Raw genomic sequence first — 72,089 nt, 5'->3', positions numbered from 1 at the left:
GAGAAAGTTATAAATTTGACAGGAGGGTTCCAGAAAGTTCCAGTCCCCGGGAGGAGCTCAAGAGACGAGAAGTCTGTGATAAATTGTGTGTTGTGAGGAGAGCTAAACCAGGGGACTGAGGAGTAAAGAAGTCAGGGGGGTGGTCCTGACACGAAGTACCGCAGTACAGACGAGGTCCCAAGGGAAAGCATACCGAATTTGATGACAACAGCTGACCAGTAAAATTGCTGTTGGTGTACAGGCCTAAGGCGGCCACAGTGACCAAACTGGCAGGAACATCACTAAGCTGAAAAGGGACGGTGTGTGTATCCACATCTCAAGAGAAAGTACGGTGTATGTATACCAGGGCCTGGAAACAGAGGGCCGTGAAAGAATTGCGGTGTATTGCTGGGGCCGTCAGACGGACGGCTGGGAATAAACTTGGACCTGTTGTACCCGAAATCTGCCTCCATCTGGTGTCTGTCTGACGTCTTTGCGTGGTAAAAGAGGGACCACCCCCCCAGTCCGGCCCTCAACTCTACACGACAAAGCTACATATAATATATATACATATATATATATATAGCCACACACACATACATGTATATATTACATAGTCTCCTTTATTATGTATATTGCCATCCCTTATACAGTGCACTCTCTTGCTATGTACAGCACCGTTCCTTACATATTGAATTATATAGAGCCCTGTTTTTTATTACATACCATCCTCTCTTGTTAGATATATAACGCAATGATGGCTGATGGAGCATGGGAAAGCTTCTTTTCTAAAGGAGGAGATAATGAACTGGAAGTCTGATCATCGGCTCCTCCATCAGCAGTCATTTTATATCTAGCAAGAGAGCGGACTATGTAATAAAAGAGGGCACCGTGAATAGCAAAAGTAACAAGTATACACTATGTAGGAGACAGCACTGTACATAACAGCAGAGGAAGCTAAATAATAAGGGATGGCACCATATATAACTAGAGAGGATGGTATGTAATAAGGGATGGTGTTATACATAACAAAAGAGGAAATCATATAACTAATGATATGTTATACATAAGCGAGTACACTATATAGGGACTGTGCTATACATAAAAAGTGACTACATTGTATGCTGAGGGATGGTGCTATACATAATAAGCTAGTACACTATATACTAAGGGCCTGTGCTATACATAATAAGTGAGTACACTATATATTAAGGGCCTGTGCTATACATAATAAGCGAGTACACTATATACTAAGGGACTGTGTTAAAGGGAACCTGTCAACCTGTTTTGGCCACTATAAGACGCGGCCACTGCCTTTCAGAGTTTATCTACAGCATTCTATAATGATGTAGATAAGCCCCAATCTGACCTGAAAGATAAGAAAAATAAGTTTTATTATACTCAACTGGGGGGCAGTCCGGTCTGATGGGTGTCGCAGGTCTGGGTCCGGCACCTCCCATCTTCTTGCGATGCTGCCCTCCAGCTTGCTTCATAACTCCCTGACATTGTGCTCCACCACAGGCATACTTATCTGCCCTGTTGAGGGCAGAGCAAAGTACTGCAGTGAGCAGGTGCTGGGAAAGGTCAGAGAGGCTCAGTGCCTGTGCACTGCAGTACTTTACTCTGCCCTCAACAAGGCAGATAAGTAAGCCTGCGCTGGAGCATGATGCTGGGGAGCCACAAACCAAGCAGGAGGGTGGCATCGCAAGAAGATGGGAGGCGCCGGACCCGGACCTACAACACTCATCTGACCGGACCGCACGAGACCGCCCCCGAGTGAGGATAATAAAACTTATTTTTCTTCACTTGGAGGTTAGTTCAGGGGCTTATCTTCAGCATTATAGAATGCTGTAGATAAGCCCTGAAAGGCAGCGGCCGCATCTTATAGTGGCCAAAGCAGCTGACAGGTTCACTTTAAAGGGAACCTTTCACCACTATTTTTGCCTACCAGTTAAAAACATCAAGCGCCTTGGTTTTGTGTTCCAAGCCTTTCCCTGAACGCTCGCATGGTGTACATATCCGAACCCCAGTCACATTTTTGCATGTGCGCCGCTACCCCAGCGTCACAAACCTCGTTTTGGCTGCTTTACTACGTGCGGTCACACTACTGAACCCCTCATATCCGGCGCATAGCTTCATAGGGTATTTAAAGCAGACTGTTACCAATGATTAGACATGGCACCACAGAAGGTGTAGGACATGCATGCGCACTACTGCTTTTTGGCTTTGCCTGTAGTTAGGCAAAGCATACTGCGCACGCGAGGTACCATTTCAATGTGCATGTGCAAAATCTGTACGCGATCTCCGATATTCCCGACAAAGAATGCGTACAGCAAGCCAAGGAGTGGTAGAGTGAGGGAACAGAGGCAACGCCCATCGGACCAGACCAAATAGATTACCATACAGGGCGGGAGCAATAAAAAAGGTTTTTATGGGTGATACATGGGGACTCAGGGGGTTTCAGAAGTAGTGGTGGAATGCATAGCTGACACCAAATTAACTGATGTTTTTAGCTGGTAGGCAAAAAAAGTGGTGACAGGTTCCCTTTAAACATAATAAGCGATAATAACGTTTTCCTCCACCTCTCCCTGTTCTTAAATCCATTATAAATAACCCGTCCTCCCTTTCCAATCCCCCACATCCCTCATTGTCCTCCTCCCCTGCATCCCACTATTGTCCTCTCCCCCACCCCCATCATTGCCTTCTCCCCAGCACCCCCATCATTGTCCTTTCAACCACATCTATCATTGCTTTCTCCCCCACCACCCCATCATTGCCCATTCCACTACCTCCATCATTTCCTCCTCCCCTCTCACCCCCATCATTGCCCTTTCCACCATCATTGTCTTTTCTGCTGTCACCATCATTACCTTTTCCCGCACCACCCCCATCATTGCCCATACCACGACCTCTATCATTTCCTCCTCCCTCACCACCCCATTCCTGCCCTGTCCACCACGACCATCATCATCCTTTCCACCTCCACAATCATTGCCTTTTCCCCACCACCCCATCATTGCCCATTCCACTACCTCCATCGTTGCTTTCTCCCCCCACCACCCCCATCATTGCCCATTCCACCACCTCCATCATTTCCTCCTCCCCTATCACCCCCATCATTGCCCTTTCCACCGTCATTGTCCTTTCCACTACCACCATCATTGCCTTTTCCCCCACCACCCCCATCATTGCCCACTCCACGACCTCCATCATTTCCTCCTCCCCCAACACCCCATTATTGCCCTTACCACCATGACCACTGTCTTTTCCACCACCACAATCATTGCCTTTTCCCCACCACCCCATTGTTGTCCATTCCACCACCTCCATCATTTCCTCATCCCCACCACCCCATTATTGCCTTCTCCGCAATCATCCTCATCATTCCCCTCTCTTACACACACACACACACTCACTCATGCACCTCACCACACGCTCTCCTGCAGCATCACCTTCACCTGCACTGCAGCTTACTCTCTCTGGCACAGCCGTCAGCCGCGGTGCTGGATGACGTGAACCAGCCGCGCAGCTGAGGGGCCACCTGAAGGGTGCGTCCGCTCATGGGTATATCATATAATCCAGACCATAGTGACAGTGCTAGTGGAAAACCCAGGCATTAGCAGTGTAGAGAGACCAAATAAAACATTGCATATTTATGCACTCAGCTATAGTGTGAGCTTCTTAACACTATTCCAAAAATCCCTCAGGGGTTAAATGTGGCACACAGCCTAGAGAGTATCCCACATAAAGTAGAGTAAAACATAACCTTTAATGAACCATTAAAAGGACATAACACACAAAAACATTACAAAAAAGTGCTCATGTGAACCAGTGCTCAATAAAAAATGGTTTGGTCTCACCATTGGTATTAGTATAGCATTCCAGCATCAGGGCGTATCCTGCTGGAGATGAACCACTCATGGGGAGCCCAGACATGGGAAAAACAGTGTTAAGGTAAAGTATTCCCCTACACTCCCTGTCGTGCCCCAGTGTTACTCCGGTCCTAACAAGGACAGGCCACAAGTGGATCCTGTAGTGGACACCCCCACTGATAAGGGGAAAAATAGACAGAGAAGCTCCCTATGCGTTTCTTCCCCAATGGTGGGGATTCATCAGGGGAGTCAAATAGATATAAAGCAGTAGGAAAGAATATATAGAATTAGTGTTATCCGTTAAGTCCACAGGCCCCGCAGTGGCTAGGTGCCTAAAAAACTAGTATGACTGTACCTGTCACTTTCAAGTGGAGTCCTGATCTCTCCCTGCCCACCGCACATGAGGGCACCTGGCCAGTGGTCCCCCGGAGCCTCAGGGCCGGATAAACAGGCCAGATTGCCCTCATTATTAGTCACCCTGCAGGGGCCACCTAAAGGGTGTGTTTGCTCATGGCTATATCATATAATCCAGACCATAGTGACAGTGCTAGTGGAAAACCCAGGCATTAGCAGTGTAGAGAGACCAAGTAAAGCATTGCATATTTACCACAAAGTGTAGATATCCTGGTGCTCACCACACCCAATGCGCAGAGGACCGAGGGAGCGAACGGTGTGTCACGGAGAGACCGACAGGGCCCTGTGAAAGGAAAGCTGTGGACTTACCGACTAGTGACACGTGAGAGCCTTGCACCGGTGGCTACTCCCCTCATACGTTCGCATACAGCCGCCCCCGCTGTTTCCGGTCCTGCTGTGACAAGTCCACGACCTCCACTGACTGCTGCGACTATAGACCATTCCTTTACAGCGGTCAGGACACTGCCCCCCTGCCTTCTTCCACAGCTGCGGCCCTGTCATCACCGGCCCCAGGGGGCGCCACCTCTCTACAGGCGGCAGTAGAGGCCCCCGTCTGGTTTGCTGAGGGACTCTGGGCAGAGACTGGTGAATGGTAGACTTAGAGACTGCGTCATCACCGCGCCCCACCGGCATCATTTCTTCAGGGAATGTTGCGTCCCACCGGCATCATTTCTTCAGGGTCTGTTGCACCCCACCGGCATCATTTCTTCAGGGCCTGTTGTGCCCCACCGGCACCATTTCTTCAGGGCCTGTTGTGCCCCACCGTCATCATGTCTTCAGGGCCTGTTGCGCCCCACCGATACCGTTTCTTTAAGGCCTGTTGTGCCCCACCAACACCGATTCTTCAGGGCCTGTTGTGTTATGTGCTCATTTTCTGCTCCACCAGCTGGGAGTTCTCCTTCTGTTCTCCCTCTGGTGGTGACAGGAGGTGGTGAGGTTAGTTTAATTGGTAATGGTCTGCCACCTGATGAGGAGGATAATGATTGGATCTCAGACTGGATATAAGACAGCCGACGCCCTATCCTGTTGCTGGTGATTCAGTCTGCTTCTCAGGTCTTGGACTTCAGCTCTGCTCCATTCTTCTCAAGTTAAGTTTGCTTTTTGCTAATGTTCACACTTGCTCTTGTTGGTCAGCTCAGTTTTTGTGTTGTCAGCCAGCCCGGCTGGGCTGTGCTGAATCTCCACTCTTATTTATCTGTATTTGCCAATTTGAATTTTATTAGATTGGCCTCTTTTTTGCTCTGTCTCAGAATATTTCAGAGTGCTGATATAGTGGGAAAAGTCTAGTGACTTCAGGGTTAATTTTGTTATCAGAAGTGTTTGACATTATTTTGGGTAGGGTTTTTTGGCAGATTGCAGACAGTATCGTTCCTTTCTTGTCCTTTCAAGTTAGATTGGCCCCATCGTTTGCTCAGCCTATTTTTCTGCCTTTGTTTGTGTTTTCATCTTGCTTCACCATCAATACATGTGGGGGGCTGTGTTTCCTTTGGGGTCTGCTCTGGGGGAGTTAGTTTTCCCTTTTCTTACTTTATGCTTATTTAGTTCTCCGGTTGTGACGAGGCGTCCAGGACCATCGTAGGAACGCTCCACGACTGCTGCTAGTTGTGTGTTAAGATCAGGGGATCTGCAATCTGCATAGTTACCAACCTCTCTGGTTTTCTGAGACTTAGCGTGTGTTGCTTTTCTCCTCGGTCACCCATTCATAACACTGTTGTGCCCCACCAGCACCGATTCTTCAGGGCCTGTTGTGCCCCACCAGCACCGATTCTTCAGGGCCTGTTGTGCCCCGCCAGCACGGATTCTTCAGGGCCCATCGAACCCAAATCATCCCTGGACATCGGGGCGTCAAGGCAGCCGCATCAGCGACCTCTGAGAGGCCGCATCTGCGATCCTGAATGACGCCTGGAAGGATAAGTTGTCCATAGGAAATAAGGACCCTTAGTTCGGCCATACGTGGCCTACAACACCCGGACTAGCTAGATTAATCGCATTTAGTATAAGGAAAAGTGTTGTAAATGTTATTTAGTCCCTGCGAGGACAGTTTGTTGTTGCCCATTTGATTTGTTCAGCACAGCCCCAGCGGCACCAATTTATAAATATTTATTTTACCAATCACACTCAGTCTCATGTCTTGTCACTGCATCCTGAGAACCTGTCTGAACCCTACAGTCACATGACCACCTGCTCCCAGCGCCACCATTGGAAAATCCTCACAGCGCGATGTGAGGATTCAAAAGTATGGAGTCAGTCTATGAGACTTGTACCGTAAGGCCGAACAACCCCTTTAATGATATGCAATCATGAAAAATGGAAACAAAATGTTTCAATACATCTTGATTTGTCAGTATCGACTATGAGCACCACACCCAGAAGTACGCATAGTTACATGCCTTGGCATGCTATCAATGAGGACTTTAACCCCATCCCTTTACAGACAATTTTTGTTTTTGCTTTTTCTTCCCCTTCTCCCAAGAGCCTTATCTTTTTTATTTTTCCTCCCCAAAGCCATGTGATGGCTTGTTCTTTCTGGGATGAGTTGTCATTTTGAACTATGCCATTTAATTTGCCATTCAGTTTACTGAAAAACGGGGAAAAATTCCAAATTTGGTGAAATTTTGAAAGCAAAATGCAATTCTGTCCTATTACTTTGGCTTTGGTTTTTAAGGCATACATTCTGTGGTAAAAGTTACTTTGAATCATGATTCTCAAGGTCAGCTTGATTATGTCGATACCAAGCTTGTGCATCATTTTTTACATTAAAATGGAGAAAAAATATACTGACATTTCTTTAAAAAAAAGAGAGATTTTTTGGTTTGTGTCACCAATTCCGAAATCCATAAATTTGTGCTTTTTCCATTGAATGAGCTAATTGAGTGCTTTCTTTTGTGTGATGATGAGCAGATGGTTTTATGGATACCATTTTGGGCTATATACAGTACATTGTTTTCAATTGTTTACATTACATTTTTTTTAGGCAGGAGCAGCATATTTCCGGTGGATTGATTTTTTTCCTTGATACAGCATTTACCGATCAGGCAATTAATTTTATATTTTAAAATAAGAAATTTCCAAACCATATTAGTAAATTAGTGGTGGCAAAAAAATTCCACCATGTTCAATAATGAACATGGAAGCAACGACTCCTGTATAGCTATAAACAAATAGAAAAATTGAGTCTACGCCAGTATACAAAAATACAAATTTTATTAAGTCATAGAGTAATGAAATGTACAAAAAATTAGTACAACAAACATTAGGTAACATACATGAGCAGAGGAAAAGTGTATGAGGATAAAAATTAACAATCAATTTAATGACCTGTATACCCTAGATCATAGCAATTAGCCTGCCCACAATGGAAGTGCTAATAGGGTGGGAATTAGTAAAGTAATTAAATCAGCTGCTTATAGAGAGGGGCAGCACAAAGCAAGAGACACAGTACTACACCCCAGACTAAAGGAATTCCACACAAAGGGATATTCCAAAATGAACATTTCATACTGCAGATCCCAGGGGCAGGGAGAGAGAAACCCCAACGCATGTTTCGGTGTGGATGCCCTTCCTCAGGGTGCGACCCTGCCCCTGGGATCTGCAGTATGACGGGTAATTATTTTACTATGTTATTCTATTATTATTAGGCTTGCTTTTTTTGGTGTGTGGTCAGCAATTGCAGAAACTAATCTCACTAGTTTCCCCCAGCATATGTAGCTTTCACCTCATAATATCTTCACTTGATGAGGTTTACATGACTCACTTAATGTTCATTTTGGAATATCCCTTTGTGTGGAATTCCTTTAGTCTGGGGTGTAGTACTGTGTCTCTTGCTTTGTGCTGCCCCTCTCTGGGATCCTTCTTTACCTCTCTCATCAAGGCTCTTCTCCCACGAGTGCTCAGTTTGGCTGGACGGCCAGGTCTAGGAAGACTTCTAGTGCTCCCACACTTCTATTTAAGGATAATGGAGGCCACTGTGCTCTTAGGAACCTTGAGTACTGCAGAAATTCTTTTGTAACCTTGACCAGATATGTGCCTTGCCACAATTCTGTCTCTGAGCTCCTTGACCAGTTCCTTTGACCTCATGATTCTCGTTTGGTCTGACATGCACTGTGAGCTGTGAGGTCTTATATAGACAGGTGAGGTGTGTGCCTTTACAAATCAAGTCCTATCAATTTAATTAAACACAGCTGGACTCCAATGAAGGAGTAGAACCATCTCAAGGAGGATCACAAGGAAAAGGACAGCATGTGACTTAAATGTGAGTGTCTGAGCAAAGAGTCTGAATACTTATGACCATGTGATATTTCAATTTTTCTTTTTTAATAAATTTGTTTTTTTTCAGTCTAGATGAGGTACAGAGTCACAGACAAAAGGCAAATACAGTCAAAAGGTCAAACACCAAGTAAAAACAATTTTATTGGTATGTATAAAAATATGTATACACATATATACAGACAAACATGCATGGAAAAGGGCTGAAGGATGGAAAAAGGCTATATCAACCACATACAAAAGAGCCCAGGTAGGTGTGTCACAGGGGAGTAGCAATAAACAACAGGGTACTGTGAATACATCAATCACTCATAATGTTATGCCAACAGGTAATAAATACCGGGTACCCATGCAGGCAAATATGCCATATCAAGAACAGAATCACATGTTCATACAAGAGATGAATGCCACCAATATTAAGCAAAGTATAGAAATATACAGGTACCTTGTAGGCAAAAGGCAACCCTCCCGGACCAACCTACCAACCCCAACGCGCGTTTCGGCGTGCCTTCCCCTTGATGAAGGCACGCCGAATTCCAAAAGTCAAATGGCGCTCCTTCCCTCCAGGACCCTGCCGTGCGCCCAAACAGTGGTTTATGACTACATATGAGGTATCAGTGTACTCAGGAGAAATTGCCCAACAAATTTTAGGATCCATTTAATCCTGTTGCCCATGAAAAAATGAAAAAATGTAGGCAAAAAGAATTTTTTTGTGAAAAAAAAAGTACTTTTCATTTTTACAGATCAATTTGTGAATTACCTGGGGGTTCAAAGTGCTCATTATGCATCTAGATAAGTTCGTTGGGGTGTCTAGTTTCCAAAATGGGGTCACTTGTGGGGGTACTCCAATGTTTAGGCACACAGGGGCAGTCCAAACACGACATGGTGTCCGCTAACTATTGGAGCTAATTTTCCATTCCAAAAGTCAAATGGCACTCCTTCCCTCCAGGGCCCTGCCGTGCGCCCAAACAGTGGTTTATGACTACATATAAGGTATCAGTGTACTCAGGAGAAATTGCCCAACAAATTTTAGGATCCATTTTATCCTGTTGCCCATGAAAAAATGAAAAAATGTAGGCAAAAAGAAATTTTTTCTGAAAAAAAAAGTACTTTTTCATTTTTACAGATCAATTTGTGAAGTACCTGGGGGTTCAAAGTGCTCACTATGCATCTAGATAAGTTCGTTGGGGTGTCTAGTTTCCAAAATGGGGTCACTTGTGGGGGTACTCCAATGTTTAGGCACACAGGGGCAGTCCAAACACGACATGGTGTCCGCTAACTATTGGAGCTAATTTTCCATTCCAAAAGTCAAATGGCGCTCCTTCCCTCCAGGGCCCTGCCGTGCGCCCAAACAGTGGTTTATGACCACATATGAGGTATCAGTGTACTCAGGAGAAATTGCCCAACAAATTTTAGGATCCATTTTATCCTGTTGCCCATGAAAAAATGAAAAAATGTAGGCAAAAAGAAATTTTTTCTGAAAAAAAAAGTACTTTTTCATTTTTACAGATCAATTTGTGAAGTACCTGGGGGTTCAAAGTGCTCACTATGCATCTAGATAAGTTCGTTGGGGTGTCTAGTTTCCAAAATGGGGTCACTTGTGGGGGTACTCCAATGTTTAGGCACACAGGGGCAGTCCAAACACGACATGGTGTCCGCTAACTATTGGAGCTAATTTTCCATTCCAAAAGTCAAATGGCGCTCCTTCCCTCCAGGGCCCTGCCGTGCGCCCAAACAGTGGTTTATGACCACATATGAGGTATCAGTGTACTCAGGAGAAATTGCCCAACAAATTTTAGGATCCATTTTATCCTGTTGCCCATGAAAAAATGAAAAAATGTAGGCAAAAAGAAATTTTTGGTAAAAAAAAGTACTTTTTCTTTTTTACAGATCAATTTGTGAAGTACCTGGGGGTTCAAAGTGCTCACTATGTATCTAGATAAGTTCCTTTGGGTGTCTAGTTTGCAAAATGGGGTCACTTGTGGTGGTACTCCATTGTTTAGGCACACAGGGGCAGTCCAAACACGACATGGTGTCCGCTAACTATTGGAGCTAATTTTCCATTCCAAAAGTCACATGGCGCTCCTTCCCTTCAGGGCCCTGCCGTGCGCCCAAACAGTGGTTTATGACTACATATGAGGTATCAGTGTATTCAGGAGAAATTGCTCAACACATTTTAGGATCCATTTTATCCTGTTGCCCAGGTGAAAATGAAAACATTGATGCTAAAAAAAAAATTTTGTTGGAAAAATTAAAATGTCCTTTTTTTCCTTCCACGTTGCTTTAGTTCCTGTGAAGCACCTGAAGGGTTAATAATCTTCTTAAATGTAGTTTTGAGTAGCTTGAGGGGTGCAGTTTTTAGAATGGTGTCACTTTTGGGTATTTTCTGCCATATAGACCCCTCAAAGCGACTTTAAATGTGAGGTGGTCCCTAAAAAAATGGTTTTGTAAATTTTGTTGTAAAAATGAGAAATCACTGGTTAACTTTTAACCCTTATAACTTCCTAACAAAAAAAAATGTTGTTTCCAAAATTGTGCTGATGTAAAGTAGACATGTTGGAAATGTTATTTATTAACTAGTTTGTATCACATAACTCTCTGGTTTAACAGAATAAAAATTAAAAAATTGAAAATTGCAAAATTTTCAAAATTTTCGCTAAATTTCCATTTTTTTCACAAATAAACGCAAAAATTTTCAACCTAAATTTACCACTAACATGAAGCCCAATATGTCATGAAAAAACAGAATCGCTAAGATGCGTTGAAGCGTTCCTGAGTTATTACCTCATAAAGGGACACTGGTCAGAAATGCAAAAAATGGCCAGGTCATTAAGGTCAAAATAGGCTGGGTCATGAAGGGGTTAATGAGAAAAAAATAAACTTTTTTGAATTTACCAAATGGCTGCAATGAAGCACAAAGTGAAAAATTTAAAGGGGTCTGAATACTTTCCGTACCCACTGTATATGTAAAATCAACACTGATTGTGATTCAATTTCTCTTGCTGTTGTGCCAATGGAATAAACAACAGGTAGAAATGAAAGGAAGGTCAGTAACAGTGTCTAGTGTTCCCTTTATTTTTTTGAGCAGTGTATATATACATATATAAGAAATATAATATATTTTAATGGAGAAATGGTCTGTTATTTGAACTTTTATATTTATTTCATATTTTTTAAAACTTTTTTTTAAAAATGTGTCATTTTATTTTTTAGTCCTCTTATCGGAGTTTAACCTGTAATCATTCGATCGCTTATGTAATGCAGTAAAGAATGTAAATCTTGATCTCCTCTGAAGCTCAGCAGGCCCATTCTGCAGGCCTCCGACTGCCGTGGTAACCCCTCGGCACCCAACAGTCACATCACAGAGCGCCAATAGGAGCCCTTAAGCACAAGCAACGGTGCTTGTTCCTCTTAAATGCTACAGATTGACAGAAGCATTTAAATGGCTGACAGCCGAGGCTGGAGTTTAACTCTGTCCACATCTGTTAAATATAGATGCCAGCTATGTAATATAGCTAGTATCTGCCGAGTGTAGAGACAGCTCCTTAGCCCTCTCCACAGGTGGTCACCTTCTCAATCATGTACATGTATGTGATATTGCCTTAAGAGGTTAGTGGTTGTGTGAAGAATGTTCTGCCTGAATGGATTTGGACAGCAAATCATCAAGATCTGCTGCTGGCAGCTCCCTTTGCAATTACTGATCAATGACAACCCAGATATGCTCAATGGAAGACAAGTCCGGAGATACTGCAGACTATAGTAGCACGTTTAGGCCACTCAAGCTGCTCACAGTAGCACAAGCAACTTGTGGCCTAGCATTGTCATATTAAAAAACAGCTCATGGAACAATTTGGAGAAATTGCACCACTGACAGTTGCAGCAAAATAATACACTGTGGCCCTGGCATGTGAATACCACCTTAGAAGATTTAGATTGTCCTGATTATTAATGGGGACTTGTCATCTGATTCATCCTTCATTCAGAGACTTGCTGCAAACTTTAACAACCACTGTCATCACAATGAGTCCCTATATACCTGATATACCAGATATATAACTATGTAAATATTTTATTGTCTTTTTTTCCTTATTCTTTAATATTAATTTGCTCTTTAAGATTTTTAGTACCAAGTGCATTGAAATAGGAAATTCACTTAGCAATTCAGATCAATTATCTCGTAGAGTACCTTTTTTAGTGTTCATTGTCGCCGCAGCGCCTCTACAGGATAAATGAAGCACTACACATTGCCCGTTCATATCAATCAGATGAGTCTGTGATGCATAATGTAGGAGAGAAGAGGTCCTTTCGAGTGACTGGCGCTCTTTGTAACCGCTCTCTATGTATCCAAGATATGAAAACCCTTAAAAGTCTATTTTAATTCTAAATGAGGGTATTTCTGAACTGATTTTCTAAACTACACAACCCTTTGAATTCTAATGAGATCCATAGTCGCTCTGCAGTATGAACTCCGAGATATGAGTTACACCAAGTGTCAATTCCAGCTCCGCTACATCTATAAATTTATAAGCAAGATCTTTGGTTGTCAAAGGATAAGCACAGCGTGATTCTGACTGAGTCAAGATAGAAGCGCTCGTAGCCTCTTCCCGTGCAGAATAAGCTGTGATCAGAGCAAGCAGAGCAGCATTTTGCAGCTATGTTATCTTTTTTACTAATATTGAATGTTTCTCCGTCCCGAAACATCATGCACCTTTTATACTTGAGTAATGTTTTGAACAAGCTCAATGGGAGACTTGTACTGGCAGGGATGTGGTTTCTAAATGAGGAAATGAAGACAAGAGGCTGAAAAGATTTGAGACCTATCATTGTATCACAGCATGGCAGTACCTGGCAGCAGCCTGCATATAAGCTATGTCTTCTATCTGGTCTGGTTAAAATCGAAAAATGGAAGATGCTCAGGAAAAAAGCTTTCACTGTAGAGGTAATTGTTTAATGCAAATCTGAGGGTGAGGAGATTCTGTCTTTCCCTGGCGCCATTCCGTAATCTTTGCTGGTGTACGGAGTCAGAGCTGGGAGATCTTATCACTTATCTTGAGAGGTTCGTGATAACTAGGACCCATTTAGATGCTTGTTCCCGATTATCGGCAAACCCCCGACAAATAAACAAAATGTTTGTACAATCGGTGAGATGATTTTAAAGCTAGCTTGCAAGTCATTGTTTCTGGCAGCTCATCATCCTGCGTAAACGGGTGAAGTGCTGCCGAGGACATGATGTTCCATGAGCACAGAATGATCATATTAACAATTGTGATCAGCAGGGCTAAACAGGCAATTAAATGGCCCCAAATGGTCAACCACAACCATTAAACGACCACTGACCAGCTTGCATCTAGCCATTTGGTGGTCGTTGAACAACCATGGTCATCGGGGTTAAATGGGTCCCTATCGAGGTACATTCTATATACCGATATAAACCTTTTTTTCTTTTTTTTATTGCTCATTCTTTCTATTACTTATGATTGTGTAATTGAAGTTGTTCTCCAGGAATTAGTTTTTAATGATGATCTTAAATTTTGTGTCGGAGATTTTTCCCAATTTACTTAAACTATTTCTTCTCCACGAATCCCCCAAATTCAGAATTGGGTCACCTGAAACCAGTTGCTCTCTCATAATTTATGCCAAGATCACAGACCATACTGTACATCCAGCCTACTTAGAAAATCCAATTTCCCAGTTCCCAATATGTGTTGTCTTCACAGTGTGCAAATTTCAGGAGATCTGATCACTTCTTTCTCCAATTACCAATGGAAACCTTTATAGAACTCCAGCAATTGCAGGTACTGCTTCAAAAAGGCATTTCTATTTTCAATTCAAAATATTCTGATATCTTGATATGTGCACCGCAATAATTATTATAGGATTCCACAGACTATGTATTCTACAACGCATAGGGTAGAAAACCCTTAATCAGGCTGAGGACTTGTAATAGAAGTAGACAATAGTTTATCTTTAAAGCACCACTCCACTATTCTTTTTATTCCACCGCTGTTGTTTTGCCACTAATATAAGGTCTCTGGCCATAGTCTTATATTTATCAACCACCATGTTCATCTCTCCCGGCATTGCTCCGGTCCCGAGCCGCCATCTTGTGACCGCAAATCAGAGTTAACGGTCGCAAGTTCTCAATGTTAAGTCTATGTGAGCTTCGCTCTGACCTCGTTCTGGCTCTCATAGACATCTCAACCTGTTTCCGCTTTTATATTTTCAGCCAATTTAGATTGCATCCATCCTGTGATATTGACAGCTTCGGACACAATCTCACAGTTCAGGTAGCTTAGTTCCCAATATGTGATGTTTTCAGAGGGTGTATGTTTTAGGGGAGCTGAGTAGGATGTTGCTCTTCCAGGATAGGATCTTGGCTGCCTTAAATTTACTACCTATGGATGTAACATCAGCTTTGATCTCACATACGTGTCAAATCACAATCTGGACCTGCTCCTGCTTTTATCAACAGGAGCTGCCATAGGTATTTTGTGAGCAGCACTGATAATGGAGGAGAAATAGGGACCTGGACCTCTGTTGGCGCAAGATTTCTCTAGCCTCAGAGCCAAGCTTTCCTGGGATCTGTAGTACCATCCACTTTGGTTGGATAGGTGTGTGTGCTGTCCTGCAGAAGTAATAAACTCCTTGCTGTGGACAATAAGATAGCACCACACTCTATTCAAAATTTCCAACTTACAGTACTTCTTGAAGTTGCCAGTTATAGTTTTATCTGCATTGGTTCAGTCCTGTTTTTCAGCTTTTGCTTAAGGCCTGTTTCACACTTCAGTTTTTTGTCATCAGTTAAAATCCGCCAAAATGGCGGAAAGCGGATCCGTTGATAACTGAAGTGAACAGATGTCAGCGGTCCATTTTTTTTCCGGATCCGTTGGCTCAAGAATTTTAAAGGAAGCGAGAGAGAGAGAATTTTTTTTTTCCACCGCCAGAAAGGATTTCAGAGTAAAATTCCCAGCTGACTTCCTTTCTCTGGGCATGCACACTGTAAAATGCGGATCCTACAGCAAAAAAAACGTTGCAGGGTCTGTCCAGGCATGCCGGCGGACGCAAGCATTTTGGCGGATCCGCAAAAAACGGATCCAACGGATGGCCATCCGTCAAGATCCGCCGGTAATGCAACTCAATGGGGAAAAAAACGGATCCGCAAAAAAAAATGGTGGATCCGTTTTTTTCAAAAACTGGCGGTATTTGACTGATGGTCAAAAACGGAAGTGTGAAAGAGGCCTAATCTGCTTAATTTTTTTTTAACCTCAATCCATGTTTTGATTATCTTTCAGTCTGACAGTTATGCTCCTGTCTATTCTCTCCAAATTCTGACGTAGCAACCTGATCATTCCTACCTGCACAACTGCCGCCACCAAGGACAGAACCAAGGGGCCTCTATGTAAGGCTTCTTTCACACTTCAGCTTTTTGCATCAGTCAAAATCCGCTAAAAGGACGGATGGCGGATCCGTTTTAGTACTGATGACAACGGATGCCACCTGTCCGTTTTTTTGACGGATCCGACAAATGAAGAATTTTAAAGGAATCGCAGCCTGGAAAAGGAGAGAGAGAGAGAGAGAGAGAGAGAATTTTTTTTTTTTGGTCCGGCAACCAGAAAGAATTTCGGGTTAAATGAGTGTCTGGAGGATCCGCCAGAGAAAAAAACGTTGCAAGCTCCGTTTTGAAATCTTTGAGGATGGTGACGGACAGCAACTTTTGGCGGATCCTCAAAAAAAGGATGCAACGGACGGCAATCCGTCACAATCCGCCATTAATGGAAGTCAATGGGGAAAAAAAACGGATCCTCAAAAGAAAATTGAGGATCCGTTTTTTTCAAAACCTGGCGGATTGTGACTGATTGTAAAAAACTGAAGTGTGAAAGAGGCCTAAGTCTAAACACCTGTACTAAGACCTGATAGTAGTTTGTGTAAAGCCTCTCCGCGGTAGCACTATTTAGAACTGCAAAGCGACCTTGGACGTGGACAGAGTGTGCTACAAGGATAACTCAATGCTAAGACGCGTACAAATCAGAATATTGTTTGAGCTGACAGGTCTATTGGGAAGGGCTAAACAAATGGTGAATGGCCACGGTACATTACTCAAAGAGCAAGAAAGAAAGATGTACTAGTCCAAAATGTTTGTAAATAGTATGGAAATGTTATTATTAAAAAATTCATAAACAAAATATATAACCAGAATAACATAGGGAAGGACATGAGGGAATGATGGAAAATAGTGCACAATATGTTGCTGTAAAACAAGGGCGCTACACCCCTCTGAAAGACCACAAAGAAAGCTAAAATATAGCTATGAATAACTCAATATATTAATAAAACAATAGAGCCAAGTGTCCAAGCCAATAGTACATAGGATAATTGTCCACAGCACATGCATAAGCACTTGTTAGTCTGCTGATCAGACAGTTAGACAGAGAGAGCTGTGTTACCTGTATGCAAGAGAGGGCTCAGCTTCTAGCGGTGATCCATTGAGGTATGCGTGCCCACCCCAACGCGCGTTTCGGCATTTGCCTTCGTCAGCCATTTAGTCAGCAACCATAATGAGATATATCATGTGTGTGCCTTGGTGGAACATTTTCTTTCACAGTACATTGCTGTAAATGTAATTTGGTGGTTACTGAGACACCTACAGACCAAAAGAACAATGTTATACGCCCGTTAATTTTATTTTTGTTAAACAGATAACTAATATTTTTTTAGCTGTGATCATTATCATTTATTACTTTTGCATGGGTGATAATTCATTGTCTCACATTACAGGATTTACTACTCTGCCTTCCTTTTCCTTGTTTTCTCTGCCCCTTTTTTCCCGTAGTGCTGCCTATTTGCTTACTCTGTATGCCATCTAGAGCACTGGCACATTATGAAGCGGATTCAGCAGAATAAACCTCTTTGGATACACAGAGCGATGGCATAGGTGAAGCTTTCCTCCCAGCAGGAATTCAGACACAAAGCAGTTTCTATGAAATTAAATCCTCTTAGCAGGTGATAAATTCTCCGTACAATCCATTTCAAGACTGATCATCTCACTAATATCACTGGAGCTATGAAAAACATTTATTGGACAAACGGTGATGTGCACTGTTGTAAATAGCAATGCATCACAATGATAAGTAGTGTACATAACATTTACATTGGTGGGATAATGGAAAATAACAGATTTTTTTCCTTCCTTGCAATAAGCATAATCTCTTGTCTGTGTAGGACAAACCTATAAAGCCTCCGGTTGTTTTTATCGCACTCCCAATTCTTTTGACTAGCAAAGAATTATATTTAACAAAACAAAATGAGAGTAAATAAATGGATATTTAGGGCCTTGTAAAAGTATTCAACCCCTATAATTCAACAAATTTAATTTTCTTTTTAGTATTTGTACTTTTAAAAAAAGTAAAGCTGGGGAAATCTTTCAAAATGCAAAGTCGCCCACTGGGCCTAAACTTTGATTTGTGGCGAATTAATTCACATAAATCTCAAAATCTTGTAATTATTCGGAAAATACAAGTGGGAGAGAAGAGAGAAAACGTTGCATACCATAAGAACATAGACTCTACAGATGAGAGAGAGGACAATGCTGACCATAAGACCTTACACTCCACAGGACAGAGAGAGGATCCCACTTACCATAAGAGTTTACACTCTACTGGAGACAGAGAGAACCCCGCCGACCTTACCAGTGAAAGAAAATTACCCAGTGACTCTGGAGATGGAAAACAACTCTGCTATACAATCTGTGCTCCACTTGGAACAGCTAAACTCTGATGGTCCAGATACTGACCATCACTGTACGAGGTATGATAATCCATAAAAAGTCATAGCTGCAGAACATTGCAGGGAAGTCAGTGTGAGAACTCAAAATTACATCTGATGTTTCAGGAATGTGGCGAATGGTGTCAGGCAATTTTTTTTTGCAAACTATTAATCAAATATTAAAATGTTCAAATTCGCTTGAAACTGTGAATTTGAGGAACTTCGACTCGATCCTGATCATCTGCAGTTTAGTCCACTCATCTCTACTGTCCACTGCAGACAGCATCTAAAATGGGCACATGAGCATCATGAAGTAATTAAATAAAGTGGCCTGATAAATCATCATTTCTTCACATCACCTACTTGTGGAAGAAAAGGCACTAGGATGTACTATGAGAAGAAGACAAGCCAGCAAAGGCAGTGCGATGCTCTGGGCAATGTTCTACTGGTAAATCATGGGTCCTGACATTCATGTGGATGTTATAATAAAAAATACTATCTATTTAAACATTGTTGCAGACCTGGACACCTATTCATAACAACTGTATTCACTATTGGCTATGGCCTTTTTCAGTAGTATAATGTGCCCATGGAGGAGCATGATGAAAAGTACAAATTGTTAAGTTGGCCCATTACATATCTTCTAGAATCTAATGGTAACATTTTGGTGCTAGAACATAGGGCACCTTAAGAGGTTAGTATTGTTTTGGCAACAAAAAGGAATTACAATATGTGCACATTTTTGTAAAAACTAGATTACACCAATATGGCCACCACTTGTCTAGCCCAAGATTTGGAACCTGTTTTCTCACGATCCTGAGTGAAGTTAAGGACATGGTCTCTAATTCCCATGGCATAGGTTTCAGAATTTTCCCCACTATCAATTGGTTCATGAAATTCAGCATCACAGTACTGGTAGAAAACATCATTTGCTCCCTTCCTCATAACTTTGGGGCATTGTTGTAATATAAACTCTCGGTTTCCTGTCTTCCATACTCATCTGCCTAAATTTAAAATCTATGTCACAGGACATGTAAGCCCACTAGGGAAAGGTAGGGATATCTAGCCATTTATTTACATTTTGTTCACGAGTATAGACTGAAACTCAGCTCGAACCATGTAGGGAAAGCGCTCACATTTTGTTTTAGGGTACTGGGAATGTTCTGTTTTATTCAATTCTACAATAACAAATTTTTGCAATTTTTCATCTAAAAACTACTGTATGTCCTTACCTTTCCCTATTACTACCACTGAGCAGGAGTGGTTTTCCATCCAAGCTGAGGATTTGCTGGCTACTTAAACGAGAGTGTGCTGGATAGAGGAGAGAGAACTTATTTGGAAAACGTTCGCCAATATCAAAGTCGGCATGAACATAGCACATTTGGATTTGTGTTCGGATTCCAGAGCAATTTCCTCAGAATCGGAAAAATTCTGCCAAAGTTCTGTAAATTATTGAGTTTCCACTAGGTCACATGGTGGCTCTGATCAGCGGTGTTACCACTGGTTAATCTTTACCAGCAATCAGAGCACAATGGGGTGTCATACTGTCAGATGTCAGCGTGGTCCCGCAGCTGTGAGTGTGACCCACGGTAAAAAGTTTATTGCAGGTCTGTAGTCGCTGGCTGATGAGAGACAACTACTCCCATCATCCTATGCCTGCTGTCGCTGATAACAATGGAAGCAGGCAGTGCCTGATGGGTGTAGTCATCAGCCAGCGCCTGTGCTCAAAGTCAAGGAAAAAAATTAATTAAATAAATATTGAAATAAAAAGTAAAAAAACACCATATAATCACCTTAATGCCTAAACCCCGATGCCCATATCACAAGGAAAAGAGAAAAATCTCTTCGCTTTGGACAGGTGAGGAATATGGTTGTTTATTATTTAATTCATTTGCAGGAGACATTGGCTTTAGTGGACTGGGCGTTGACGTGAGTATGGTTTAATTAAGAGTCAATAAAGGAGTCTGTGTCATTATTTCAAATAAAGAACTTTATTCTGAGTGTGTTTTTTATACTATATCACTATGGAGTTAGTAATGGGGGTTTATTATAGATGCTTCTCCATTACTAACCTCTAGGCTTGATGTCACCAGAAAACACAAAGATGACTTCAATCCCACAAATATGAACCCTAATTGCCACCACAGGGAAAGTGGGAAAAGCCGGGTAAAGCACCAGAATTGGCGCATTGCCTTTTCAGGGGTGGTTGCGGGCCACTATTTTTAAGCTGGGGGGCAACAACCATGGCCCCTTAGCAGCCTGAGAATACCAGCCCCCCAACTGTCAGCTTCAGCTTGGCTGGTTGTCAAAAATAGGAGGGACCCCAAGCCGTTTTTTGAATTATTTATTTAAATAATTAAAAAAACAGTGTGTACTCTATTTTTAATAACCAGCCTTGCTAAAGCTGACAGCTGAGGGTTGCAGCCAACAGCTGTCAGTTTTGCCTGGCTGGTTATCAAAAATACAATGGAATCCGTGTCAAATTATTTATTTATAGCACAATTGATGGGTCAATTGATGCCACTTTTCCTGGTGTCTGCCCCTAATTTGAGCTGTTTTGGTAGCTTTTGGGCCTCCCATTGAATTGAATGCTGTTTGGTTATGTTCGGCGAACATAGCCCAAACTAACCTTAAAAGGTTCCATTATCCCTAGTGTTGGATCACACTTTTTTATTTATTCCATCTATGCCCCATACATGTCCTAAACCACTGTTTCCCAACTCCAGTCCTCCAAAGCCATCAACAGATCATGTTTTCAAGATTCCCTTGGTATTGCACAAGTGATAATTGCATTACCTGCAGCAGCAATAATTCCATCCCATGTGCAATACTTTGGAAATGCTGAAAACATGACCTGCTGGTGGGCCTTGAGAACTGGGGTTGGAAAAACTCTTTTCTAAATGGTCCAAAACTTGACAAAAAAAATGCCAATTTTATACAAAACTTGCTTCTTTGTGGTTCTTCCTGAATGACAAATTTACCTAAATATGCAGAGCTAGTGTCTGCAGGATGACTTCTCACGTTGAATTAACAGAGACGCACAGGCGCATTTTGCTGCTTATAAATAAGCCTGTTTAGTTTATCCATGGTCTGTAATCTCTCTTGCACAAAGAGACTAGGCTTTCTGGCAAAAAGGAATAGCATTTTCCCTTTTCGTCTCTACCATGTTCCGGTGGTTAGATATCGGAAGAGACGAGAGACGCATATTAATGATGTTGTCCTTGGCAGTGTGGTCACTCAAGCTGACCCACAGAAGATTCACGGATGAGAAAGGAATCAATAAAGCGTTCAGCGCCTCTTCATTCAAACTGTCGTTGGCGTCACGCTGAGTGGTCCAAGTTCTCTGCAGCAATCAGAATGGAGTTGAAAGTGTTGGCTCTACGATTTCATCCTCTGGGGCTATGGATTAAAACGTGAAGAGAAGGTTAAAACTGCAGAGCTAGAGAACAACAGAGTGAAAGTGTCCAGCCATATAACATCCTGTTATGTGTATGTCATGTTCCATTATGCGCTAGTCCCCATTGGCCTTGTTTGCTAAGCAGTGTTACACTGCTCAAAAGCATTATACACAACGGTGCAGAGAGTTGCCTTTCCTTTGTATAGAGCAAATTCTATAGCTATAGTGATTGAGCCAGAACTGCTCAGAGCATAAGATGACAATTGTAGACTAATGGGATAAAAACAACTCAACTTTTTTCAAGCCACAGTGGCATAGAAAGCTTGATGGTTATGGTCATTTTAAGACGCACAGCATGCTTGATGGTTGTAACACTCAGATGAGGCATAGAATCTTAATACACACTTTGTGGTGCTATTGTCTGGTGTAGCTAATCTTTACTTAGTAATTGGCACACTAAACAGTTGAACAAGGCTGGAAACATTTCATGGTCTATACACAGACTGTAATGCTTGGACTGATTGCAGGTGTGTTGTTCCAAATCTACAGACTCATAGGCATACAGTATGTTGAACATCCCTTATCTCAGTGCTGTTATAGTTTGGGACAACACTGATAGATCTAGTTCACAAGTCCTGACCAACGGACTAAACAGAGAATGCTGCATTTGTCTATGGGTTGAATTTATCCCCAGATGAATTTAAGTGAATGGAGCCAACACAGTGTAACGGTGATGGGAGCTGATGGATTGCTCCTTGACATTCAAGAGTTAAATCTGTTTGATGCTCATGTATGTGGTAAAGGTATGATACCCACTGGGGGTGAAGTTAGCTGGGACAGGGTTAACTGTAGTAGCCAGCCCAGTTTGGGAGGGGGAATTGAGTGTTAGTGGCAAGTGCATGAAGTGACAGGGCAGTCAATGTGTGTGGACCGCAGTGAGTTAAGTAGCAGACCTGGGCTGCTAGGGACAGCGTGAGCCTAATTCTAGGGGTTATGGGTTGCGGCAAATACCCTTCCATGTGATTCCATGTAATGGCCTGGGGCAGCATCGAGATGGATGTTGGGGGCCAGAGGCACACTCAGCTTGTGAAGCTACAGGGAAAGATGGACTCAGATTACATGTGGTGGAAGGCATTGCACTCCAGATATACTGCTAGAGGTGAGGAAGATTCCCTAGCTTCCCTAGGGCTTGGAAAGAGAGGGACATGCCACCTATACCGAGAACCAGGGCTAAAATTGTGTACTGTTCCTGTGGGAGAGAGGACAACCCGCTGGGCCTTATCTCCGAAGGGATTTCCAGCAACGTCAAGGGATGGCGAGCTGACAATGTGGGACAAGGACCCTCACTGAGACTGAGACCCGGTCAAAACCCCTGGAGGGGTGCAGGCTGTTGGCTTGCCGCAGATGCTGGTGAGGGAGTCATACAATACCAGGCCGAAACCTGAAGAAGATCCCAGAGCTGCAGCTGGACAGAAGTTTCATGTAGTCAGATAGGGCCCTACATAAGTGGGCTGTGGAAGTTCAACCGCTGGAGATGAAGATCCCAGCCTGGTCAAGTTTGCGAATCAGCCCTGGAAATGGAGAAGGCCATTATCTCCAACTGCTTGGGCTGCCTTTATGGAAGAAAGGAGGAGGGCCCAAGTGAAGCCCTGAAAGGATTCCGGGTGTATCCTTTAAATAAAAGTTCAAGGAAGCTGCTCCAGGATGGTTGGAGAAGTTTTGATTTCTTTGCAGCATATTCCTTCTGGGGGATTGCCACAAATACCCTTTCGTGTGATTCTGTCTAATGGCCTGGAGCAATCTCGAGATGGACGTCCGGGGCCAGAGGCACACTTGTGAAGCTACAGGGAGAGATGGACTCAGACTACATGGGGAGAAAGGTATTGCAATCCGAATATATTGCTAGATCTGAGGAAGATTCCCAAAGGCTAGGAAAACCAGTGAGAGGGATATGCCACCTATACCGAGAACGAAGGCTGAAGTTGTGTACTTGTAAGCAGGTTGTGGGATGCAGTAATGCAAAGGAGGCAGAGTAAGGATTAAGAACATTTTATAATTTAATTAACGGGGTAGAATAACTCCTCGCAGTGAGATAAACAGTTTAATAAAGAAGAACAGTTGCAAAGTGATAACAGTCCAATAAAGTTATTGTGTCCTTTATGTTCCTCCACCGCAGATGATCCCTTGGGGGGCTGTAGCACCAGCAGCGATGTCCACAGATGAGGCCATCTTTGGTTTTACCCGTTGAGCCCCTAGTCCATGAGCCTGTGCAGCCAAAGCAAGGAGGGCTGCAGCAATCCTGGGGTTAATCGTGGGGTCATGTGGATGTTGTGGCAAAGAGGACAGCAAACAACTGTCCTTCACACAGCCCTCGCTCCTCTGCACATTCGCGGTATTAATTGTCACTGAGCACATGGCACTCTTTACTCTCACTGTCCCTGTTACCAGGAGCTGACACCAGCAGTCCATCACAGCGCTGGTGCTCGGGGTCCGGAGCACGCTGCTCACCCTGCCAGCGGGGAACTCTGCCTCTTTTAGCACGCTTTTTCCCTAGTTTACAGTTCACCCGGGCCTACTCCTTCTGGATCATGGGACTTATCCGGTCCCCTATTCCTTCCCCCGGGCAACATGGGATGCCGCCTCGACAGTTCCGGATCCGTCTCAGTACAGGTACCCTCAGCCCAGTTTTCCTCCTTACATACTGTTCCTATGGGAGAGATGACAACCCGCTCTGCCTTATCCTTTGCATCTACCTGTAAATACTGTATATACTGACATGCACAAAGTAAAAGTTTGTTTTTATAAACCTCTTGTTCCTTAGATTGATTGCTGCCCTGGTTCCAGAAGATGGATTCTTGGAGTTAGAAGAGGCCTGTAGGCCAGAAGTAAGTGGGAAGCACCACATACTCAGCAGCACAACGGGACTGGGACACACCTTGTCTGTAGGTTGCCATAGCAAGTGGGGACCAAAGCTCGCCCACAACTACCTCGCTTGGGCATCTTACAACAGCGTAACATGAGTTGGGTCCAGTAACAAGGTGAGATAACATCATAGGTGATCACCGGGATGCCTCAGTAACCCAATGTACAGGAGTGTAGACTCCTCTGGCCAAGGAGGAGAACCTAGGCAGTTCTCAGCATTGAGCAGGTGAGCAACACTTCCTTTTCAAAGACTACATAAAACAATATAAATTGGGTTGGAATTATTGTACTGTATTATTCATTAGAGGATCTTTAATCAGAACTGATGGGCATGCCCTTTAAAGGAAACATTTTGCATCCATGGGCATGTTTAATAATTCTGTATGAATGTATTTTCCAGGAAAAACACATCGTATGACAGGACTAGACCTTAGTTCAGTCACATATGATAGCCATGCTAATATTTGTACTAAAATAGACACTTGGCCTAGAGAAATGTTGATTAATTGGAACATATTTTGCAGCCAAGCGACATATTCGTATGCAGGTGTCTGTCACAAGCTTAGGCTCAGTGGACTGTATCTGAAATAATCAGTTCACACTGTCAGTCTGTTTAGCTGTCATTCTCATATCTGCCTTCCTCATGCTGGACTGGTTGTACTTTGCCTGTGTAGATGCTTCTGCACAGATCTCCTCAGTCTAATTCTGCCATTTATTTATTCCTGGCATGTCAGACTGGCATTTTCAGGGCAGTTTTTAGACCTCTATCTTGTTCATTTAACCATTGTTTATCCTTGTTCCCTTGTATCAGTTGGTGTATGAGCTCCGGTTATCTACCAATTGCCTGACTACCAGCCAGGCAGGATAATACTTGCCACTAGTGATGCTGGCAACCTGGCAGACCCCTATGTCTGTGGTTGATATGTTGACTAATGACCATGTCCCTATTTATACCACTCTGTTTCTACACATCCACCATACCCCCTTTTCCACCCCACAAATATGTGTTTGGACAGTTGAGCCATATCTTATGCATCACATAAGGAACCTCATGGAAGCACTTGTTTAGGATTCTGGGAGATTTTCCAACCCATTCTGGAGTCTCAGAAGTCTTTGTATTATCTGTGAGTCTCTCAAATATTTCCAGACTTTTGGCAGGTAAGGACTCAATGATATCATATGACAGCTGGGGTGGAACAAGCACTTTTGAACCCCAAGGCAGTTGTTTTAGAAAAATTGTCACTTCATTCTTCCAGCATTGTTAGCTTCTTGACAAGATGGGAATTATCAACCAAGATGCATAAGGATAAAGTGTGAAGAGACATGGGGAAGTAGCCTTGGGCAAGGTACTTGTGTTTTATACCCCAGATGTTGAGGAATGAATTGATGAATACCAAAGTCAAACATTAAACTTATTTTTGCTGAACATGAGCTTGGTAAGAACTATGTACATCAGATAATTGTCATGTTTCTTCACATAGTTTTCTCTTGCTTTAAGCAGCCATGGGCATTTCTCAGTTACATTTAATAACACTTAAAGGGAATCTGTCACCTATTTTTTTCGCATATAAGATGTGGCCACTGCCATCAGGGGCTTATCTACAGCATTCTGTAGTGCTATAGATAAGCCCCCAATGTAACCTGAAAGAGAAGAAAAACGCATTATATTATACTCACCCAGGGCGGTCCGGGTCTGGTCTGGGTCCGATGGGTGTCGCGATCCGGTCCGGTGCCTCCCATCTTCTAGTGATGGCGTCCTCTTCTTTGCTTCCCATTGCGGCTCCGGCGCAGGCGCACTGCTCTGCCCTGTTGAGGGCAGAGCAGAGGACTGCAGTGCACAGGCGCGTGAAAGGTCAGAGAGGTCTGGCGCCTGCGCACTGCAGTACTCTGCTCCACCCTCAACAGGGCAGAGCAGTGCGCCTGCGCCGGAGTCGTGTCGGGAAGCAAAGAAGAGGACGTCATCGCTAGAAGATAAGAGGCGCCGGGCCGGACCGCGACACCCATTGGACCAGGACCGGACCCTGACACCCCTGGGTGAGTATAATATAACTCATTTTTCTTCTCTTTCAGGTTACATCAGGGGCTTATCTACAGCATTACAGAATGCTGCAGATAAGCCCCTGATGGCGGTGGCCGCATCTTATATGCGAAAAAATAGGTGACAGATTCCCTTTAATTTCTCTTGCTCTTCACGCTCTTGCATCTTTTGACAATCCAGTACTTATGACAGATTTTGTCTTCCCCTGAGAAGGCAGCACGGGTTGAGGTGTAATGCTACTGCCCTTCCAGCTACTCTCAAGTTACAACTGACTAATGAGGACCCCACTGCTTGGAGAACGTCGGTATGACTCCTCACTGGAACCTTGAAAGTCCTCTGTTCTCCAGAGGAGAATTTAAGTGCACAACATGATAACTTCTTTCCATACATTCTTTCACAGATTGAGGCTGTTTATCATCTGTAGATAAAAAAAATAATCACAAAAGCAGCCAAATTTACTGATTTAATGACTATTTGCAGTTTCAGTGTACCATCGGTGTGTACCATTGATCATCATGGGAGAGCGCCTTATTTTCCAAACTTTTTCCAGTCCAATTCAATTCATGGGCATCTTATTAAAATCGTCCCAAAATGTTTTCTGATGCCGAGTAAAGTTCTTGATTTTTCCAATCTTGTTGTATTTCTCATTCTCAAATGTCAGAATCATCTGATGGAAATGAGTGTTCCTTCTGGTCACATACATCCCTTCCACAGTCCACAATGTGATAGCTTGTTTCCAATCATTTATTGACAGATTTTGTCTATTTGCACAATCTTTTTGCAATTTAAAACTCACAATAATTTAAAAATTATCAAATAATTTATTCTGAGGCCCTCTACGTATCTTCAAGGGTGTATTTTAGTCCCTCCTTCTAGTTTTGGGCAGCTACTGCACTTGGTGCATAGGCTTTATGAGTTGAGATTAGTGAACCCGAATTGTAAAGTTTGGGGTTCAGTCCAGTGCTGAACTTCGAACGCTGACTTTTTCAGAAGTCTTTTTACTGTTTGGGTTTCAATGCCGAATAAAGTTTGTTGAAAGGCTGAAGCTCAGCCAATCAACAAGCTTTTTGTGGGAAATTCCGGAGCCATCACAGCCATGCCAAATATTGCCATCATTCTGCATTGCTTAGCGTGGGGGCAGGATGCAGCTCGAGTGAGAAACAGCGTTAGGTTCGGTGTGTTTACTCTGCAAAACAGGCTCTGTGTTTGTACTCTGCACCTGTCTCTGTGGAAGTACTCTACAAAAAAGCCTGTGTGTTTGGCCAGTGAGGAAGGCACATTGTCCTTGTAGCAGAGATTCAGCAGGGTGGAAACCCAGTAATTAGCATTGGTAACAATCAGAGCAACTCGGTTGTCATTGCGCAGACACCACTGCATGTATTTGTTCATGTGTGCCAGGATGCCCAGAGGCAATTACAAGCCATCCTCGGTTTGAGCTGTATTATTTGTGGCCTCTGTATACCTCAGCCATGCTCCAGGGATGCTTGTGAGCTGCTTTGAGTGTCACCCTCTGTGAACACAGTTCCTCCTCCTTCAAAATTGTCCCTTCACTGGACAGTTGTGTACCTGGCCATTGTTGGTACAGGAACCCACCCTACGAGCCATGTGTTGATGAATGGCCTGATAATGATGTGACTGGGCCTTGGTCCTCCTCTTTCTCCTGTGCAACCACCTCATCAATCAAACGCCTGAAGCGCTTCTTCAAGGAGGCATAAAAATGGGATAGTAATGCATAGTCTCTCCAGCATATGCAAGGTGGAGTTCCACCTTGTTGGTATGTCACATAACAGCCAGTGAGCAGGAAGGCAGAAGTGATGCTCTAGCGCAGATAGTGCTCACAGATGGGCCACACTTTTTGCAGCAGCTCTGACATCTCAAGGTAATTTTTAGGGATGTGTGACAAACTTGCTAGTCCCAGAGCTGCTATGAGATTTCACCCATTATTGTACACCACCAGGCTGGGTTTGAGGCTCAGCAGCACCAACCACTCAATCTGTTGTTTAATCCACTTCTACAACTCCTGCGCAGTGTTGGATTTTTCCCCAAACAAATACGTTTCAGAACAGTCTTCTGTTTTTCCCCTGGGCATGCTGAAGTTGATCTTGCAGGATTTACGTTGACCGGATGAGGAAGATGAGTAGGAGGTGGAGGCAACATGGACCGAGAATCATCCAAAAAACATCCAGCAATTCTCAGTGGTGATAGGACATGCTGCTTTAAATCCAGCTGCCATTACTAGTGAAGAGCGGGCCATTGGAAGTTCGGGTTCAGGTACCTGAACTTTACCCAACTTGAGCCAGAACCCAAACCCCACTGAAAGCAATGAGGCCCCAAACTTTTCAACTAAAAAATTAATTCTCTCCCTCTCCTTCTGGACTTCCCCAGAACTCTAAACATTTCTGGAGAAGACCGTGTTAAGTGTTTACTATCAGACACTAACTGTCCGGTATGAACTCCGAACCTTTAAGTTCGGATTCGCTCATCTATAGACACTACATTTATCTAGTGGTCAGATAGGGAGATATAACTTACTTGCCCATGATTACTGGGCCACATATTGGTGGTTATGTGGACCTTGACACTGATGTCGTTGTGCAGTGCACATCTGATTTTGGCAGCAACATGTTCGTGCAAGGCATAGATGACCTGCCTGGAGAAATAGTGGCGGCTGGGAACCACGTACTGTGGTTTTCATGATCCCAACTTATTGTTACCTGTTTATAAATCACTTGTAAGTGGGAGGAAGGGGCCGCTGAAGAGGGAACGGGAAGAGGCTCAGATCTTTCCTGTTTTTTCAGGTGTGTATTCCACTGTAGCTTGTGCTTTGAATTCAGATGTCTCATCATGCAGGAGGGGCTCAGGTTAAGAACATTTATGCCTTGCTTCAGGCTCTCAAGTGTGCAAACCACCCATGTCTTGTCAGGGAGCTCCTTACAGCTGGCTTTGATGTGCTCAATTTGTCAGGCAGTGGTCAATAGCAGACGATGTACTGGGTAGAGGCCGGCCGCTGTTCTTTTTCACTCTGCGCTATCTTTAGCTGTGCAGCTGGGGCAGCATGACCACTACTTCTTCCTCTGATCTTTCCATGTCACTCAGATGGCCTTGATTCCATGTGGGATCTAGGACCTCATCATCCCCATCGCACCATCGCACCTCTCCAGTCTGTCCTTAACTCTGCTGCCCTACTAATCCACTTCTATCCTTGCTACTCCTCCGCTTCTCCACTCTGCAAGTCTGTTCACTGGTTCCCAATTCCATAGCGTGTAGACTTCAAGCTATTAATACTGACCTACAAAGCCGTCCATAATCTCCCCCATATATGTCTGAACTAATCTTCTGATGTCTCCCACCATGTAGTCTCCAGTCCTCATAAGACCTCCTTCTCTCCTTCACAATCATACGTTTTTCATCCAATCGCCTGCAAGATTTCTCCCGAGTATCCTCCATTCTGTAGAATTCTGTGCCCCTACATTCAGAACTTTCAAGCAGAATTTGAAAACAGAACAGCTAACAACCTGCAATGACCCCGCTGCCACCTCACCACTACCAGAGCTGCCGCCTGAGCAACACCGGAGCTGCTGCAACCCTGAACCTACTGTCTTTTCTCCATTATCCAGTAAAATGTAAGGCCACAATGATGGGGTCCTCTTCCCTCTGTACCTGTCTGTCACTATTAGTTTGTTCATTGTTATTTCTATTTGTGATTTATATGTAACCCCTCCCGCATGACGTTCCACCCAGTCCTCACACCTGCCCTCCTCACCGCTCTGCACACAGCAGAAAGCCGCATCAGTAGGCACCTGTGTTTTATCATGATCAGAGATGTGCTGCATTGGTCCACCGACCATTTTCACTACCCCTACCATCCTTAAATCGAACAAGTAACTAGGAATCAGTGCACTCTATCTCTAACTCCTCTGGCACAAGGCCAGGTGCATGGCACACAAAACCACAGCCAGCGGAGTCATCAAAAAGCAGAAGTGACTGCTGTATGTCTTAGGGCTCAGACTGCTTGCCTGGTTTGCAAGCTGATAAGATGGAACAAAGATATTCATGGACCGCAGGTGCAAACTCTGAGCTTTTAGCGAGGGACCAGGTGGAAGACAAAGTGAAAGAACTGGAGGCACTCTTAGGTATCCACTCTATAACCGCCTCTACTTGTTCTCGCTTCAGCATTTGTCCTATGGTTCTCGGGTCTACGAAATTACACAGATTATCCTATCGCCCGCATGTACCAGAGGAAGGTGTTTCATTTGGGTGCATAGAAGACACAGACCAACCATGTCCTCTCTCTCCCTGCATCAGCTACACCACATCCCCTATTTGATGATCTCCTCATTCTTTGCACCCAAAAGTGCACAGTATTACATGGTATGTATACAGAGAGAGTCCCAAAGATTACTACACTGCATGTATGCAGATCCTTTTTTCAGAGTACCCCTTAAAAAAATAAAATAAAAACAATACACAAAAGCAGTGTTAGCTACCTCCTCCTCTGTCTCTTCCACCTACACCACCACCTCCACTTTCACCTTCTCCTCAATCTCCTCCACTTGGACCACCACCTCCTGATTCAAGATTATTATTTTTTATTTTTTTAATTCTGTTATTATAAATCATTTTCCTATCCACATTTGGTTGTAGGTCAATTGACCTGCTCTTACCCCTGTTTTTCTTCCTTTTGCAGCCCCATTATGCAGCCATTTTACAGCACCAAAATTTGGGTCCACATTGACTTCTATTGGTTTCGGGATCAAGTACTGGTCAATTTCTGATACCCAAACCGAAATGACAAACCAGAACATCCATAGGTCCACTCATTCCTACATTGGATGTATTATTTGTTGTCATGTGATCCTTCCTCTTCACTCACGACACACTATAACATGTTAGTCTGCCAACTGTCAGACCTTAGGTCTGTCTGTGCTGATAACTGGGCTCTAAATGACTCTTTATCAGCAAGTTGTCTTCTGTGTTCCCACACAGTCTCTCCCATTCTGGACTAGTCCCAACTATTAACGCTATCGGTACCTAACTTAGGCTAGGTTCACATTTGCATTTGATTCTGCAGCGTATCATCCGCATTCTCAATCGCATGCAAAAACTCATGCAAACGCATGTTAATGCAGCATTTTTTATCCACATCATCTTATGCATGATGTCAAAAAACCACAGCATTTACATGTGTGTGTATGCGTTTTTGCATGCGTTTGCGTTTTTTATGCGCATGCGTCAGAAATTTCCAATTTTTTTCCAGTAGCTTTTCCTTGACATCAGACACTCTGTAGGTGTGTCTCATGGGATTTATATATATATATATATATATATAGACACACTGCACTGAGGAAATCCTCGTCTATGGCTACTGTATCTAGCTGCAAGATGGATCTTGACCTGGACAGCTTCCTAGAAGATTTGGATTTACAATTGAAGTTGGCTGCTGACTTTGCTTTTGCTTGTAAAGAACACAGAAGAAGAGAAAGACTGAGAAGACGTCGTCATCACTATTGGCAACACCGCATCGTTGAACTCCGAGAGAGCCGTGCAGCCTACCACTCTTTGTACACCCAGCTGCAGCAAAACCCGGAGAAGTTTTTTGACTACACGAGGATGACGCAACAGAGCTTCCATGACTTGCTGATACGTGTCCAAGGATCCATTGCCAGGCAGGACACACAGTTCCCTCGAGCAATTTCTGCTGAGGAACATCTCTTGGTCACCCTGAGGTACGTAGTCTTGAAAAATAAACTCCTGTCACAAATAACCCTAACCCTACCCTATCCCTAACCCTAAGCAGTGTACTGATTTTTGTTTTTCATTTTCTTTTCCGCAGATTCCTGGCTACTGGAGAGACAGTGTCCTCGTTACATTTGAAATTCTAGATTGAAGTATCTACCCTTTCTGGGATTATTGTAGACACTTGTCGTGCTTTAGTTGGCATTCTGGGGCAAGAATTCCTCCCCAACTCACAAGTGAACTCTGGATTGAAAATGCTTCCAAATTCCAGGAAATTTGCAATTTTCCTAACTGTGTGGGGGCTGTGCACGGCAAACATATTAGGATTATGAAACCATCTGGAAGTGGAACAGAGTACTTCAACTAGATGTGTATTTCCTGAAGGAAGTACAGATAGTGGTTTGAAATGGTGCCCGGGCTGCCCCTTTAAGAGAGACTTGCCTGCTGCCCCTGCAAGACTTTCAACTCAGGATCTGTTTTAACTGTGGGTGCCTCTATGGGGCCACTTTGGCCTCAGGGTCTGATTTGGTGGGTGGGGCCCCTCAGAGTCTGATTTGGTGAACGGGGCCCCTCAGGGTCTGATTTGGTGGGCGGGGCCCCTCAGGGTCCGATTCGGTGAATGGGCCCCTCAGGGTCCGATTTGGTGGGCGGGGCCCCTCATGGTCCGATTTGGTGAGCGGGGCCCCTCAGGGTCCGATTTGGTGGGCGGGGCCCCTCAGGGTCTGACTTGATCGGCGGGGCCCCTCAGGGTCCGCTTTGGTGAGAGGGGCCCCTCAGGGTCCGATTTGGTGGGCGGTGCCACTCTGGGTCCAATTTTGTGGGCGGAGCCCCTCAGGGTCCGATTTGGTGGGCGGGGCCCCTCAGGGTCCCATCTGGTGGGCGGGGCCCCTCAGAGTCCGCTTTGGTGAGCGGGGCCCCTCAGGGTCCGAATTGGTGGCGGCGCCACTCTGGGTCCAATTTTGTGGGCGGAGCCCCTCAGGGTCCGATTTGTTGGGCGGGGCCCCTCAGGACCCGATTTGGTGGGTGGGGCCCCTCAGGGTCCGATTTGGTGGGCGGGGCCCCTCAGGGTCCGATTTGGTGGGCAGGACCTTTCAGAATCCGATTTGGTGAGCGGGGCCCCTCAGGGTCTGATTTGGTGAGCGGGGCCCTTCAGGGACCACTTTGGCCTGTGGGGCCCCTCAGGATCCAATTCGGTGGCCTGGGCTCCTCGGGGCTTGAATTGGTGGCCAGGGCCCTTCAGGGTCCAATTTGGTGGGCGGGGCCCCTCAGGGTTTGATTTGGTGAGCAGGGCCCCTCAGGGTCCGATTTGGTGGGCTGGACCCCTCAGGGTCTGATTTGGTGCACGGGGCCCCTCAGGGTCCGATTTGGTGGGCGAGGCCCCTCGGGGTCCAATTTGGTGAGCTGCCATTTCCTTATCGTGGGCATGTACCCTAAAGAGGAAAACAAATCACAATGTCACCTTCCACATAAAATTCATCAGAAAAATGTACAGACCCCAAAATGTTGGATGAAAACTACAGCCCATAAAGAAAAAAATAAGGCGTGATGCAGCAATAAAACTATCAGCTGGAAAAAAAACAATTGACACTCAGAATATGACGGGTGGGAACTTTTTTTTATAATAACAAAACCTTAAAAAAAGGTTTTTTTTTCTTTTTATTAAATTTTTCCCCACCTGGATTTTTTTTTCAGAACCTTACACTGTAAAATGAATGGTGTTTAAAACTACAACTCGTCCCATAAAAAACAAGACCTCGCAATTTAATATTGATAGGGAAATAAAAAAAAAATTATGGCTCTAAAAGGAAAAATGGCTGTCTCCTAGAGGTTAAAGCCTTATGTAATAGGCAAAGATAGGTGCCTGTTTTACCACATCAAAGTGACAGGGCGGGTACGCCCTTACTTACGTAACGCTCACTAATATACGAATTAGGCACACTGAATACAGTTTTATGGTAAAACAATAATGTAACAATTTATTAAGATTACATCAGGATAATGCTGAATTATGGAATGGCAAATATAATAGTACCCTGTTTTGTTAATTAATTCATTTCAGGTGAATCATACAATTAATATGAAGTATAGTACATAGAGAAATAAGCATCGATACATTACCAAGTAGTATTGCAACATCACTTCTCCACTGGAGGGACCACAGTGTCAACAAGAAGGAAATACTCTGGTCTTTTCATCACAGAAACTGTGCACCCACGATACCTTCTGGAAATGTCCCAACCTCATTGACACAGGGTCCACCTTTTTATACACAAAACTCCCACATTACATTTGTGCAGTATGTTTAGGCTGATGTTATGAGTTCATTTTCCCCTTCACCATTGAGGTCTGATGAACTCCCTCTTCTGGTGAAGGAAGGTAGTGAGGCTGATTACCAAGCACCTGAGCTGGTAGAGGATGACTGGGTGACGGGGATTTCTGACTGGATATAAGGCAGCCGACACCCTTCTGCCTCGCTGGTGATTTCTCTGAGGGATTCTAGGAGACCAGTCTGATTCCTGCTCCTCAAAAGCTAAATTTTCTGCTTTGCCTTTTTGCATTTGTGTTTTGGTTTTATTTTGCCTTGCTTTTCTGGATTCTGCCATTCCCTGCTGGGGTGAGCTGAATTCCTTTTTGTCTGTTTGCTCTGTCTTCAGAAAATACCTGAGTACTGACATAGTCTTTTTGGAGCATAGCGTCTTCAAGGCCTTTTTTCTCTGTCAGTCTGTTGGCTCTTGTTTTGATAGGGTTTTTGGCGGATTACAGACAGCAGCTTTCCTATCCTGTCCTATCTAGTTAGCTTGGGCCCCATCATTTGCTCAGTCTATCTTTCTATCTGTGTTGGTGTTTTTTCTTCTTGCTTCACAGTCATTATATGTTGGGGGCTGCCTATTGCTTTGGGGTCTGCTCTGGGGCAGTTTAGATTTCCCTTTCTGTCTTTAGGCTATTTAGCTCTCTGGCTGTGATTGAGGGGTCTAGGGCACCGTAGGAACCCCCCACGGCTACGGCTAGTTGTTGTTGATAGGTTCAGGGGTCTGCAATCCGATAGCTGCCAACTTCTCTGGTTTTCTGGACTTAGCTAGCATTTCTGTTTTTGCCTCCTACGGTGACTCATTCATAACAGAATTACCAGCCATACCGCAGATCCTAGGGTACTCAATAGCAGGAAAGAATTGAAAAAAAAAAAAAAAGGTGTGTTATTTTTTCCTCTATATCTCTGAGGCCATAGGGGGAATTTTTTTTTTCTCTCAATGGAGATAAAGCAATTGTCTGATCGTGTGGAGCAGCTCGCTGCGGAAGTGCGGGGAATTTCCGCCTACCTTGCTCATTCATATGCTGCTGAACCAAAGATCCCTACTCCTGATGTGTTTTTGGGGATCGGTCTAAATTTTTGAATTTCAAAAATAATTATAAATTATTTTTTGCCTTGAAGCCTAACTTGTCAGGGAGCTCTGCGCAGCAGGTTAAAATTGTCATCTCTTTGCTGCGTGGCGATCCCCAGGATTGGGCGTTTTCTTTGAAACCAGATGATTCTAGTCTGACTAATGTGAATGCATTTTTTCAAGCCTTGGGTTTGTTGTATGACGAAGCTAATGCTATTGATCAGGCTGAAAAGACCCTGTTGGCATTGAGCCAGGGTCGAGATTCTGCAGAACTGTACTGTCAAAAATTCCGAAAATGGGCGGTCCTTACTACCTGGAATGATAATGCCATGGCAGCTCTCTTTTGGAAGGGTTTGTCAGAAGCCGTAAAAGATACTATGGTGGGATTTCCTGTTCCCTCTGGTCTGGACGATTCTATGTCATTAGCCATTCAGGTTGATCGGCGTTTACGTGAACGCAGGACTGCAAGAGAGGTGTTGCCACCTGTTGAACAAGTGTCTGAACCTATGCAATGTGATAGAGTTTTGTCCAGGGAGCAACGTCAGGAGTTCAGAAAGCGTAATAAGCTGTGTTTTTTTTGTGGAGATGCCTCGCATATTATTTCTGTCTGTCCTAAACGAGAGAAACGTTTTGCACACATGTTTTCTGTGGGTGGTGTTCAACCTAAGTTTCTTCTGGCAATTACTCTGATCTGCTCCCTGTCCACATTTTCCGCCAAGGCTTTTGTGGATTCGGGAGCAGCCCTGAACCTAGTGGACTTGGATTTTGCTAAACGTTGTGGATTTCCTATGACACCTCTGCGGACGCCTATCCCTTTGAGGGGGATTGATGCTACTCCTTTGGCGAAAAATAAACCTCAGTTTTGGACCCAGGTGGTAATGCGGGTCGCCCCAGACCATCAAGAAAATTGCAGATTTTTTTGCAGATAATTTGCATGATACCATTGTTCTGGGGTTTCCCTGGTTGCAAATTCACAATCCAGTTTTGGATTGGAAATCTGTGTCTGTGGTGAGTTGAGGTTGTCAGTGTGCCCTTAGTGAGGCTTCGGTTTTTTTCCACCTCTCCTCAGTCGCATGATGTTCCTGACTATTTGGCGGACTTTTATGATGTATTTAGTGAGAATGAGTCTGCGTCTTTGCCTCCTCATAGGAGTTATGACTGTGCAATTGAACTGAGCCCGGGGTGTAAATTTCCCAAGGGTCGGCTCTTCAATTTATCTGTACCCGAGCACGAGGCTATGCGATCCTATATTAAGGAGGCGTTGGAGAAGGGTCATATTAGACCATTCTCTTCACCATTAGGTGCTGTTTTTTTTTCGTGGCCAAAAAGGATGGTTCATTAGGGCCTTGTATTGATTATCGTGCCCTCAACAAAATTACTATTAAATATCAGTATCCGTTACCCCTGATTTCGGATCTATTCTCCAGAGTTAAAGGTGCTTGCTGGTTTACCAAGCTTGACCTCAGGGGGGCGTATAAGCATGGGGATGAATGGAAGATGGCGTTTAATACTCCAGAGGGACATTTTGAATACCTGGTGATGCCTTTTGGGCTCACTAATGCCCCTTCTGTCTTCCAGTGCTTCATGAACGAAATTTTCCGAGACTTTGTGGATACATTTTTGATTATCTATCTGGATGATATTTTGATCTTCTCCAAGGATTGGGATTCTCATGTGGAACATGTTCGGACTGTGTTCCGGATCTTGAGGGAGAATTCCCTGTATGTCAAAGGATCGAAATGCCTTTTTGGGGTACAGAGGATTTCATTTTTGGGATTTATTTTGTCTCCGTCAGCTATTGAAATGGATCCGGCCAAGGTACAGGCCATTTATGATTGGGTTCAGCCCACTTCTTTGAAGGCCCTTCAGAAGTTTTTGGGTTTTGCTAATTTTTATCGGAAATTTATAGCAAAATTTTCTAGTATTGCCAAGCCATTGACTGATCTGACTAAGAAGGGTGCTGATGTGTTGAATTGGTCTCCGGAGGCTGTTTCTTCTTTTCAGGAGCTGAAGCGAAGATTCAGTTCTGCCCCGGTTTTGCGGCAACCTGATGTCTCACTGCCGTTCCAGGTAGAGGTGGACGCTTCTGAGATTGGTGCAGGAGCTGTTTTGTCCCAAAAGGATCCTGTAACATCTAAAATGAATCCCTGTGCTTTCTTTTCCCGAAATTTCTCCCCATCTGAACGTAACTATGATGTGGGGAATCGGGAACTGCTGGCCATGAAATGGGCATTTGAGGAGTGGAGACATTGGTTGGAGAGAGCTAAACATCAAGTCATGGTCCTCACTGACCACAAGAATTTGATTTACCTGGAGTCGGCCAAACGTTTGAACCCTAGACAGGCTAGATGGGCCTTGTTTTTTACGCGTTTTGATTTTGTGGTCTCTTTTCTTCCTGGCACTTAGAATGTCAAGGCTGACGCTCTTTCTAGGAGCTTCTTTGCTGATTCTCCTGTGGTGACCAAGCCTGCTACCATCTTAGGCGAAGGGGTAGTTCTTTCTGCCATCTCACCCGATTTGAGACGTGCTCTGGAAGAGTTCCAGGAGGACAAACCTGAGCGTTGTCCCAGTGGAAAGTTGTATGTTCCTGACCAGTGGAAGAAGAGAGTGATGTCTGAAGTTCATTGCTCTGCATTGGCTGGTCATCCAGGTATTTTTGGTATAGAGATCTGGTGAGTCGGTCTTTTTGGTGGCCCGCCTTGTCTCGTGATGTCAGGAATTTTGTGCAGTCCTGTGGGACTTGCTCCCGGTCTAAACCTTGTTCTCGCTCTAGTGGGTTGTTGATGCCTCTGCCGGTCCCCAGGAGGCCATGGACCCATATTTCAATGGATTTCATCTCTGATATGCCTGTCTCTCAGAGAATGACTGTTATTTGGGTGATCTGTGATAGGTTCTCTAAGATGGTTCATCTTGTACCACTCCCTAAGTTGCCATCTTCTTCTGAGTTGGTGCCCCTGTTTTTGCAACAGGTGGTTCGCTTGCACGGGATTCCTGAGAACATTGTATCTGACAGAGGAGTTCAGTTTGTGTCTAGATTTTGGAGGACGTTCTGTTCCAAGCTGGGAATTCAGTTGTCCTTCTCCTCTGCGTTTCACCCTCAGACCAATGGGCAGACGGAGAGAACAAACCAGACCTTGGAGTCGTATTTGAGATGTTTTATTTCCGCTGATCAGGATGATTGGGTTTCATTTTTGCCCTTGGCCGAATTTGCTTTAAATAATAGAGCTAGTTCTGCCACTTTGATGTCACCTTTTTTTTGTAACTTTGGGTTTCATCCTCGATTTTGTTCAGGGCAGGTGGAGCCTTCTGCCTGCCCAGGTGTTGACACTGTTGTGGAGAGAATGCACCAGATCTGGGACCAAGTGGTGGATAAGTTATCTCTCTCCCAGGAAAAGGCCCAGCGGTTTTCCAACCGACATAGGACCGTTGGTCCCCAGTTTAAGGTGGGTGATATGGTTTGGTTATCATAAAAAAATATCGCTATGAAGGTTGCTTCTCCTAAGTTTAAGCCTAGATTTATTGGGCCTTACAAGATTTTGGAGATCATTAATCCGGTCTCTTTTCGGTTGGCTCTTCCTGTCACATTTAAAATCCATAATGTGTTTCATAAGTCCTTGTTAAAGAGGTTTGTTGAACCAGTAGTTCCTGGGGTGGCACCTCCAGACCCTGTATTGGTTGAAGGTAACATGGAATATGAGGTAGAGAAGATACTGGATTCCCGTCTGGCTAGACGGAGACTCCAGTATTTGGTTAAGTGGAAGGGATATGGTCAGGAGGATAATTCCTGGGTCTCTGCCTCTGATATTCATGCCAAAAGATTGGTGCGTGCCTTTCATCGGGCTCGCCCTGATCGCCCTGGTGGCGTGGATGAGGGTTCGGTGACCCCTCCTCAAGGGGGAGGTACTGTTATGAGTTCATTTTCCCCTTCACAATTGAGGTCTGATGAACTCCCTCTTCTGGTGAAGGAAGGTAGTGAGGCTGATTACCAAGCACCTGAGCTGGTAGAGGATGACTGGGTGACTGGGATTTCTGACTGGATATAAGGCAGCCGACGCCCTTCTGCCTCGCTGGTGATTTCTCTGAGGGATTCTAGGAGACCAGTCTGATTCCTGCTCCTCAAAAGCTAAGTTTTCTGCTTTAGAGAGTTGTGGGAATCAGGGTGTGTTGCAGTCCGCGCTGCCGAGATTCACAAATCACCTGGGATGCAAGATGTTGTAGCAGTGTACTCCTTTATTTCCTCCTACGCGTTTCGGCGCCCTTCCTGGCACCTTCCTCAGGGATATCAAGTTTTCTGCTTTGCCTTTTTGCATTTGTGTTTTGGTTTTATTTTGCCTTGCTTTTCTGGATTTTGCCATTCCCTGCTGGGGTGAGCTGAATTCCTTTTTGTCTGTTTGCTCTGTCTTCAGAAAATACCTGAGTACTGACATAGTCTTTTTGAAGCCTAGCGTCTTCAGGGCCTTTTTTCTCTGTCAGTCTGTTGGCTCTTGTTTTGATAGGGTTTTTGGTGGATTACAGACAGCAGCTTTCCTATCCTGTCCTATCTAGTTAGCTTGGGCCCCATCATTTGCTCAGTCTATATTTCTATCTGTGTTGGTGTTTTTTCTTCTTGCTTCACCGTCATTATATGTTGGGGGCTGCCTATTGCTTTGGGGTCTGCTCTGGGGCAGTTTAGATTTCCCTTTCTGTCTTTAGGCTATATAGCTCTCCGTCTGTGATCGAGGGGTCTAGGGCACCGTAGGAACCGCCCACGGCTACTGCTAGTTGTTGATAGGTTCAGGGGTCTGCAATCCGATAGCTGCCAACTGCTCTGGTTTTCTGGACTTAGCTAGCATTTCTGTTTTTGCCTCCTACGGTAACTCATTCATAACAGGCTGAATCATCAGAATCTTGAAATTGCACAAGACTTCAAGGTCTGTTTGTTATAGCCTACTACAATCTTAGAGTTTGTTTGCACCAACCAGAGATTTGTTTGCCATTAGCATGTCTCTTAACAATAGCACAATGCATCAGCTTTGTTTTGCTACTGATTATAACCCAAGATCTGTTTGCCTCTAACAATCAATGCTGCCTGTCCAGGTCCAACATATGTTGGTTGTTATAAAGTTAACTCTTCATGCTCATAGCATAACGCTCTAAGATGGTAGCATATGGGTAGCATGACTTCCATAATCACCTATTCTGAAAACTGGATACCTATCGTAACCCAGGCACACACGCATACTTGTCCCATGTGTATCACAATCGGTCCTTGATTATTGATGTCATGCATGATCATTGCTACATGAGACCATAAAACATTTTGGTCTCCCTTGTCTTCGAGCATCATACTATTATTGAACACAAGACTTCCTTGTTCAAGCAGCATAAATTTTCATTAAATATAAAGTTGTTATTCCTATTGTCTTTGTAATTTTCCTAGCACATGTGTAAGAATACACCACACAGAATTAGTTGGAAAGCTCCTTCCCATCAACCACCCCACAATTGGCAGAGTATAGTAAAGAGAAAGTATTCAGTCAAAGCAAATATCACTTGTGTGCAAATCAGGATAAGGAATCTTTGAAACACAGAGCTTCAAAGACCAAAGAACAATAAACCTTATCAACCTTGTCTTACGGTATTAACACAGAGCAAATGCTTTGTGGCTCAGTATCTAAGTTCATCATTAATTATATTACACCATAGTATATTGCAATATATAGTGCTTGGATTCAAACAACCATATTTCATATTTGCAATACTTTCCACCCTTGGTCTAATGACCACACTATATCAAAGCATTTAAACAATATATTACAATATGTAGACTATAAGATATCCATATTTTTATTAGCACCACAGTGCCTTACATGGCAGGTGTAAAGGCCGGTGTTTGGCCCCTGGTGGCCTTAACAACTCTTTGGCACACAATCGTGGGGCCTACTGCCGGACTTTAGGCCTGCCATGTATGGACGCCTGCTGTAGTTCTTAGTGGAGGGGATGCAGCGCTAAATCAGATGTGATACGTAGCGGAATATGTCTTCTCCCTCAGGACCAACTGCAGTCATGGATACGAGGAAACACCAGAAAATGTGCCCGTTCCATATTTATATTTGATGAAATGGACAAGCTCCACTCTGGTCTTATCGATGCCATCAAGCCTTTCCTGGACTACTATGAGCATATAGATGGCGTCTCCTATCGCAAAGCCATCGTTATTTTTCTCAGGTACCCCCACCATCTCCACGTGTCACAAGTTTCCATAGAGGCAACTAAAACTTTCTCTTCCAAAGAACAGTAAAGCAGGCCCTGTTGCTCACAGCAACCAATGAGAACACAGCTTTCATTTCTTAGACTGCTTTGAAAAAATGAAAGCTGTGTTGTGATTGGTTGCTATGGACCACGAGGCCTAGTCTTCATCTTTGACATTTGAGACCCACTGATCGTGGTGAAAAGGCCAGTTGTAAGGAATGCTGTTTCTTAGTAAATTATGGATGATAATGGGCAAGGCTGTCACTTGTAACTAATGCCCTGTGCCCGTCTGGTACTTGCCATTTTGGCTGTAGTAAAATTAGGTGGTGAGCACTGTGGACTGACAATTTTCCCAGAAACGGATATAATTACTGGCTAATGTACTAAAATATTGACCAGTTGTGAAATGGCAAGTCCTGGGAGCTGTAGACTGACAGGACATGCTGGGAATTGTAGTGTCAGACAAGTTAGAGGGCCGCAGGTTGAACGCCACTGAACCTAACAAAAGGGGAAGCGTCAGGGAATTGTATTCACTGGGAGATTGTCAAACGCCTATTTGAGTATGTAAAAATGTAATAAATGTATAAATCAAATTGGAATATAAGCCTCATCGGGGCATTTTCTGTGTCATTTTCCCTCAGCAATGGTGGTGATGATCTCATCAATAGACTGATGCTGCAGTTTTGGGGTTCTGGAAAAAAGAGAGAAGATCTGGAGCTGAAGGATGTGGAGAATGTGCTGTCAGTCGAGCTGTTCAATAATAAAAACAGTGAGTCCGTCCATGCAAGATCTTAGAGAAGCACTCCTCCCATCAACATTGGTATCCTCTTAATATAGTGCAATCATCATATTATATAGCACTGTGTACTTACAATTGTCATTTTCTACTCAGATTATTCATCTCTTTTCTATGCTCTATGTAGATAAAGGAAGTCTCTTGTCCCTGCATTTATCTTTCTCCTGACTCATCTGCCCCCCACTCTGCCTGCCAGGGACTTTTGCAGTGACTAATGACTCATACAGGGAAAATTGACCTCCTGTTTCTACATGGAGTTAAGAAGGATTCAGCTGGTCAGTTATTAATCACCTGATGTCATAAACCTAAAGGAAAAGAGAAGAATTATCTAGGTAGAAAGGCAAAATTAGCAATTGTAATTACACAGTGCTGTATAATATGATGACTGCAACTGCAATATATTAAGAGGATAAAGCCTTTGATAGGATGAGTGCTTCCTTAAATGGTTGCTGTATGTTGTTGTAAACTCTAAATTGTTTACGTAAACTTTTTATAAATCGATAGTACAAGTGAACATAAGCCGTGTAATATAGTTTATCAGAGAAATCTACTTCTTTCTACACTTATGAGCCGCTTCTCCATCCCCACCTCCTTTTAAAATAATCAATCGCTCTGAAAAATGGTTACTTGGTCAAAACAAGATGGAAAGCCAGCTTACTGAAGGTCCAATTTACAGTGAGGAGGAGAATAGTTAGTCAGCAGGCAGAGAGATCCAACTTACCTTTTTAGTAAATGATTTATGTCACCCCAGAGCTGGATTCACAGCTACACTCATTACTACTGTATAATGTCCTCCATGCTACTGCTTCTGAACATGTACTGCATAGAGACAATAGAGTAGGAATCCCTCATGCCTGTGTGTGCTGTGTATGGTAGACATAATAGCAGCTAGTCTCTATCCACTAGGTCAGTGACAACTGATAATCAGGGGAAAACTGGTGAAAAATGCAGGATACAAAGTATATAATTTCCTTCTGATGTGCTTTATACATAAAGGTGTCTCATTGTTTACAAGATCTCTGATTACTTTCAGTGAATGGGAACCTGTCCTGATCACGCCCTGCTGACGGGTAGTACGTATGTTGAGAGCTGTTTGCTTTGATGTGATCAGGACAGGATACCAGATTCTTCGCTGACAACAAGCAGAAATCTTAAACCCTTAACAACCGCCGATACGCCTTTTAATAGCGTCAGTTAAGGGTACTTATTGGCGCTGAGAAATAAAGTTATAGCAACCTCCCCCTCCCTTCAGTGTCAGAAAATCTCTGGGGTCTTGGTACAGCCAAAAAAAAAAGGCCCATTTCCTATTTATTTCTCTCTCCCCTGATATGATCTAGCACATCAGAGGAGAGAGAGAAATAGGGCCCCCCGCCCCCAATACCTGCGGTGTCCTCTGGTCCCTCCGGCTGTGTCCCCCGGCCCTTGGCATTGTCTTCCGGGAAGAGATCTGCCGGCTGGCAACAATAGGAGATTTTTTTCTATTGGTCCATTTTGATCACTGTGATAGACCCTATCACAGTGATCAAAATAAGAAAAGAAAAATAGTAAATCAAATTCCCCTTCATCACCCCCTTAGTTAGGGAAAAATAATAAAACAAAAAAAAGTTTTCTCTTCCGTTATGGTTGGGGTTATAGCTAGGGTTAGGACTGGGGTTGGGGCTATGGTTGCGGATGAGATTAGGGCTGTGTTAGGGTTGCAGTTAGAATTGGGGTGGGGGTCCACTAGGTACATCATGGGGTCTCCAAACATGACATGGCACCCACCAATGATTCCAGACAATTTTGTGTTCAAAAAGTCAAACGGTGCTCTCTCCATTCTAAGCCCTGCCATGCGCCCAAACAGTAGCTTTCCCCCACATACGGGTTATCTCCTTACTCAGGAGAAATTGCACAACAAGTTTTGTGGTCCATTTTCTCCTGATACCCTTGTGAAAATAAAAAAGTTTGGTTCCAAAGTAAATTTTTTTTGTGAAAAAATTAAAATGTTCATTTTTTCCTTCCACATTGCTTTAGTTCTCGTGAAGCACCTGAAGGGTTAACAAGCTTCTTGAATGTGGTTTTGCGCACCTTGAGGGGTGCTGTTTTTACAATGGTGTCACTTTTTACGTATTTTCTGTTACATTGAACCCCAACTCACTTCAAATGTGAGGTGGTCCCTAATAAAAAATGGTTTTGCAAATTTTGTTGGAAAAATGAGAAATCGCTGGTCAGCTTTTAACCCTTATAATTTCCTAATAAAAAAAAATTGTTTCCAAAATCGTGCTGATGTCAAGTAGACATGTGGAAAATGTTATTTATTAACTATTTTGTGCAATATGACTCTGATTTAAGGGCACAAAAATTAAAAGTTTGAAAATTGCAAAATTTTAAAAATATTTGCTAAGTTTTCACTTCTTTCATAAATAAACGCAAGTTATATAGCAGAAATTTCACCACTTACATGAAGTACAATATGTCATGAAAAAACATTCTCAGAATCAGTGGGATCCGTTGAAGCATTCCAGAGTAATTGCCTCATATAGTGTCAGTGATCAGAATTGTAAAAACTGGCTGGGTCAAGGAATCTGTCACCCCATTTTTGCCCCATAAGCTGGGGACACCGCCATCAGGGGCTTATCTACAGCATTCGGTAATGCTGTAGATAAGCCCCCGATGGAACCTGAAAGAGAAGAAAAACACGTTAGATTATACTCACCGGGGGCGCAGTCGTGTGCGGTGGGTGTCGCGGTCTGGTCCATCGCCTCCCATCTTCATACAATGACGTCCTCCTGCTTGCTTCTCCTTCGGCTCCTGCGCATGCGTACTTTATCTGCCCTGTTGAGGGCAGAGTAAAGTACTGCAGTGCGCAGGCGCCAGGAAAGGTCAGAGAGGTCCGGCGCCTGGGCACTGCAGTACTCTGCTCTGCCCTCAATAGGACAGAGAAAGTACGGTATGCCTGCGCAGGAGCTGAGGGAGAAGCAAGAAGGAGGACATCATCGTATGAAGATGGGAAGCGCCTGACGGGACGGCGACACCCATCGGACCGAACCGAACGCCGGGGTGAGTATAATCTAACTCTTTTTTTCAAATCTTGCAGGTTTCATCGGGGGCTTATATACAGCATTACAGAATGCTGTAGATAAGACCCTGATGGCAGTGGCCCCAGCTTATGGGGCAAAAATGGGGTGACAGACTCCATACATACATATTCTAGAATACATGATGCGTTAGAATATCTCAGATACTGCTACAGTGGTGACTTCATGACTGTAGCAGGTGACTGCTGCTGCTAATTGGAGGAAGACGGCATGAGACTTCTACCTTGGTGTTACCCCTGATCCCATTAGTTGAGCACTCTGCGGGCTTGTCAGCATAGATTGGGGGCAGCGATGGAGCGATCTGGGGCAGTGTCAAGCATATTTTTCTTTTTAAACAGAGCATGCCTGTGCAATTAAAAGCTGAAAGAAGAAAACCCCCATTAACCTTCTGGTGCACCATGCCGCTGTCATTGACCTGTCTACAATCCAACAGGTGGCCAACTTTAACTGTATACAACCTGACCACCTCTGTGCCATGGTGTACAAGAGCACTTACCTAATGGGGGTCTTCAGTCATGCCATGCAAGTGCACAGATCTCCCCTGTACCCGGATATAAGTGGGACTAATTGTGTTAACTTCCTTGCCCAGGTGGCTTCCGGCATAGTGGCCTCATTGAGAAGAACCTGATAGATTACTTTGTCCCGTTTCTGCCTCTGGAGTTCCTTCATGTGAAGAAATGTGTTTTGGCGGAGCTCAGACTTAGGGGCTTTTACGAGGATGAAACGTTGGCATCTCGGGTCGCTAAGGAAATGACATATTTACCAAAAGAAACAAAGCGGTTTGCTGACAAAGGCAGTAAAACCGTGTCCACCAAGCTGGACTTCATACTTTAGCTGCACTGACCCGTGCTGCCTCAAACTTGCAGAACTTTACTGTGCCCCAACACTTCACCTCCCTCTGTTCTGTGTATGAATGGCAGGAATTGAGGAGGGTTTTATTTACATTGAATGGCATTTTATACCTACAGATCTCAGCAAACACTACACTTATTGTGGGTATCATTAGTTACCGTTTGCTTCAGTGATTTAATGAGTTTTGGAAGGCTCCTCCATTGCCCCTTTGGACTTACAGCAGAAGGATTCTGGTACCCTGGTGAATGCCACCTAGATACAGCGCTGAAGGAGCTGGACGACTTCCCCTTTCTTTGCCCAGCTCATGTGCAGGACATGCAAGGACCACCCTACCAGTGCTTCAAGGGTTGTTCCTATCAGATATTTAAGGCATAGCCATCAGATATGCCATGAATGTATAACAGATGAGGTCCCCTCCCTGCGGCTGTGAATGGAGAGGTGGTCGTGCATATGACACTCTCTAGTCACTGTTATTAGAGCTGCAAAAAGTAGAGCGTGACTTTTTTGGGGGGACTCGCATAAAAGTGACCAGAGAGCATTTCTGTGCAGCCACCTCTCTATTCACATAAGCTCCAGAACCAGTGTGAATGAAGGGGTGAAGGCTTCCCCCGTTCTGGAGATAGGTGGGATCCGCACTGATTTAACAATTATGGCTTTAGATCCACAATGGCTGGGTGTGCATGATTGGCATTACCTGTACCCTTATCCTGTAATCCTCTACAGCACCTCAACTAGAGCCGGCACCAGTGGACAGGAGTGATCTGGGTTGGCATCAATAACCACTTATATATACCACTACCATTTAATGGATAGTTTGCTTCCTACTCAACACGATCTTCTTATCCATTGCTTGACCTCTGCCATCCAGCCTTGTGATGCTGGATTTCAGTGGGTAGCGCAGCTTGTTTTTTATTAAATGGTTCCCTGCACTTTTTATCTTACAGCCCCACCACCACCAGTAATGAGTGTGGGGGATATCAATATAGAAGCAATACAAGCTGCCGCCTAAATTGAACTTGTGAACAGGCCAGGTCTATTAAAGCTGTATAATGGGGCGCCCTTCAGTCCTTTAACAACTCCGTATTTCCCAGTAGGAACCAGAGGAAGAGGACAGCCCCTCTAAGTTGCACTCCTAGTGGCATGACTGAATCCTGTATCCTATAGATGCGATTATCGCATGACTTTGGGTGTCACTACATTTCAGATTATGTTCTACCTAAACGTTATAATCAGGAACTTGTTAATATATATAAAATTTTGATATATGCGTAATAACGGATTTTTACGGATTGGATGCTGCACATTTCCACTGAAAAGCAAGAGAATGTAGAATATGGCACTCTTTCTGTGGGATAAACTTGTTTTTGGGATATATATATATGTTTTTTTCTCATACATTTCATGAACTACTACAGGTAATATATACGGTACAGACCAAAAGTTTGGACACACCTTCTCATTCAAAGTATTTTCTTTATTTTCATGACTATGAAAATTGTAGAGTCATTCTGAAGGCATCAAAACTATGAATTAACACATGTGGAATTATATAGTTACCAAAAAAGTGTGAAACCACTGAAAATATGTCTTATATTATAGGTTCTTCATAGTAGCCACCTTTTGCTTTGATTACTGCTTTGCACACTCTTGGCACACTCAATGTTTTTAATTTTTCTTTATTGCATTTTTGTAGGTAGGAGTGACCGAAAAAACATTTTTTGCTTTTCATTACAGCATCTTGTGTATGGGATAATTAATTTTATATTTTGATAGACCTGACTTTTTCGAGACTCTACGATGTTAAATATCTGAACTTTTTTTTATTTCTTATGGGAGTGATTTTGCATTTTTGTTTTAATTTTTTTTATTTTTGCGTCTCTTCCAGGTACTTTTAATTTGGGGATGGCTTTATCAAACACTACTGTGTGCAAGAAAGTAATGAACTTCAGCGTAGCAAAGCAACTCTTTTGTAGTTATTTCTGTAGTAAGCCAGCCATGATGGAGTTGCTGTATGGAAAACATCTGTATCGAAATCATAAGCTTCCATACATTATCTCCATTCTAGTCATTCCTATAGTGATACTGCTAGATTGGAGGTGCTGTATGGATGATGTCCTATAGACACCACTGTGTGCACAGAAATCATGAGCCTCCATACATTATCTCCATTCTAGTCATTCCTATAGTGATACCGCTAGATTGGAGGTGCTGTATGGAGGATGTCCTATAGACACCACTGTGTGCACAGAAATCATGAACCTCCATACATTATCTCCATTCTAGTCATTCCTATAGTGATACCGCTAGATTAGAGTTGCTGTATGGAAGGCGTATTATAGACACCACTGTATGCACAGAAATCATGAGCTTCCATACATCTTCTCCATTCTAGTCATTCCTATAGTGATACCGCTAGATTGGAGGTGCTGTATGGAGGATGTCCTATAGACACCACTGTGTGCACAGAAATCATCAGCCTCCATACATTATCTCCATTCTAGTCATTCCTATAGTGATACCGCTAGATTAGAGTTGCTGCATGGAAGGCGTACTATAGACACCACTGTGTGCACAGAAATCATGAGCTTCCATACATCTCCATTCTAGTCATTCCTATAGTGATACCGCTAGATTGGAGTTGCTGTATGGAGGACGTCCTATAGACACCACTGTGTGCACTGAAATCATGAGCCTCCATACATCTTCTCCATACTAGTCATTAGCGAGCCAGCTAGATTGGAGCAATCGTCTTTTCTCTTTTTTCGTGGCGCTCTATGTTCTGCTTCCATAGCACACCATATTCTAGAAATGATTGCCTACAAAAGCATTGCTTCATGGGTAGAAGTCCGCGTCTCCTGGACGGTACCAGATATGTGTGGTTTTGTAATACGAGTCTGATGGGCTCCGCTGATTTTATGTATCTGACCACCTCAGTATTGAGATCTATTTAGTAAACCACAGTGTGACTCCACCAGCAGAAGAGAGACCCCATGTTTGAACTCCAGTTAAGAAGAGGTTGTTAATGATTACAAAAACTTAGCTGCTCGGTTCCGTTCTGCGTGTGGCTTCTGCTGCGGCTGGCTACCTGCTATGTTCTAGTTCCCCTGCACAGTACTTGGCTAGGATTGTCTTTGTGGAGGTCGCATTTGTAAATGAGCCAAGCGCTGCTCCCACAATCTGAAAGTGATTGGATATTGTAGCTGCCCCACAGAAATAATTATGACTTCTCCATAAACATGCACAGAGTAAAATGATGTAACCTTTCTAAGGTTGTAATGTGGCCGGACGGATCGGAACCACTTTTATTGAAATGCTTAGGAAAACAATAAGAAATGAATAAGAGCAGAGGAAGCCTCATCTTTTCTTCCTGCGAATTTTGGTCTTTATATTTTCCTTCAGCATTGTGGTCTTCAGTTTCTTCAGTTTGGGACGCTTGGCCATCTTTATTTCCTTTAGAATTTTCCGCTTCCTTTCTTGTTTTGCTGGTTTCGCTTGCTTATACTCTTCTGACTTTTTCACATTTTTATCCTCTCTTTTGGAGGTCCCTTCAGTTCTCTTCTGAAGTTTCTCTGTCTTTCGTGATGCTTTATTGTCTTTTTTCGATGTCTCGCCATCTTTTTTCTTCTTGTGGTCACCTTTAGCTTTCAGTTTTAATGCCAGGCCTTGAAATGTCTTCTTTCTCCGAGTATAGCTGTCATCATCATCGCTGTTATCACTATCCTCATCCTCTTTTTCTGTTCTCCAAAATGTTCTTAGTGGTGCTCTTCTGAAAGGAACTGCTATATAAAGTACAGTGGTTAGTTTTACAGGTATATGTAAAGCAGAGCCCCCCACCTTTGTTTTAAAGGATTGGTCCATAATCACAACTTAAGATAAGTGTCTGATAAGTGGGAATCCACTGGTTAGGGAGATGGGTGTCATGTGTGACCTGTTTGCATTTGGTTGCTGCTACACTAGTGTCTTTGTGATGGATGAAGATAGCTGAGCTATATACATGACTGTCAAGGATCGCAGTCTGGGAGGTCCCACAGATCCACCCGCTGTTATCTTTGGAGCAAACAGCTCTATGCTGCCCCCTATCGCTTGGACAATTATGCGACTGACCGGCAATCAACAGAGGAGGCCGCAGACTGTTTCCACTAATGGGAAGCTGACAGTGAGCATATGGTGTATATATACCTCCGACTCCAACTCATGGAATATATGTATTTACCCCTGTTACGGTCACTGTGGACCCCACGACAACTCGCTGCCACCAACAGTCATGTTTTACAGGCTGACTGGAGGCCTGGTTCTGGTAGTGTAAGGCTTTGGTAAGCGGGTTACAGAACAAATGGAAGAGAACTATTAAAATTTATATAAAGGGGACAAAACAATACAGCATATACAGTTACATAAAATGAATAAAACTTAAGAAACTTATTGCGCTGATCAAAGATTTGATTTGGCCTAGTGAAGGAGAACGCTTCAAATGAAAGACGTCCAGCGAGTGAAAATCACGCATGCACTGATATGTACAGTTGAAACCAGAAGTTTCCATACACTATATAAAAAGACACATCTGCATGTTTCTCTCAATCTCTGACATGAAGTCAGAATAAACCTTTCCCGTTTTAGCTGAATTAGGATTACCATAATTATTAACCCCTTCGCGACCCAGCCTGTCTTCACCTTTCTGACCAGGCCAATTTTTACAATTCTGACCACTGTCCCTTTATGAAGTTATAACTCTGAAATTCTTCAACGGATCCCACTGATTCTGAGATTTTCTTGTGACATATTGTACTTTATGGTAGCAGTAAAATTTCTTCGATATGACTGGCGTTCATTTGTGAAAAAAACTGAAATTTGGCAAAAATTTCACTATTTTACAACTTTTAATTTTTATGCCCTTAAATTGGAGAGTCCTATCATGCAAAATGGTTAATAAATAACATTTCCCACATGTCTACTTTACATCAGCACAATTTGGGAACCAAATTTTTTTTTCGTTGGGAAGTTATAGGGGTTAAGAGTTGACCTGCGATTTCTCATTTTTTTTCAACAAATTTTACAAAACCATTTTTTTAGGGACCACCTCACATTTGAAGTCACTTTGAGGGGTCTACATGAAAGAAAATACCCAAAAGTGACACCATTCTAAAAACTCCACTCCTCGAGGTGCTCAAAACCACATTCAAGAATGAACCCTTCTGGTGCTTCACAGGAATTTTTGGAATGTGGAAGAAAAAAATAAACATTTACTTTTCTTTCACAAAAACTTTAATTTAGACCTAATTTTTTTTTTACTTTCGCAAGGGTAACAGGAGAAAATGGACTATACATTTTGTTGTGCAATTTCTCCTGAGCATGCAGCTTTATTCTTTGGGTCAGTACGATGAAACAGTACGATGATTACAGTGATACCTAATTTATATCATTTTTTATGTTTTGGTGCTTTTACACAATAAAAACTATTTTATTGGAAAAAATATTATTTTTGTATCACTTTATTCTGAGAGCTAAAACTATTTTTCTGATGGAGCTGTATGGCGGTTTGTTTTTTTTCGGGACAAGATGACGTTTTCAGCGGTACCATCATTTTTATTTACATCCGTCTTCTTGATCGCGTTTTATTGCACTTTTTGTTTGGTATGATGTTTTTTATTTTTTACGGTGTTTACTGAAGGGGTTAGCTAGTTTTATAGAGCGGGTCGTAATGGACGCGTTGGTACCAAATATGTGTACTTTTATTTATTTATTTTTTTTTTATTTACATGTATTTATTGCTAAACTATTTAATTTTTTTTTATTTGGGGATTTTTTTAAAAAAATTTTACATTATAAAAGTTTTTTTGTTTTTTTTTAACTTTGTTACATTGTCCCAGTATGGGACATTACTATATAATGTCAGATCGCTGATCTGACACTTAGCACTGCTGAGTGTCAGAGCAGTGATCTGACAGGCAGGGAAGGAGGCATGCCGACGCAAGCCACCTCCCTGCAGGACCCGGTTGGTCCCCGTGGCCATCTTGGTGCTGGGGGTCTCCATGGAGACCACCAGAATGACGCAATCACATTGTGTTATTCTGATGGAAGCGCGCAGGGAGCCCCCTCCCTGCACGATGCTTCTCTATGCTGCTGTCACTGACAGCAGCATCAGAGAGGTTAAATGCTCACGATTGGTGCTAGAGCAGATCGTGAGCATTGCTGAGGGGTGTCTGCTGTCACATACTGCTGATACTCGCACCTGATCGCCGCGGTGATCGTGCTGCCGTACACTAGAACTGCTTCGGGAAGAAATGCAATTCCCGCAGAACAGTACTAGTACGGTGAAGGTCGTGAAGGGGTTAATATTTGATAAATTCCACAATAATGAGAGAGAAAATGTTGTAATTCACTTTTATTACTGCAAAGTCAAACGTTTACAAACGCTAAGATTACTATGTCTTTAAACGATTCTGGACCACTCATATGATGGCATCATGTGTATGGAAGCTTTTGGCAACATTTGAGTTAGAGACACACGTGTGGATGCATTTTAATGCACACCTAAAACGTACAAACAAGATGGGAATGTCCAGCCATCATACCGCTCAGGAAGGAGATGGGTTCTGTGTCCCAGAGATGAATGTGCTTTGGTTTGACATGTGCATATCAACCCAAGGAGAAAAGCAAAAGACCTTGTGAAGATAATGTAAGATTGTGTCAATATCCACAGTGAAACGAGTACTATATCAACACTCTGCCAGAAAGAAGCCATTACTCCAAAAGAAACATAAAAAAGCCAGACTAATGTTTGCAAATGCACACAGGAACAAAGACCTTAATTTTTTCAGACATGTCCTGTGGTCTGATGAAACTAAAGTGGAACTTTTTGGGCATAATGACCATCATCATTATGTTTGGAGGAAAAAGGGAGAAGCTTAGAAGACAAAGAACACCATCCCAACTGTGAGACACGGGGGTGGCCGCATTATGTTGTGGGGTTGTTTTGCTGCAGGAGGGACTGGTGCACTTCACAAAATAGATGACATCATAAGAAAAGATTATGTGGCAATACTGAAGCAACATCTCAAGACATCAGCCAGGAAGTTAAAGCTTGGGCGGAAATGGGTCTTCCAAATGGACAATGACCCGAAGCACACTGCCAAAATGGTAACAAAATGGCTTAAGGATAACAAAGTCAATGTTTCGGAGCGAACGTCAAAAAGCCCTGATCTCAATCCTATTTAAAATTTATGGGCAAAGCTGAAAAGGCCGGTGCGAGCAAGGCGGCCTACAAACCTGGATCAGTCACCCCAGTTTTGTCAGGAGGAATGGACCCAAATTTGGACCAACTATTGTGAGAAGCTTCAGGAAGGATATCCCAAACGGTTCACCCAAGTCATTCATTTTAAGGGCAATGGTACCAAATACTAATGAAATGTATATGTAAACTTTTGACCTTGCAGTGAGAAAAATGCCTTAAAACATTCTATTTCTCATTATTCTGGCATTTGGCAAATATTAATAATTATGGTAATCCTAATTGACCTAAAATGGGAAAGGTTTATTCTGATTTCATGTCAGATATTGAGAAAAACATGCAGATGTGTATTTTTATATAGTGTATTTAGACTTCTGGTTCCAACTGTATCTCTCTACATTGGACACAGATCGTAATATGTCTTGACCTTTTATCAGCACCTGAATTACATCCTTCCCCAGTGATGACGTCCCGTGGGCCGGGTTGTCAGATGTTCTCAGCCCTTCATGATTTTATGAAATTCCCAACTTATGCGATCACTTCACTTCTGATGATTGCACGCCCATCCTTTTGTTTTCAGCGTAGATTAGCCACTGCCAGAGGAGTCTGTTGACAGCTCTCTCCATTGAAAAAACAAGATTGCTGAGCCGAGTGCTCGTGTATATAGAGGAATCAGGAGAGGTATCTCTCAAACTAACAATTAACTAATAATACAATGTAATTAGCTCAAAATAATTAATAGAACAAGTGGTTTCTCCAAAATTCAGTATAAAATGCCACTTTTACTGACTACTCCATTCTCAGGATTATTCTCCCCTTTAGTAGCAGAGTCCCTCTGGCTGTTATAACCTGCGGCAGACACGTTACAAGTGCTTCTCGATAAATTAGAATATCATCAAAAAGTTAAATTCAGTTCTTCAGTACAAAAAGTGAAACTCATATATTATGTAGTCATTACAGAGTGATCTATTTCAAGTGTTTATTTCTGTTACTGTTGATGATTATGTCTTACAGCCAATGAAAACCCAAAAGTGATTATCTCAGTAAATTAGAATACTTTTATAACACCAGCTTGAAAAATTATTTTAAAATCCGAAATGTTGGCCTACTGAAATGCATGTTCAGTAAATGCACTCAATACCTGGTTGGGGTTCCTTTTGCAGCAATTACTGCATCAATGTGGCGTGGCATGGGGATGATCAGCTTGTGGCACTGCTGAGGTGTTATGGAAGCCCAGGTTGCTTTGATAACAGCCTTCAGCTCGTCTGCATTGTTGGGTCTGGTGTCTCTCATCTTCCTCTTGACAATACCCCATAGATTCTCTATGGGGTTAAGGTCAGGCGAGTTTGCTGGCCAATCAAGAACAGTAATACTGTTTGTTTGTAAACCAGGTAGTGGTACTTTAGGCAGTATGAACAGGTGCCAAGTCCTGCTGGAGAATGAAATTTCCATCTACAAAAGGCTTGTCGGCAGGGGAATCTTGAAGTGCTCTAATATTTCCTGGTAGACGGCTGTGCTGACTTTGGTCCTGATAACACACAGTGGACCTACACCAGCAGATGATATGGCTCCCCAAACCATCACTGATTGTGGAAAGTTCACAATAAACCTCAAGCAACATGGATTGTGTGCCTCTCATCTCTTCCTCCAGACTCTGGGACCTTGATTTCCATATGGAATTCAAAATTTACTTTCATCTGAAAACAACACCTTGGACCACTGAGCCACAGTCCAGTTCTTTTTCTCCTTGGCCCAGGTAAGAGGTTTCTGGCGTAGTCTATTGGTCATGAGTGGCTTGACACTTGTAGCCCATGTCCTGGATACATCTGTATGTGGTGGCTCTTGAAGCAATGACCCCAGCAGCAGTCCACTCCTTGTGAATCTCCCCCAGATTTTTGAATGGCCTTTTCTTAACAATCCTTTCAAGGCTGCGGTTATCCCAGTTGCTTGTGCACCTTCTTCCACTCAACTTTCCATTAATATGCTTGGATACAGCACTCTGTGAACAGCCAGCTTCTTTAGCAATGACCTTTTGTGGCTTATCCTCCTTGTGGAGTGTGTCAATGACTGCCTTCTGAGCATCTGTCTAGTCAGCAGTCTTCCCCATGATTGTGGAGCCTACTGAAACAGACTAAGAGGCCTTTTTAAACGTTTAGGAAGCCTTTGTAGTTTTTTTTTAGCTATTTATTCTAATATACTGAGATAATGACTTTTGGGTTTTCATTGGCTGTAAGCCATAGTCATCAACATTAACAGAAATAAACACATGAAATAGATCACTGTTTGTAATGACTATATATAATGAGTTTCACTTTTTGTATTGAAGAACTGAAATAAATTAACTTTTTGATGATATTCTAATTTAGTGAGAAGCACTTGTACATAGCAAGACACCGGCTTCTGGCAGCGTTCCAGAGGAATCTAATTCCTCACAGGCAATGGCCTCCTGATTGTTATATCTACTGTGGCTTTTCATCTTTCATCACTGTCAGTTAATCGGGTTCAGCTTGATTCTTTTTAAATGAAAGATCGAGCAGCTTGTACTGGACTGATGTGGCGGTGACCATGTCCCCTCCTCCCTTTACAGACAGAAGAATAATCCATTCTATGACCATCCCGAGCCCAAAAGCCTTACCGTTCCTGTTCTATATATTGTTGCCGCATCCACTGGGTGTGAGCAAAAGTAGAATTGTGCAAAATAAAATTGAATCAAATTAATTTGCTTAATCCCCCAGTCCTATATGGATTTTTTTTCTAATTTCACACAACCGTTTTGAGAACCATGGTATCCTAATGTTACCTGGAGTTGTCTTGTATGTAGGTAAACCAGCCTCCACATCTTCTAACTGTGGCTTAAAACACCGTCTTCGTGACAACAGACCTTCTTCAAGATCGGCATATTCATCCTTGTGTCTGCAACTAAATTATAAAAGTGATGAGATGCCCCATCATAAAGCATGATGGCTATTGCCATCAGACACTGCACTGAGAAGAACTTACTAGATATAAAAGAAAAGAAACAGTCCAGCAATCACAGCCGCCAATATGAAGAACGTTCCTGCAACAACCACTCGGGCCAAGGTTGGATGTCCGGGGATCACTGCAAGAGAAAAACCGTGTAATTGGGGTAAGAGAAGCAGAATCCATGACCTGGAAAACAGTCTTTCATGAATTCTACATGGGGTATATACAAAAATCAGACTAACCCCAAGCTTGGCGAAATGTGCATTGGGTGTGGTGACCAAACTGGACTCCTGGTCACCAGCATCATAATTGGTATATCAGTCTCTTACCTTTTTCCTTTTTTTTTCACAAAGAGGACCTGTCACCAGGTAAAAAATGGCCACTTTTTGTTTTTATTTTATTCCCACTGTTCCCCTTGGTATATCGTTGATTCTTTTTCTGTAAATCTACCATATGGTCTTTTTATAGTCTTTACAGAGGTAAAGTGTTTTGCATGGACCTCAGGGGCGTGTCTTTAGGCTGCTCTGCATTATATTAACCTGTGAACCACGCCCCCTTGTAAAGACGATAAAAATTAGTATTAAAATTAAAAAGAGCCCATACAAACTTATGCATTCAGAGATGCCAAATAAAATATTAAAAAAATAGTTTAGTTTATCTGTTTTACGCAAAAAATGGCTATATATGAACTCAATATTTTTCTTTTTACATTATTATTGGTCCTCCTTGGGGAACTGAACCTGTGATCACTTTCACTTGTGCTTTAATATTGTAATATTGCAGCGTATTGTAAAATCACCAAACTACTATAAAGCCTAGACACAAGCTAGACAGACATGGTTGTACAAACATGGCAGACATACCGTAGATGTCTTCAGTGCCATCTGCACTCCACAATCACCTTCCCACCATTTCCAACCTCTTAAATACATTTGTCATAATTGTCTAAAAGTTTAAGCTGCAATGATCAGAGCTTGCTGCAATCCCAGCAGTACGACTCAGGAGCTGGCTGTAAAACACAGCCGACAGCCGTCCGGATACACATGCATGTCGAATGCTGCAAACTGAGACTTGGGGGAGACGGAGCTCCCCAGGCGCAGTGGCCCCAGCACTTGCCTGAGGTTGCCAGGTGCTGCCCTGGTCTATAACTTCCCTTTCAGGTGTAAGCTGGGCCTAGAAGTTTCAATCATAGTCAGACATATTGGATGCAATGACCTAATAAACCGTTGAGTATATGGCACTATAAAAAGATGGAGATTGCAGACAAACAATATTTACCTTTATTCCAGCATCGCTTGACCAGTTTGTGATAATGGGAAGTTGCTGTAGATCCTTTGAAAATACAGAAATATTAGTTAACTAGCTGAAGAGCCCGGCGCTGCCCGGGCATAGTAACTAACTGTGGTTAGTTATAGCAAATTATAATTAACCTCCATCCCATAGTCCCGTGCCCATATACCCATCATACATATCCACGATCCCATAGGCCCGTGCCCATATACCCATCATACATATCCTCCATCCCATAGTCGAGTGCCCATATACCCATCACACATCCTCCATCCCATAGTCCCATGCCCATATACCCATCACACTTCCTTCATCCCATAGTCCCATGCCCATATACCCATCATGCATATTCGCCATCCCATAGTCGAGTGCCCATATACCCATCATACATATCCTCCATCCCTAGTCCCATGCTCATATGCCCATCACACATCCTCCATCCCATAGGCCCATGCGCATATACCCATCATGCATATCCTCCATCCCATAGTCCCGTGCCCATATACCCATCATATATATCCGCCATCCCATAGAACCCGTGCCCATATACCCGTCATACATATCTTCCATCCCATAGTCCAGTGCCCATATACCCATCACACATCCTCCATTCCGTAGTCAACCATTATGACATCATAATGAGCGGCAGGGCTTGCAACCTATGATGACATCAGCGTCGCCATGCGCCATGGCAACCATTATGACATCATAATGAGGGGCGGGGCTTGACGCGCACACACTGTTTCCCCTGTATTTAAATAGTGGCATTATGACATCATAATGAGGGGTGGGGCTTGACACGCGCGCACTTTTTCCCAGTATGTAGACAGGGGCAAAATTGTTTGGTGAATTGGAATGCGCGGGGTTAAAATTTCGCCTCACAACATAGCCTAGGACGCTCTCGGGGTCCAGACGTGTGACTGTGCCAAATTTTGTGGCTGCAGCTGCGACGGTGCGGATGCCTATCCCGGACATACACACCCACATACATACACACACACACACACACACACATACATAAACACACTTGAGCTTTATATATTAGATTGGACGGTAGGACCCAGCAAGACGATTAAAAATATGGGACAGTAGTTTTGCTAAATTATGTCTCAGGGATTATGAAAAAAAGCAATTCAAAATACCCATTTGTTATCGCTGCATTTGTAAAAGTTCGATCTACCAAAATCTAAACTAAATTTATCTGATCAGTAGACAGCATAATGAGAAAAAAAAAATCGAAATCGCCAGAATAAAAATTTTTGGCAGCCGCAACATTGTAATAAAAGGCGACAAAAAAAGAAACCTAGTATCTACCCCAAAATGGTATCAGTAAAAATATCAACTCAGGGTGCAAAAAGTAAGCCTTCACCCAGCCTAATGAGGGTTATCCCAAAATATGTGAATATTTGGAAAAGTACTTACCTGGTGGGGTAGTATGCGTGGGCAAGGAATCATGGCGCTGGTTGATGAGAGGCGCGCCTTCCACAGATGCTAATAGCAAACTCACGATTAGAAGAAATCGAAAGAGCATTTTAGCTTGAAGAAATATCGCTGAATGTGTAACACACAGGGAGTTATCGCTGAATGTGTAACACACAGGGAGTTATCGCTGAATGTGCAACACACAGGGAGTTATCGCTGAATGTGTAACACACAGGGAGTTATCGCTGAATGTGCAACACACAGGGAGTTATCTCTGAATGTGCAACACACAGGGAGTCTTGTTAGACAAAGCCTCTTCCTGCAGCGTCACTCCATATAACCACACATTCCGTGATGTCACAATGGAGATCTCACTGTGACATCAAGAGGAGCGAAACACCAGTGATGTCACAATGGGTCCGATAACTGCAACTACTCAACATGGAGCAGCTCGATCCATCTATATATGATTAATATAATATTAATGTACGCTGCCCGGGCATAGTAACTAGCTGTGGTTGTAGAAAATTATAATTATCCTCCATCCCATAGACCCGTGCCCATATACCCATCATTCATATCCACAATCCCATAGGCCCATGCCCATATACCCATCATACATATCCTCCATCCCATAATCGATTGCCCATATACCCATCACACATCCTCCATCCCATAGTCCCATGCCCCTATACCCATCACACATCCTCCATCCCATAGTCCCGTGCCCATATACCCATCATACATATTTGCCATCCCATAGTCGAGTGCCCATATACCCATCACACATCCTTCATCTCACAGTCCCGTGCCCATATACCCATCATACATATCCTTCATCCCATAGTCCCGTGCCCTTATACCCATCATACATATCCTCCATCCCATAGTCCAGTGCCCATATACTCATCACACATCCTCCATCCGATAGTCCTGTGCCCATATACCCATTATGACATCATCATCACCATGGCAACCGTTCTGCCATAACCGTCACCATTGCAACTTATGATGAATCAGTGTCGCCCCCCCCATGGGAGATTGAGCTGTTTTCTGCCCCCCCCCATGGCAGTTCGAGCTGGAATCTGGCACCCCCTTCATGGCAGATTAAGCCATCATATGGGACCCCTTAACCAAACCAGCAGACCCCTTTTGGGCATAGATCTGGGTTGTACATAAGTCCCCTAGTTCTGCATCCTTTGGTGACTGTTACTGTTATTTGGGACACTTGTACCAGCTGCCTTGGATAGTGAGGTCTTGTTGCACGTTGGGTTTGTGATGAGGGAACTCTGCATCCTGTGTTTTTTGTTTTTTTTGTCTTTAATCCATCACTGTTGGTTTTCATAGAGGGACTTGCTGGCCTTGTTATGGGGTTCCTGTTATAGGCAGGCTCTGTTCTGGCTCAGTGTAAGTGTTGATATTCTGCAGCATCCCGTTTACCATCTTCAATTTCTATGATTTCTGATCTATGGTCTCAATAAGCACTGACTTTTTTGGTTGCAAACAGGGCCGTTTTTAGGGGGGGATGGGGCGTGCGATCGCCCGGGGTGCCACCCAGCCAGGGGGCGCCTGCCTAGTGCCTAGCTGTCTGGGATTCAGCAGGTTCTCCCCGGTTCGGTAGAACCGGTTGTTAAAAATGCAGCCGGTTCCCCGAACCAGGGAGATTCAGAGCCGCGATCCGGTACTGTGCGGCCGTGCGCTCTGTTCTGTGACGCGGCCGTCAGCATACAGCCGCCCACGTCACAGTGTATCGTGCAGGGAGCTGTGCATGGCCGTCACCTTGACAGCTGCGCAGCTCCCTCTCTACTTCCGGGTCAGGTGTCGGGCCTGCGCGATGACGTCATCACGCAGACGCCGACATGTACCCGGACGCTGGCTGCAGAGAGGCCCTGCTGGGGAGCGGCTGTGAGGTAAGTATGGGAAACTTTTTTTTTTTATGAATTCAGTGGGTGAGGGGGCTGTACATGGAGGGGGGTGAATATGCTGCACATGATGGGGGGGTGAATGGGGCTGAGCCTGTACATGATGGAGGGGGGGTGAATATGGCTGCACATGATGGAGGGGGGTGAGGGGGCTGAGCCTGTACTTGATGGAGGGGGGTGAAAATGGCTGCAAATGATGGAGGGGGATGCGGGGGCTGAGCCTGTACATGATGGAGGGGGGTGAATATGGCTGCACATGATGGAGGGGGGGTGAATGGCGCTGAGCCTGTACATGATGGAGGGGGGGTGAATGGGGCTGAGCCTGTACATGATGGAGGGGGGTGAATATGGCTGAATATGATGGAGAGGGGTACAGGGGGCTGAGCCTGAACATGATGGAGGGGGATGAATATGCTGCACATGATGGAGGGGGGGGTGAATGGAGCTGAGCCTGTACATGATGGAGGGGGGTGAATATGCTGCACATGATGGAGGGGGGGTGAATGGGGCTGAGCCTGTACATGATGGAGGGGGGGTGAATATGGCTGCACATGATGGAGGGGGGTGCGGGGACTGAGCCTGTACATGATGGAGGGGGGTGAAAATGGCTGCACATGATGGAGGGGGATGCGGGGGCTGAGCCTGTACATGATGGAGGGGGGTGAATATGGCTGCACATGATGGAGGGGGGGTGAATGGCACTGAGCCTGTACATGATGGAGGGGGGGTGAATGGGGCTGAGCCTGTACATGATGGAGGGGGGTGAATATGGCTGAATATGATGGAGAGGGGTACAGGGGGCTGAGCCTGTACATGATGGAGGGGGATGAATATGCTGCACATGATGGAGGGGGGGTGAATGGAGCTGAGCCTGTACATGATGGAGGGGGGTGAATATGCTGCACATGATGGAGGGGGGGGTGAATGGGGCTGAGCCTGTACATGATGGAGGGGGGGTGAATATGGCTGCACATGATGGAGGGGGGTGCGGGGACTGAGCCTGTACATGATGGAGGGGGGTGAGGAGAGTGAATGATAAATTGAAGCTGGGGGGGAGAGGAGAGCAAATGATCTATCTGGAGAACAAATAAAGAATTTTGAGTGTGGGGGAGTAAGTGATGTATTGAATGTGGGGTAGAGCAGTTGATAATGAATAGAGAGTGGGAGAGAAAGATGACAATAAATTGAGGAAGGAGGGGCATGTAAATATAATGAATCGGTGTTATGGTTAGAGCTAGAGCGGGAGGTACATAGTGGGGGGGGCGTTGAGGTTGAAGTGCCTGGTAATGAATTGGGGGAAAGAGTACAGGTGCTAATTTATATATTAAATGGGGAAAGTGACATTTATAGTTAGTGGGTGCACAGTGGTGGATTATAATTTATATTTAGAATGATGGGTTGCATAATAACCAATTATGTATTAATGGTGGGTGCACGTCTGTATTCAGATGTGTAGTGTAGAAGGGAAAAAGTGGGGAATGTGCTCTGGAAGCCGTGCTCTAGGTAACTGTGTTATTTCATGCAGAGACGTGTCTTGGCTGGAAGAAGTGATGGCAGTCTGTGCTGGATGAAAAAGAAAAGCAAAGATGAAGGACTTCAGCTAGAGACGTCACTGGTGAGTCAGTGTGTTACCTGCACACTGACAGTAAATATAGAGTTCCTGTATACAATTGCACTTAGTATTGTGTTTTTAATTAATGATCAGTATTGTAGTATTCAGTCACTATCTGGTGGTAATATGTGGTCTGGTCATGGTGTGGCGCTATTTGTTTCTTGAATGTATCCCTGGTTTTGTTAACATCTTTTACTAGCACTTGCTACTTACAGTTACATATGTTTTACAGCAGAGTATTTATGCACGTTTGTCATACTGTGTTCTGTTTTTGTGTCTTAGTTCTTGGGTGGTGTGAACAGGGTCTTATGACCTGTTCAGTTTTTGTGCATGTGTCATGTGTTCTGAATCCATTGTTTCTTGAATGTGGTATTAATCGGTGACTATGTGGTCTGGCCATGGTACGGCGCTATTTGTTCCTTGTATGTGGTATTATTCGGTGACTATGTGGTGGTAATATGTGGTCTGGTCATGGTGTGACGATATTTGTCCGGGTATTCGGCATGTTAATGTTCGGGGGGGGCGCTTTTTCGATGTCCGCCCTGTTGGCAAAATTCCCTAGAAACTGCCCTGACCACTATAATAATAATAATAAGAAGAAGGTTAGCAGCGTTCGGATTACAATACAGTGGTTTTTCAAACCACTATAATAATAATAAGAAAAAGAATAAGTTAGCACTGTTCGGATTACAAGATAGTGCTTTCTTCAAAGCACTATAACTAGATGTGTATTTCCTGAAGGAAGTATACATAGGGCTTTGAAATGGTGCCCGGGCTGCCCCTTTAAGGCTATGTGCACACGGTGCGGATCCACCCGTGGATTTTTCTGCGCGGTTTTCACTAAATCTGCAGGTCAAATGACCAGCATTTTTCCTGCGGATTTCTTCTTTTTTTTGCGGTTTTACTGCGTTTTTCTACTGCGATTTTCCACCTGCGGATTTGAAGAATGGAGCAGGTGGAAAACTGCAGCAAAACCGCACAAAAGAAGTCACATGCTGTTTTTTTTTTCCGCGGAAAAATCCGCAGCATGTGCACAGCGTTTTTTTTTACATTGGTTTTAATAGTACTGTACATCACCTGCAGTTCTGCTGCAGATCTGCAGCGGCAAATCCGCTGTGGATCCGTGGTAGAAACCGCACTGTGTGCACAGGGCCTAAGAGAGACTTGCTTGCTGCCCCTGCAAGACTTTCAACTCAGGATCCCTTTTAACTCTGGGGAGTCCACTTTGGCCTATGGGACCCCTCAGGGTCTGATTTGGTGTGTGGCGCCCCTCAGGATCCGATTCGGTGGCCTGGGCTCCTCAAGGCTTGAATTGGTGGATGGGATCCCTCAGGGTCTGATTTTGTGGCCGGGGCCCCTCAGGGTCCGATTTGGTGGGCGGGGCCCCTCAGGGTCTGATTTTGTGGCCGGGGCCCCTCAGGGTCCGATTTTGTGGGGTGGGGCCCCTCAGGGTCCGATTTTGTGGGTGGGGCCCTTCAGGGTTCGATTTTGTGGGCGGGGCCCCTCTGGGTCTGATTTGGTGGGCGGGGTCACTCTGGGTCTGATTTGGTGGGCGGGGCCCCTCTGGGTCTGATTTGTAGGCCAGGGTCGATCAGCCTCTGATTTGGAGGCCTGGGTGGCTCAGCCTCCGATTTGGAGGCCTGGGTCAATCAGCCTCCGATTTGGAGCCTGGGGTTACTCAGCTTTCGATTTGGCGTGCCGGCCCTTTAAGACTCATTTTGGTGCGCCGGCCCTTTAAGAATCACTTAGCCGCGTCGGCCCTTTAAGTGCCAGTTTGGCGCACTTGGCTTCTAAATCCACTTTGGCGCACATTCTCTCTCTGGGGCATGCGTCATGTGATGAAGCTAGATTTGCATTTGTGCTTTGGGTTTCGCTTTAAGAGCTGATATTATCTGGCAGAAACTGTCCTGGCGGGGTCATGTAAAGTTTGTAGGCGTTGGCATAGTACCTGGGTGTGCCTGCGCATATCAATGAGCTTAACTGCCATTTCAATCGCCTCAGGGCATGTTTTCTCTGTGGCAAAATTTCCCCATTGAAAAGCATTGAGACAGTGCATTCCAATGACGGGAAAATGTTTTTTCAAACGCAAATTGCTCAAAAACTACAAATCCGATTGACACGAAAAATACTTAGCACACCACTCGTGGACGCTGGCTTCGAAACGACGCCTCAACGGCATCTGTGCGTGTAGCGGTTCGGGCCGCATTAATTGCGGAAATCAACTGAATAATAATAATAACTAGATGTGTATTTCCTGAAGGAAGTACAGATAGTGGTTTGAAATGGTGCCCGGGCTGCCCCTTTAAGAGAGACTTGCCTGCTGCCCCTGCAAGACTTTCAACTCAGGATCCGTTTTAACTGTGAGTGCCTCTCAGGGGCCACTTTGGCCTCAGGGTCTGATTTGGTGGGTGGGGCGCCTCAGGATCTGATTCCTTGGCCTGGGCTCCTCAGGGCTTGAATTGTTGGCGGGGATCCCTCAGGCTCCGATTTTGTGGGTGTGGCCCCTCAAGGTCCGATTTTGCGGGTGGGGCCCCTCAGGGTCCGATTTTGTGGGTGGGGCCCCTCAGGGTCCGATTTTGTGGGTGGGGCCCTTTAGGGACTGATTTTGTGTGTGGGGCCCCTCAGGGTCTGATTTTGTGGCCAGATCCCCTCAGGGTCCGATTTTGTGGGTGGGGCCCCTCAGGGTCTGATTTTGTGGCCGGGGCCCCTCAGGGTCCAATTTTGTGGCCGGGGCCCCTCAGGGTCCAATTTTGTGGGTGAGGCCACTCTGGATCCGATTTTGTGGGTGGGGCCACTCTGGGTCCGATTTGGTGGGTGGGGCCACTCTGGGTCCGTTTTGTTGGGCGGGGCCCCTTAGGGTATGATTTGGTGGGCGGGACCACTCTGGGTCCGATTTAGTGGGCAGGACCACTCTGGGTCCAATTTGGTGGACGGGACCTCTCAGAGTCCGATTTGTTGGTCGGGGCCACTCTGGGTCCGATTTAGTGGGCGGGGCCCCACGGGGTCCGATTTGGTGGGCGGGGCCCCTCAGGGTCCGGTTTGGTGGGCGGGGCCCCTCTGGGTCCGGTTTGGTGGGCAGGGCCTCTCTGGGTTTGATTTGGTGGGTGGGGTCACTCTGGGTAAGATTTGAAGGCTGGGGTCGCTCAGCCTCCGATTTGGAGGCCGGGGTCAATGAGTTTCCGATTTGGAGGCCGAGGTCAAAGAGCCTCCAATTTGGAGGCCGAGGTCAAAGAGCCTCCGATTTGGAGGCCGGGGTCGATGAGCTTCCGATTTGGAGGCCGGGGTCGATGAGCTTCCGATTTGGAGGCCGGGGTCGTTGAGCCTCCGATTTGTAGGCCGGGGTCGTTGAGCCTCCGATTTGGAGGCCGGGGTCGTTGAGCCTCCGATTTGGAGGCTGGGGTCGTTGAGCCTCCGATTTGGAGGCCGGGGTGGCTCAGCCCCCGATTTGGATCCCAAGGTCGATCAGCTTCCAATTTGGAGGACGGTTTGGCTCAGCCTCCGATTTGGAGGCCGGGGTGGCTCAGCCTCTGATTTGGAGGCCGGGGTGGCTCAGCCTCCGATTTGGAGGCCGTGGTGGCTCAGCCTTCGATTTGGAGGCCGGGGTGGCTCAGCCTCCGATTTGGAGGCCGGGGTCGCTCAGGCTCCGATTTGGAGGCTGGGGTCGATCAGCCTCCGGTTTGGAGGCCGGGGTCGATCAGCCTCCGGTTTGGAGGCCGGGGTCGATCAGCCTCCGATTTGGAGGCCGGGGTCGATCAGCCTCCGATTTGGAGGCCGGGGTCGCTCAGCCTCCGATTTGGAGGCCGGGGTAGATCAGCCTCCGATTTGGAGGCCGGGGTCGATAAGCCTCCGATTTGGAGGCCGGGGTCGATCATCCTCCGATTTGGAGGCCAGGGTGGCTCAGCCTCCGATTTGGAGCATGGGGTGGCTCAGCCTCCGATTTGGAGCCTGGGGTCACTCAGCTTTCGATTTGGCGTGTCGGCCCTTTAAGACTCATTTCGGTGTGCCGGCCCTTTAACAATCACTTTGGCGCGTCGGCCCTTTAAGAGCTAGTTTGGCTCACTGGGCTTCTTCTAAATCACCTTTGGCGGACATTCTCTCTCAGGGGCATGTGTCATGTGATGAAGCTAGATTTGCATTTGTGCTGTGGGTTTCGCTTTAAGAGCTGATATTATGTGGCAGAAGCTCTGTCCTTGGGGCGTCATGTGACGTTCGTAGGCGTTGGCATAGTAACTGGGTGTGCCTGCGCATATCAATGAGCTTAACTGCCATTTCAATCGCCTCAGGGCACGTTTTGCAATTTCCCATTGAAAAGCATTGGAGACAGTGCATTCCAATGACGGGAAAAAAAATTTTCAAACGCAAATTGCGCAAAAACTACAAATCCGATCGACACGAAAAATACTTAGCACACCTCTCATGGACGCTGGCTTCGAAACGACACCTCAACGGCGTCTGTGCGTGTAGCGGTTCGGGCCGCATTAATTGCGGAAATCAACTGGAAAATAAGAAGAAGAAGAAGAAGTTAGCAGCGTTCGGATTACAATATAGTGGTTTTTTCAAACCACTATAATTATAAAAAATTATTTTTCCATTGTTCTATTGGCTATAGTGGATGCCGATTGTAGTTTCGTTGCCATGGACATAGGCTTATTTGGACGAGGCAATGACTCGCAGATGTTCATAAACTCAGAAATCGGCCAACATCTGTATGGGAATGATTTTAATTTTCCGCCGCTATGACCTCTGCCCAACACTGATGGACCGCCAATGTCTTTTGTTGTTGTTGGTGATGTGACGTTCCAAATGTGTGCCAATCTCATTAAACCTGTCATGATCCAGGAAGGGATTTTGCTTTGGCCCGTCCTGGTCAGACTATGGGTTAATTGTGCTGCCTCTCTCTGGCAGAAGGAGGCTACTTAATGCTCACTGGACCTAGGTCCGGTGTCAGTTATACTCCTGCCCTCGGCTGAGTTAAGTGACCTCTTGTATACGTGTGCCTTGTGCCTGATAACTTGTTGCTTGTTTGGTTGTGATCCAGTTCTGTCCCTGTTACGAGTTCTGCCTGACCCTCTTGTACAACACTGTCCTCTTGTGTATGACCTTTAGCTTCATCTGACCTCCCATCTGCTTGTCCCTCCTGTACCTTGTTCGCCCGTATTGTGTATGATCTCTGGTTTGCCCGACTGAGTGTTCTTCCATTTCAGTAAGCAGGACGCTAAGCCCCGCCCCCTTGTGGTCACGTGACTGTGGATCCCGTTTCTGCTTGCTAATACTTCAGCGTTCAGGTCCTGTGCGTCTGTACTTTCCAGCTGTTACTGCTCCCGGGACCCCTACAGCACTGTTGAGTCCCTGCTCAGCGGAGGCTGCATGCCGGCGCTGTCAGGAACCTGATAAAACCATACTCAAGTCGGAACTTAAATCACACGAAAAAAAATTTTCAACTACAGACTGACAAGGGCACAAAGAGCCGTGGAGTGTGAATTTGGATTGCTGGTATCGAAATGGCGCATTTTGTGCACATCCATTGATCTAAAAATTGACACTATTGATGAGGTTGTGAAAGCATATGTAGTTCTGCACAACTACATCATGGTAAAAGAGCGACCAAGCTTACAACCTGAGGAACCTGTTTCATTGCCTGATTACCAGTTTCACCCTATGAGAACCACAGTGGAAGTTGCCCAAATGAGGGATAAGTTTGCTTCTTACTTTGTTTCAGATAATGGAAGTGTGGCATGCCAAGATGAAATGATTTAAGCCGCTAAGTTAAATGTACCTGTTATGTTTTGTACCTGTTATGTTTAAAACATACCTGTAATGTCAAACATTACATACCTGTTATGCTTAAATGTACCTGTGATGTTACCATGTACATGTAATGTAAGTTACACCTAATGTTTGCTGAGTTAAATATAAACTACCTTCCCTCAAATATGAAGGGTGTTTGTGTCGCACCTTACCTCAAAAATAAAGTGTGTTTGTGTCGGCGGCGGCGCAAAAAGGTAAAAAAACACAAGATATAGTGCTAGAAAAATACAAATTTTATTTTCAACACTTTTACAAGAAAAAATGGTTAAGGTTGGGGTGATTTGTTTTTTCTTCAGGGTTTACGTAAGGGTGAAATGGGGAGGACCTTGGGGGTATGGAGCTTTGAGGATTAGGTGGTAGTTGATGAGGAAGGGGTTACAGGGAAACGGTCTACAGGAAAAGGGGCAACAAATTGAAGGATTGGATCAGAGATGGCAGTGGAGACATTGGGAATAAATGACAAAGTGGAATCATGGGAATCGATTGACAAACTGGAAGGAACAGACACAGACACAAGGGAAGGTTGTGACCCATTGGTAGGTGAGGGTTGAGGTGGTGGCTTCAAGGTGGGCAGATTTTTTTGACTCCTGGTTTTGGTCCTGATGCCAAGATTTTATTTTTTGGACCTCGCTTTTCTTGGCAGAGTGGGAGTGCTGGGCTCTGTAGCAGTAATCTGGTATGGTGCTGGACTGGGCCTCATTGTGGATTATGCTGGCTGCATGGGTGCTGTAGTGGTCAGGGGTGCTGATATGGGCAGGGGTGCTGTAGTGGGCAGGGGTGTTGTACTGGGCAGGGGTCATGGACTGGGCCGCATTGTGGATACTGCTGGCTGCATGGGTGCTGGACTCTGGAGCATGGTGGATGCTGCTGGCTGCAGGGTTGGTACACTTGGCAGCATGGTCGCTTGGTGAACTGGAGGCGGTGGTGGTGGCGGATAGTTCAGTGCTGTGGGAGCTGGATAGTAGATTGGCTGCTGGTAGTATCCTCCGTCTTGTTGACTGTAGGATTGTGACTGCTGCTGCTGATGTTGCTGTATTGCATGGCTGTAAGCAACCTGGCAGGCCTGCATGATGGTCAGCTGAAGTTGAGGTGTAAGGTTTTCCGACACGCTCCACTCAATTGCAGAAAAAAAATGTCACCCCGGTCTATTAAGGTCGGCTTCCAGGCGGTCAAGGCAATTGTTGACTTCCTTGAAACCACTCTTCACTCTGTCAGCAATCATCTTAACCCCATCCTGGAAGACCGAGCTTAATTGCAGAAACACAGGCATGCCTGACCTCTCCCAGGCCCTCTGCTGCTGACGAGATGCAGAGGGCTGGGAGAGGGGAAAACCTGATGGACTGGCTGCCTCTTCCCCAGATTGTGAAGCCTGCAAGGTTGCTCCATCACTGGCGGATGACTGGGACTGTGTCTGTTCAGTGGCTGGTAGATGAGGGGCCCCTTCAAACGATGATAATCCGGGTCGTGTGGTGCTGCACCAGGTTCTGTGTGGAAAAACATTAGTGCCAAAATCAAGGATGTGTTGTGCTGCTCCTGGTCATGTGTGTGGAAAAAAATTTAGTAAAAAGAAAAAAAAAATTCTATACTTACGTTCGCTGATCTGGCGCAGGCCTCAGAAAGGCAAGGTCCCGGTGGTAAATGTATTTGCGAACCTTGCAGCAGAACCACTTTGAACCCGAACCTCCTCTCTCATGTCCTTCTTGAAGCAGTCCTTCATCGAGCGCCAAAGGATTTTGTTTGCTTCACTGTGAAGGGGGAAAAAAATAGTTAGAAAACAATGCACATCCATTCACAGGTTCACTGCTGTTTCAAACCACATTACAATACTTACCAAAATCTATTCTGGCAGGTGGCGTGGCACGGTCCCAACCAGTCAGCAGCGATGTTGCCACTTCTTCCCAGAGCCATCGAATCATCACATTGTCGGAGTGCTGATGGTCACGGGTGTCCCACAATGGTACTTGCTCTTGCACAAGGTGGATTAGTTGTTCGTTGTTTATATCCAGTGTGGCTTCTTCCCATTGTGAAACCTATAGATAAAATAGAAAAAAAGAATTTTAAGCAAAACTGAAAAAAAAATTGTATTACAACTCTGATGAAAGGAATACTTACACCCCGTCTTTCCTCCTGAGACACATGAGCCCAATGACCCTGGGAAGAATCCTCTCCACTGGACTGCTCCTGTTCTTCATCACTGTAAGGTACCTGTAAAGAAATTAAATGATTTAACACATGTGGAGTATTGCCAGTCAATACATACCAAGCAGTATAGCAAATATGATTACATAATCTTTGTCCGGTAGGCAGCAGTCAAGTGAAACACTACAGAAAAGAACAGAAGAAAAATTAAACTTGTAATCATCCAAAAACAACGTAGACCAAGAAAAGAAAAGGACAACAATACTTACAATACAGGCAGTAGTCCAACACCACAGAAGTCAGCACAGGCCAGGGACAGACGGCAGCAACAGGAGCCAACCACAGCACCAGGAGATGACCACAGGAAAACTGCTGCACCAGGAGACACCCACTGCGCCAGAGAGAATCGGCCAGTCTACAAGGAACAGAAAAAGCATTCAGAGAGACAGACATTTCCAAAGCTTCTATACTTACATAGACAGTGTTGTCCTCACCACGACAGAAAGCAGCACCAGGAGACGAATTGGAGAAACCCGCTGCACCAGAAGCCAACCAGGAGCCAACCACTGTACCAGGCCAACCGACACAACTAAAAGTAAACAGAAAAAAAAAATTAGTACAAAGTACAAAAAGCAGTGAGAGAGACAGACATTTTCTAAGGTTGTATACTTACATAGCCAGTGTTGTGAGAGAGACAGACATTTTCTAAGGTTGTATACTTACATAGCTAGTGTTGTGAGAGAGACAGACATTTTCTAAGGTTGTATACTTACATAGCCAGTGTTGTGAGAGAGACAGACATTTTCTAAGGTTGTATACTTACATAGCCAGTGTTGTGAGAGAGACAGACATTTTCTAAGGTTGTATACATACATAGCCAGTGTTGTGAGAGAGACAGACATTTTCTAAGGTTGTATACTTACATAGCCAGTGTTGTGAGAGAGACAGACATTTTCTAAGGTTGTATACTTACATAGCCAGT

The 72,089-nt window shown here is 44.3% G+C and overlaps 1 protein-coding gene across 1 annotated transcript; it reads left to right on the top strand.

Moving 5' to 3' along the window:
* Positions 1-20,104: 20,104 nt before the first annotated feature.
* LOC141070546 (torsin-1B-like) lies at positions 20,105-46,988 on the top strand. The gene is made up of 5 exons (XM_073559562.1): positions 20,105-20,151; positions 24,512-24,575; positions 41,798-41,973; positions 42,639-42,766; positions 46,460-46,988. The coding sequence occupies exons 1-5, from the start codon at positions 20,105-20,107 to the stop codon at positions 46,702-46,704; spliced, it is 660 nt and encodes a 219-aa protein (XP_073415663.1). The 3' UTR covers positions 46,705-46,988.
* Positions 46,989-72,089: the final 25,101 nt, after the last annotated feature.

The sequence above is a fragment of the Dendrobates tinctorius genome, unplaced genomic scaffold, assembly GCF_039654945.1.
Source record: "Dendrobates tinctorius isolate UK_male_01 unplaced genomic scaffold, ASM3965494v1 ptg000272l, whole genome shotgun sequence".
NCBI lineage: Eukaryota > Metazoa > Chordata > Amphibia > Anura > Dendrobatidae > Dendrobates > Dendrobates tinctorius.
This window is presented reverse-complemented; position numbering and strand designations above follow the sequence as displayed.

Coding starts and splice junctions, on each gene's coding strand:
- LOC141070546 (XM_073559562.1), top strand. CDS start 20,105: ATGCCCATATCACAAGGAAAAGAGAAAAATCTCTTCGCTTTGGACAG. Junction 41,974..42,638: donor GCCATCGTTATTTTTCTCAG/GTACCCCCACCA, acceptor ATTTTCCCTCAG/CAATGGTGGTGATGATCTCA. Junction 42,767..46,459: donor GCTGTTCAATAATAAAAACA/GTGAGTCCGTCC, acceptor TTCCTTGCCCAG/GTGGCTTCCGGCATAGTGGC.